The sequence below is a fragment of the Somniosus microcephalus genome, chromosome 4 (assembly GCF_052327205.1).
Source record: "Somniosus microcephalus isolate GS21.2 chromosome 4, FLI_Smic_1.0, whole genome shotgun sequence".
In the NCBI taxonomy this organism is placed as follows: domain Eukaryota; kingdom Metazoa; phylum Chordata; class Chondrichthyes; order Squaliformes; family Somniosidae; genus Somniosus; species Somniosus microcephalus.
In genome coordinates, this window is record NC_140990.1 from 220,276,539 (window position 1) to 220,348,627 (window position 72,089).

The following is a 72,089-nucleotide window of genomic DNA, read 5'->3' on the forward strand; positions in this document are numbered from 1 at the left end:
GTCCGAGATTCAAACACTGAGACACATCAGGGAGGGGGAGAGTTACCTGGATTCTGTGTATCACGAGGTATTCACACCAATTAGATTAATTAATTCAGATGTAGTCCGTGGCCAGAGTCAGGATGGTGTGACTAGAAGTGAGGCAGGTAAGGGGATCCAGGAGGTAGTGTTGGAGGAGCCGCAGCCCTTGCACTTGTCCAACAGGTTCGAGGCTCTTACTCCCTGTGAGGATGGGAACAGGGACTGCGGGGAGGATGAGCAACCTGGCCAAAGCACCGTGGAGCGGGGGGCCATTCAAGTGGGGGGAGTTAAAAGAAATGTTGTAGTGGTAGGGGATAGTATCGTTAGGGGGATAGATAGAGTTCTTTGCAGCCGAGAGCGAGAGTCCCGAAGGCTGTGTTGCCTGCCCGGTGCCAGGGTTAAGGACATCTCCTCTGGACTGGAGAGAAACTTGGAGTGGGAGGCTCCAGTTGTCGTGGTCCATGTTGGTACCAATGACATAGATAGGACAAGGAAGGAGGTTCTGCTGAGGGAGTTTGAGCAGCTAGGGGCCAAATTAAAAAGCAGAACCACAAGGGTAATAATCTCTGGATTATTACCTGAGCCACGAGCGAATTTGGCTAGGACAAATAAAATTAGAGAGTTAAATGCGTGGCTCAAAGACTGGTGTGGGAGAAATGGGTTTTGCTTCCTGGGACACTGGCACCAGTACTGGGGCAGGAGGGAGCTGTTCCGTTGGGACGGGCTTCACTTGGCCAGTGCTGGGACTAGAGTCCTGGCGGATCATATAATTAGGGCTGTAGAGAGGGTTTTAAACTAACTAGTGGGGGGCAGGTTCCTAGAGAGCAAATAATAAAAATGACAACAGAGAAGTAGGTAGCAGTGGGGAAATTAAAAACCAGAGCGTGTCAGGAAGGGGCAGAAGGTATGGAGTAAAAGGTAAAGTAATAAAAAGGGCAAAAGCAGGAACTAAGTGTCACAAAACATCTTTGAAAGTTCTCTATCTGAATGCATGTAGCATTCGTAACAAAATAGACGAGTTAATGGCACAAATAATTACATATGGGTATGATCTTGTGGCCATTACAGAAACATGGCTGCAGGGTGACAATGCCTGGGAATTAAACATACCAGGTTATTTAATGATCAGGAAGGACAGGCAGGAAGGAAGGGGCGGTGGGGTGGCTATGTTAATAAAGGAAGGAATCACTGTAATACAGAGAAATGATATTGGGTCAAAAGATTAGGATAATGAAACAGTTTGGGTGGAGGTAAGGAATAATAAGGGGAAAAAAACACCAGTGGGCGTAGTCTATAGGCCTCCGAACAGTGGCAACTCTGTTGGACGGAGTATCAATCAGGAAATAGTTGAGGCTTGTAATAAGGGAACATCTATAATTATGGGGGATTTTAACTATCATATTAATTGGACAAATCAAATTTGAGGATGAGTTCATTGAGTGTATTAGGGATGGGTTTCTTGAGCAGTATGTAACTGAACCGACCAGGGGGCAAGCAACCTTAGATCTGGTCCTGTGTAACGAGACAGGATTAATTAAAAATGTCCTAGTAAAGGATCCCCTTGGAATGAGTGACCATAACATGGTTGAATTCCATATTCAATTAGAGGGTGAGAAGGTTGGATCTCAAACAAGCGTGCTAAGCTTGAATAAAGGAGACTATGAAGGTATGAGAGCGGAATTGAGTAGAGTGGATTGGGAAAATAGATTAAAGGGTAAGACGATACATGATCAGTGGTGTACATTTAAGGAGTTATTTTACAACTTCCAAAAAATATATATTCCACTGAGAAGAAAAGGGTGTAAAAGAAAAGACAGCCATCCGTGGCTAAGTAAAGAAATTAAGGATAGTATTCGACTAAAAACAAGGGCATATAAGGTAGCCAAATCTAGTGGGAGGATAGAGGATTGGGAAAACTTTAAAAGACAGCAAAAAATAACAAAAAGATTGATTAAGAAAGGGAAGATAGATTATGAAAGTAAATGAGCAAAAAATATAAAAACAGATAGTAAGAGTTTTTATAGTTATATAAAGAGAAAAAGGGTGGCTAAAGTAAATGTTGGTCCCTTAGAGGATGAGACCGGGAAATTAACGGTGGGAAATATGGAGATGGCAAAAACACTGAATGAATATTTTATATCAGTCTTTACAGTAGAAGACACTAAGAATATCCCAACACTGGACAAACAGGGGGCTAAAGGGGGGGAGGAGCTAAACACGATCAAAATCACTAAAGAAGTGGTACTTGGTAAAATAATGGGACTCAAGGCGGATAAATCACCTGGACCTGATGGCTTACATCCTAGGGTCTTGAGGGAAGTGGCGGTCGGGATTGTGGATGCATTGGTAATAATTTTCCAAAACTCCCTGGACTCGGCAATGGTCCCGGCAGACTGGAAAACTGCTAATGTAACACCCTTATTTAAAAAGGGCAGTAGACAGAAGGCTGGAAACTATAGACCGGTTAGCCTAACATCTGTGGTAGGTAAAATTTTGGAGTCCATTATTAAGGAGACAGTAACAGGACATTTGGATAATCATAATTTAATAGGACAAAGTCAGCATGGTTTTATGAATGGGAAGTCATGTTTGACAAATTTGCTGGAGTTCTTTGAGGAAGTAACATATAGGGTGGATAAAGGGGAACCAGTGGACGTAGTGTATTTAGACTTCCAAGAGGCATTTGACAAGGTGCCACACAAGATTATTGCTTAAGATAAAAAATCACGGGATTGGGGGTAATATTCTGGCATGGATAGAGGTTTGGCTATCTAACAGAAGGCAGAGAGTTGGGATAAATGGTTCATTCTCAGCCTGGCAATCAGTAACTAGTGGTGTTCCGCAGGGGTCAGTGCTGGGTCCCCAACTCTTTACAATCTATATTAACGATTTGGAGGAGGGGACCGAGTGTAACATATCAAAGTTTGCAGATGATACTAAGATGGGAGGGAAAGTAGTGAGTGAGGAGGACATAAAAAACCTGCAAGGGGACATCGACAGGCTAAGTAAGTGGGCAGAGATTTGGCAGATGGAATACAATACTGGAAAGTGTGAGGTTATGCACTTTGGCAGGAAAAATCGTAGAGCAAGTTATTATCTTAATGGCAAGAAACTGGAAAGTACTGAAGTACAAAGGGATCTGGAGGTCCTGGTGCACGAAACTCAAAAGGTTAGTATGCAGGTGCAGCAAGTGATTAAGAAGGCCAATGGAATGTTGGCTTTCATTGCTAGGGGGATAGAATATAAAAATAGGGAGGTATTGCTTCAGTTGTACAAGGTATTGGTGAGACCGCACCTGGAATACTGCATACAGTTTTGGTGTCCATACTTAAGAAAGGACATACTTGCTCTCGAGTCAGTACAAAGAGGGTTCACTCGGTTAATCGAGGGGATGGACATATGAGGAGAGGTTGAGTAGATTGGGACTCTACTCATTGGAGTTCAGAAGAATGAGAGGCGATCTTATTGAAACATATAAGATTGTGAAGGGATTGGATCGGGTGGATGCGGGGAGGATGTTCCCGATGATGGGTGAAACTAGAACTAGGGGGCATAGTCTTAGAATAAGGGGCTGCTCTTTCAAAACTGAGATGAGGAGGAACTACTTCACTCAGAGGGTGGTAGGTCCATGGAATATGCTGCCCAAAAAGCTGTAGAAGCTACATCATTACATACATTTAAAACAGAAATAGACAGTTTCCTAGAAGTAAAGGGAATTAAGGGTTACAGGGAGCGGGCAGGAATTTGGACATGAGTCTAGGTCCGGATCGGTCATGGCCCTGTGGGTAACGGAGCGGACCCAGGGGCCGTGTAGCCTGATCCTGCTCCTATTTCGTGTGTCTAATTCTGTTAGATTCAGGAGATGATTCTGTGATAGTAGATTGGCGGTTAGGATCAGATCAGCCATGATCTTATTGAATGGCGGAGCAGGCTCGAGGGGCCGATTGGCCTACCCCTGCTCCTATTTCTTATGTTCTTATGTTCTTATGTTCTCTGCATCTGGTGTGAGGGATTTAAAGGCCCTCCAGTGGCCTGCCTCTGGTGGGCATTGTATGCCAATTTCTCCTGCAAGAAGATAGAGTAAATGTGGGAATGCATGCCCATTGGCATGGGAGATCTGAAGCAAAAGATGTGGGGTATTAACCTGTTAATGTGAAGGAAGGGGTTTTAGGTTTGTGCATGAAATCTTGTGTAAATACCTCTCCTGACCTCCGGAGAGTGCCAATCATTTTCCTTTGGCGTAATAGCGGCGCAGCTCCCTGCAAGGAAATTCACCCCCGAGGTGTTCAAAATACTCTTTCACGTTGACACTGCTCTTTCTAAATAAAATGAGTTAACTTTAAAGCAGGTTTTCATGGAAAAGAACAAAGTCATTCTAGGAGTAGGCACTGTAATTACTCAATATTGGAACAAAACCGATAAGAAACATATGGCAGAATCCATTTCCTATTGCAGCCAGCACTGTAAACTAATGTTAGCACAACAATATAATTGTATTTCTCAATCTCCAAGAGCAACACGATGGAGGAGGTGGGGCAGAGAAGTGGTGGTGCGGGTAGGGTCAGAAAACTAGAGAAGCATACATTCATGCGGCACATTAAATACAGTATTGTATCAATTAATCAGTAGCGGAAGGTCAGGAAAAAAACACAGCATCATTCCCTGCTATTTGTGTCTTCAGTTCTCTTAAAAAAGGAACTTGTAAAATCCAGCTTTCTTGACAATGTAGTTTTGTGATGGCATTGATGGTTGTTTTATGCAATTAAAGCAATTTTTCATTATAATTGTAGAGAACTGAACTTTTGATGGTTTGTGTGGCCTTTCTTAATGATATGTAGTTATATGAAATTCAACTATTCATCCTACTTCTTTTGCACCATGGTACATCCAATCAACAGCAGCAGCTTGTAGCTATACAGCATCTTTAACATAGTAAAAATGTCCCAAGGCGCTTCACAGGAGTATTATCAGACAAAATTTGGCACTGAGCCACATAAGGAGTTATTAGGACAGATGAAAGTGGTAGGTTTTAAGGACTGTCTTAAAGGCAGAGAGCAGGGCTAGCATCAACACTAAAATCAGCTGTGACACAAAGAATGGACTTCAAGCAAAATTATTTTTTTTTGCTATCTATTGCTATAGCAAATTTCCTTCCAATTTTCTTTCCTTACCCCTTGTTCCAAGCCTCATGCTTGATCTAACTAGCTGTTCCTTATTTCTGAAGAGTAGCTGTTAGTTGGCTATTCCATCCTAGGATCCCTGTGCTCACCTAGCATCTACACACACGCAGTTTCACAGTGGGTCATTAAGAATCCTTAGCAACGTTTTTCCCTTTTCAGGGCAGGGATCGAACTTGGCGTTTTCTTCATCTACATATTTAGTGAAACATCACACATTGCATTTTACCCCTCAGGCATTCGGGTTATCTTCCCATGTTGCGTTAGTTGACAGTTTTATCCTGTCACATTATAGCTGTATTTAAGAATTGATTACATTTTATTTTTTAAATTGTTAAATATGTAGGAACTTGTACCATTTATCTGTTTATATTTACAGTATGGACATTGTGTATTTAATTTGTCATGATTGTAATCTATCAGATTTAATTATCGAAAGTCTGCCTTAATCAACTATGGCTGAACTATTGAATTGACGCTGTGTAGTGTCTATAGTGTCTCATTGCTAAGATATGCTAGTTCAAGCTTGTTCTATCCCTTGACATTTAATATAATGCTTTCTATTTTAATTAAAGATCTCACACAGCCATACCATTACATTTCTCAGCCGTACTTTCTGATGGTTTAAACAGAAATGAGGATAGGTACATTAATAATCAATATTGCAGCTTCTTCACAATGGCCAAGTGAAAGGAAGATTTGCTGTATGTGGTAATAATCATCTCATTGTTGAAATACATTTATATTCATTCCATTTTAATTATCCTACTTAAATTAAAAACTAAGATTTAAATAATGAATCACATTGAAGACTGAAATATTGGGGATTATATTTTCCTCTGTTCAATAAATTTATAGAAAAAAATAGGTGTGAGTAAAATAGGATGTCATTTTAATAGAAAGCACTAATGGACTATTCATCTGTGTTTAATACAGCTCTAAGGATTCCTACCCTTCCAAAAATGGAATACCATTAGCAAAAAGAGAAAGAAAAAGCTGATTATGTTCAGGCCCATTATAATGAAGCCATGCGGCACACTGTAATTTCACAGTTAAATCAAAAATTGAGAATTTAACTCCAGGTCAGACCAGCAGTTAGTGGTCCCAATTTTCCTCCCCTTCCCTTGATGCCTGAGCATATGTCAAGCAGTGCACTTGACTGTAGTTTTAGCTTGAGCTATTTTAAGCATGTTATGCGAGTGCCAGGAAGGACTATCGCCTGGGAATTAGCACTTGCTCCAGAACAGGGCTGGGAATTTGTGGACTGTAGCAGCACACATTCCAAACTCGATTTTGACCTTCTGGCTGCTGTTAGAAACAGCATCACTGAACTGCAACCCCACTGCACTCAAGAATAAAAGAAAACACTTTTATTCAGAGGAAGCTACAGGCTGACCCTTTACAGATCCTCCCATTTGAAGGGGTAGCCCTGTAACCTCTAATGCTCAGTTTCTATGGGCAGTCTTCAAAGCAGGCATCTGCCTGGTGAACTCCTCAGTAATAACTTGCGAGGTTGTATGACTGTGACAAAAATAAATTATTTTTCCCTAAAGGGCATGGAAAATTCAATGTAGTGTGGGACTGGAGTCACATGTGTATCAGATCAATCGAGGTGCCAGATTCCTTTCCTTGAAGGACATTAGCAAACTAATTGAGCTTTTGCAATAGTTCAGCAGCTTTATAATCATTTTTTAGTGCAGTCCACAAATGACCAGCTTTAGTGAATTCAATGACGTACTATAATTAGATTTAAACTCACAACCTCTGGATTGCTAGTTCAGTACCATAACCATTGCATTATCATAACCTACTGACACTTTTCTCCTACACAATGAAAAAATCAGAAACTGCAAGAAACTGCAACTAAAGCTGATTCATTCTGTTCAATTGTGCAGTGGTGGTTGTGTACATATTTAATGTGTTTTGTTGGTGTGTTTGCTTCTTATATGCAGTGAGCATGCTGTCTGTGTATGTGCCCTTCTACCAAGTACTCTCAGTGTTGAAGCAATCACTGCAGTGGGTGAGCTGCAAATTTACAGCATGCCCATTATCTGTATCCATGACTGACACTAACCCATGATGCAATTGCATCAGTGCCAGGAGTCTCCTCTGCTGGAACCACTGAGGGTTCATTGGAGACGCTCACAGCCATTTGTGCAGGGTTTTGCAATGGCCAACTAGCTGTTTCTATGCTACTCCACGTGTGTGACTGCTGGAAGGCACATCCTCATGATGCCCAATGAACAGTGGGCATCCATCCATGAGTTCTTGGTATCTCCTGAAGGTTGCCTGTAAATACTGTCCATACAAGTTCTGAAAAATAATGAAAACAATGACCAGCTAAGGATGATGAGGATCATTTTCTTAATTAACCAGCAAAAAGTTATTAGCCATGCTATTGAAATGATGCCTGTGAACACAATTGCAAATGAGCAAGTAAACTCCACTTAATGGGCTGAACAAATTTGTATGAGAGATAAAACAATTCTGGATAGAAGCCCAGATACTGAAAGGTGAATTGTCAGTGAGTGAAAAAGTCAGCATGAGCGCAAAGTAGAACTCACTAAAATTACCCACAGGAGGAATTTCACCCCACCCCTCCATTTCTCCCTTTTCCTCCTCCAGGTATCGGAAGGAGAAGTTGAAGAAACATCACCTGTGTCTGGGGGTTGAGGGAGGGAGGGCGGTGAAGGAGGGATGCACTGGAATGCAACTTGGGAAAAAAATTAAAACAGCGTAAATCAACTGCAGAATGATCCAATTATATACAAACACTCCCTATCTGATATTTAAACCACAATCAAATTAAAATGAGCAGATTTAGTAAAGGTAATATTTCTGCAGAAAGTAAGAAGAAAATGAATTCAGTTCAATATGAACTTGGATAAAAATAGAAAAGGAGAATAAATTCCTAATAATTCTAGCAACTTGCTGATCCTTGCCAAGTTTACATTAATACTTTTTCAATTAGGAGAATTCCAGATTTCTATATAAATTGACTTATAGGGGTTTAAACTGCAATGATTTATTCCAAAGAAATATATCACAGCAAGAAAATTATATACAGTAGATGTATACTTTTTGAATAATGACAGATCTGGGAATATAAGTTTATTTTAGTCAAGGGCAAGCTGCTAAGAATTTAATGACCCATTCACGCTACCAATCTTATGTTGACAAGGGAGTGGTGCAGAGGCCATTGTGAAGTACATTTGGTTCTATAAACTCAGTGCACCTGATGATACTTCGTAGGAAATGAGGTACAAGCTTCACATTGATGTTACACCTCCTGATGTCAACTTTCATATGGTATTAAACAATTATTGCCAACTTACCAATAGTTAAGACTCCCACAAGTTCATTGATATGCATATCATATTGAAAAAGTTGTAACTTGAACACTTCTCTGTCCTTACTTGCAATCAGAAATGTCCCATAACTGACATCACGTGAAGAGCGTTAGTATCCATTTTGTTTACATTCATTTTTTAAATGTTTACATAGAGACAGATATTTTGTGAAGATGTTGCAGATTTTGATTGGTGTTTGAAGGATGGTATGCTGAATTTGGTGGCATGCCTGTGCATCAGCTATTGGCGATACGTATTAGACAGTCAAGATCATTCCCCTAGAAGTGGTTCCTGATTTTTATCTGGGCTGGGGATGGGGGTGAGGGGTCCTGCCCACATTAACTGGTGATTTTCCTTCTTCGGGTGCTGACTTTGGATGGTTTCAGATTTAGCATTGCTGATAGCCAATTTCCTCTCCTGCGCAAGTTTTCTTTTCTCCGTTCTGGGTGTTTGATAGGAAAGGGTTGGGGGAGAAATTATGTTCCATAAACCTCCAGGAAGGTAGCCTAAACTACTTGCTACTTCTCCACTTCCACTTGTTTTGAATGGTGTATGTTCTGCAGGGGGGTGCAATGGGGGGGTGCAGTGGGGTGTGGGGCGCGGTGGAGAGGGGGGTGCGGTAGAGATGGGGGTGGAGAGGCAGGGTGCAGTTGGGGTTGGGAGGTGCGGTGGAGAGGGGGGATGCGGTGGAGAGGGGGGTGCGTGGAGAGGGGGGATGCGGTGGTGGGGGGGATGCGGTGGAGAGGGGGGATGCGGTGGAGAGGAGGGGTGCGGTGGAGAGGGGGGATGCAGTGGAGATGGGGGTGGAGAGGCGGGGTGCGGGTGGGGTTGGGGGGTGCGGTGGAGAGAGGGGATGCGGTGGAGAGGGGGGATGCGGTGGGGTGGGGGGTGTGATGGAGAGGGGAGGTGCGGTGGAGAGTGAGATGCGTGGGGTTGGGGGGTGCGGTGGAGAGGGGGGTGCGGTGGGTGGGGGGGTGCTGTGGAGAGGGGGATGCTGTGGGTTTGGGGGTGCGGTGGGGTGGGGGGGTTGCGGTGGAGAGGGGGGTGTGGTGGGGGGTGCGGTGGTGTCGGGGGGTGCAATGGGGTCGGGGGGTGCGGTGGGGAGGTGGGTGGAGAGGGGGGGTGGTCGGGTGGGGCTGCGGTGGGGTTGGGGGGTGCGATGGGGTCAGGGGGTGCGGTGGAGTGGCGGGTGGAGAGGGGGGTGTGGTGGGGTTGGGGGGTGTGGTGGAGAGGGGGATTGCAGTGGGGTGGGGGGGTGCGGTAGGGTCGGGGGTGGGGTGGGGCGTGCGATGGGTGGGGGTGCGTTAGAGAGGGGGGTGGGGTGGGGCGTGCGATGGGGTGGGTGGTGCGGTGGAGAGGGGGTGGTGTGGGGGGGTGGTGTGGGGTGGGGGGTGCGGTGGGTTTGGGGAGTGCGGTGGGGTGGGGGGTATGGTGGGAGGGGGGTGGGGTGGGGCCGGTGGGGTGGGGTGGGGGTGTGGGGTGGGGTGGGGGGGTGGGTTGGGGGATGCAGTGGGGTGGGCGGTGTGGTGGGTTGGGTGGGAATGCGGTGGGTTGGGGGAGTGCAGTGTGGTGGGGGGCTGCGGTGGAGTGGGTGCGGTGGGGTGGGGGATTGTGGCAGGGTGAGGGGGTGTCATGCAGTGGCTACTAATTTTTATTTTAGACATCCTCTTTCCAAAGGGAGAGTTGTATGGTTCTGTTTGGTTTGATTGACTTGAATGGCATCACATGCAATGATGGCTAACAAAAAATCGATATAATTAAAAGTGTTGTGTCTGGTACAGGTCCTCAGAGTGCAGGAGGGTGCCTGTCGGGTAAAGTATCCAACAAGTTCATAAGGTGTGAATCATCCTCTTTGAGCTGCATTCCAACTCTCCAAATACAATTCAATCCCCACTCAACTCACTATAGCTCTAAAAATATCATAAATGTATTCACCCCATTTTCTAATAATGAAAATGGAACTTTCATTTGTATAACACCTTTCCTAACCCTCAGGACGTCTCAAAGTGCGAATGCAGCCAATGGAGTACCTTTGAAGTGCAGTACTGTTGTAATGTAGGGAAACACTGCAGCAAATTTGCGCTCAGCAAGGTCCCAAAAACAGCAATGAGATGAATGATCAGATAATCTTTTTAAGTGATGTTAGTTGAGGGATAAATGTTGGCCACTACACTGGGAGAACTCACCTGCTCTTCTTCGAAAAATGGCATAAGATCTATTATATCCACCTGAGAGGGCAGACGGGGCCTTGGTTTAACATCTCATCTGAAAGACGGCACCTCTCAGTGCTGCACTGAGAAAATAATTGAGAGCCATCTATCTTTGGGCACCAGTAGTGGAAAAACAAAGTCTGGATAAGAATAATTTCAGTTGGTGACAAGTGTATCTGGTGAGATTGAATTTGTGTTGGATAGACCATGTAGGCAGTTTACCATTTATGTGAGAATTTATCTAAGATATGTCATAATTTGAATTAGTTTCCCATATCTTGCCATGCAGCATTATTACACCCTTCAGCAAGAATTTTGAAATGTAGGCTGATATCAGATTTGTTTTTTATGCTTACCTGCTAACACATTCCTTGTCACTCTTTTAAGCCTCAAACAATGCTTTCATAATTTTACTTTCAGCAGATATAAGTTTGTGTGCTGTGACTTTCTTTTAATCGCATAGAAAATGTTGTTGGTAACTAACTAGCTTCGATTCATTTTCCAACACATTCAATAATGTTAAAGCTATTGGGGATGATTTTCACTGGTTCAATGCCCTAAAATCGTAGTGGAAAAACTTACCCTCATTCCCGTTTCCCCATCCGGCCACACCATTCTGAAAGGAGCCTGCGGTTGGATGGCCAGAGTGCCCGCCTGTTTCAGGTGGTTGGCCCATTTAATATACAAGTCAATATCCTATGGTGTACATAGGACCCTGATTGCCATTTTGGGAGACAACTGGACCGTGCAGCCTCCAACCTGTTTTACCAGGCGTTACAGCTGAAGAGGACCAAATAGAGTCAGTGTAAACTTATTTTTGTGGGGCAAGGGGGAGCAGGGCCAAGCGCCATCCGCAACTCCAACCCCCTCCTCCTGGACCTATGTTCCTGTCACCAGGTTGGCCTATGAGCTGCCTAATACTGCACCACCCAGAGCAGGCAAGCTGCAGCAGGGGAACCGTTTGGCACTCGCAGCGTGCCGGCGGCATAGTAATCATCCCCCCCATCACAAACCCCCCATCACCCCCCAACCACTACCCCCGATCACCGCCTCTTCCCACCAGATCATCGCCCCTCCCGCCGATCACCGCCCCTCCCCCTGATCACCGCCCCTCCCCCCGACTACCGCACCCCCACCCCCAATCACCACCTCTTCCCACCAGATCACCGCCACTACCCCCGATCACCGCCCCTCCCCGATCACGGCCCCTCCCCCCGACTACTGCCCCCCCACACCCGATCACCACCCCTCCCACCAGATCACCACCCCCTACCCCTGATCACCGCTCCTCCCTTGATCACCGCCCCTCTCCCGATCACCGCCTCTCCCCCCCGACTACAGCACCCCCACACCCTATCATCGCCTCTTCCCACCAGGTCACCGCCCCTCCCCCCGATCACTGCTCCTCCCCCTGATTGCCGCCCCTCCCCGATCACCGCCCCTCCCCCCGGACTACTGCCCCCCGCACACCCGATCACCGCCCCTCCCACCAGATCACCACCCCCTACCCCTGATCACCGCCCTCCCCCGATCATCGCCTCCTACCCCCGATCACCGCCCTTCCCCATCACCGTCCTTCCTCGATCACTGCCCCTCCCCCGATCACCGCCCCAGCCCCGATCACCGCCCGACCCCCGATTACCGCCCCTCCCCATCACCGGCCTTCCCCGATCACCGCCCTTCCCCGATCACCGCCCTTCCCCGATCATCGTCCTTCCCTGATCACTGCCCCGTCCTCCGATCACCGCCCCGCCCCCGATCATCGCCCCGCCCCGCCCCGATCAGCGCCCCTCCCCCGATCACCGACCCCTACACCCCAATCGCCGCCCCCTACCCTCCGATCATTGCTCCCTATCCGCCCATCACCGCCCCTTACACCCACTGGTCACCCCTACCTCCCGACACAGTCACCAACCCCCCTTTTTGTTTGCCCCACTTTCTCACTTACCTGAGGCCCAACCTTCACTAGAGAGCTGCTTGTTGCTCTTTAAGGGTCAGCTTATTACAACCTCATTACAGCCTTGGTCTAAAGGTGAGGTGAGAGTGACTACCCTTGACATCAAGGTAGCATTTGACCGAGTCTGGCATCAAGGAACCCTAGTAAAACTGAAGTTAATGGGAATCAGGGGGAAAACGCTCCACTGGCTGGAGTCTTACCTAGCACAAAGGAAGATGGTTCTGGTGGTTGAAGCTCAATCCTCACAGCCCCAGAACATCACTGCAGGAGTTCCTCAGGACAGTGTCCTAGGCCCAACCACCTTCAGCTGCTTCATCAATGACCTTCCCTCCAACGTAAGGTCAGAAATGGGGATATTCGCTGATGACTGCACAGTGTTCAGCGCCATTCGCAACTCCACAGGTAATGAAGCAGTCCATGCCCGCATGCAACAAGACCTGGACGACGTTCAGGCTTGGGCTGATAAGTGGCAGGTTACATTTGCGCCACACAAGTGCCAGGCAATGACAATCTCCAACAAGCGAGAGCCTAGCCACCTCCCCTTGACATTCAATGGCATTACCATTGCCGAATCCCCCACTATCAACATCCTGGGGGTCACCATTAACCAGAAACCTAACTAGACCAGCCACATAAATACTGCGGCAACAAGAGCAGGTCAGAGGCTAGGTATTCAGCGGCAAGTGTCTCACCTCTTGACTCCCCAAAGCCTTTCCACCGTCTACAAGGCACAAATAAGGAGTGCCATGGAATACTCTCCACTTGCCTGGAGGAGTGCAGCTCCAACAACACTCAAGAAGCTCGACACCATCCAGGACAAAGCAGCCCACTTGGTTGGCACCCCATCCACCACCTTAAACATTCACTCCCTCCACCACCGGCGTACCGTGGTTGCAGTGTGCACCATCTACAAGATGCACTGCAGCAACTCACCAAGGCTTCTTCAGCAGCACCTCCCAAACCCGCGGCCTCTTCCACCTAGAAGGACAAGGACAGCAGGCGCATGGGAACACCACCACCTCCAAGTTCCCCTCCAAGTCACACGCCATCCTGACTTAGAAGTATATCGCCGATCCTTCATCATCGCTGGGTCAAAATCCTGGAACTCCATCCCTAACAGCACTGTGGGAGTACCTTCACCACACAGACTGCAGCGGTTCAAGAAGGTGGCTCACCACCACCTTCTCAAGGGCAACTGGGGATGGGCAATAAATGCTGGCATTGCCAGTGACGCCCTGATCCCATAAACAAATAAAATAAAAAAAACCTGTGACTCAGTTGGTAGCACACTCGCCTCAGAGTCAGAAGGTTGTGGGTTCAAGTCCCACTCCAGAGACTTGAAATTAGAAAACAGCCCATGGCACTATTTCAAAGAAGTGCAGGGGAGTTATCTTCGGTGTCCTGGTCAATATTTATCCCTCAAACAACTTAACAAAAACAGATAATGCAGTCATTATCTCATTGCTATTTATGGGAGCTTGCTGTGTGCAATTTCCTACATTACAACAGTGATTACACTTCAAAAGTACTTCATTGGCTGTAAAGTATTTAGTGACGTCCTGAAGTCATGGAAGGCACTAAATAATAGGGTGACCATATGTCCGTGTTTTCCAGGAACCATCCCTGGATGAGGTACTGTGTATTTGGGCAAACAATGTCCGTGGAAGAGGGGAGGGGTTAGGTGTGACCCCAGTCACAGGCAGGGGTGGGGTGGGGGGTTGTGAGGTGTGACCCCAGTCACAGGCAGGGGTGGGGTGGGGGGTTGTGAGGTGTGACCCCAGTCACTGGGAGTGGGGGGGGAGGGTGTCTGAGGTGTGACCCCAGTCACTGGGAGGGAGGGTCTGAAGTGTGACCCCAGTCACTGGGGGGGGGGGGGGGTCAGGTGTCTGAATATGCTTTATCACACATTTGTATTGCTTTTGTAGTGTATATGTGCAACTGTTAAAATATAGGCTGGTAAAAAATTTTGCTTCGCTATGCTGCGCAACCTACATTTTCCATCCTGGCTACTTTGCTGTGCTCCCACCTTGTGTGTCCCTGGATTTGGTTTAAAAAATATGGGCCTAGAAATTCATTGTAGCCACTTTTGGGGCGGTAAAGTCAGGCGGCCGCTAAAGTTTGCGCCCGGCGCAAAATCGAGGCCACTTCTCCGATATTCATTAGCTTCGCCCTAAGAGTTTGCTCGAGCGCTAAAACTGGCGCTGCACGCCTCTCTTTAGGCGCTAAGCCGGAGGTGCTGAGCGAGAGCGCCGAGGCCGGGCGCAGCGCAGGTGCGGCCATCTCGTGATTGACAGCAGACATCCTGGCGCCGGCCAGCTCTTAAGGGGGAAGGGTCGACTTGGTCTGCTGCCACGCCCTGGATAGTGGAGCCCTCCAGCTAGGCCTGAACACTGCTGCTGGACCCAAATAGCGCCTGAAGCCATGCAGAAGGCCCGTGAACGAGCGCAGCGCTTCTCAGAGCTTGATCTGAGTGTGCTGGTTGGTGGTGTGGAGAAGAGGCGCCATATTTTGTACCCGGACAATGGCAGGAAGGCGCCGGTCCGCGTCTACCGGAGAGCCTGGAGGCATGTCGCCAGCAAGGTGTCAGCCAACAGCGAGGTCCCCAGGACCGGTGTCCAATGCCGCAAAAAGTTTAATGACCTCACTCGGATTGTCAGGGTGAGTACCCTTTCCAGTGTCCTCCTCATCCTTGCATGTGCACCTCACATTATGGGCAAAGGGACCTGAAAGCCCTAATGGCCAGACCTCATGCAGCAGCTATGGGACAGGCATGAACATCAATTGCACATTCTGCACTTAACACACTGGCCAAGCTATTCCACCATGGGAGGCAGTGCACACAAGATCAGGGCGACACACTGGCCAGGCTATTCCACCATGGGAGGCAGTGCACACAAGATCAGGGCGACGCACTGGCCAGGCTATTCCACCATGGGAGGCAGTGCACACAAGATCAGGGCGACACACTGGCCAGGCTATTCCACCATGGGAGGCAGTGCACACAAGATCAGGGCTACACACTGTACTTAGAGGCCGTCCTTTCTCTTGCAGGCCAAGCTGGCCAATAATAAGAAGAGCCGGACTGCGACCGGGGGAGGCCGACCCCAGATCCAGCCGCTCACCGAGCTGCAACATCGCGAGGAGCGCATCATGGGTGGCCGGGTGATTGGCCCCGTTGCATGTGGAGATGCCGACCCTGTTCTGGGCACCAATGGTAAGGACATCACCTTTTGGACCTCTCTCGTCCCACTTGCGCATCAGATCTACATCCTTTGCCACTGTCCGACCAATGCGCTGAATGCCACCACTCATGCATCCCTCGCTGATGCCCTCTCCTCACTCTAAAGCTACTCTTGTGCCTTCCTGCTTTCAGATGGTGAGGAGGAGGTCCCTGAACTTGCCAGTGACAGCCCCTCAGAAGAGGAGGAGGAGGAGGAGCAAGAGGAAGGCGGCCCATCAGGGGAACCCTCAGCCGCGGCAACCCATGCGAATGTAGGGGACACGTCTTCCCTGGAGGGGAGCGTGGCGGAAGTGTCGGAGGGGAGGGGAGCTCATGGGACCTGCGGCCTGCAGAAACGCGGGAGGGGGGTGGAAGCTCAGCGGCCTTCTCCCCAGAGGGGGGAAGGGTCGGAGGGGAGTCCAATTGCTGGGCCCAGCGGCGTCCAGCAACGCAGGAAGGGTCGGCCAGCTCGGTGGCCTTCTCCCCAGAGGGAGAGTCCAGCCTCCAGTCCGGAGATGGTCTTCGCCGAGGAGATGGAACGCCTCGAGGACTTGTCCGCGGACTCGGAGCGCCGGCACACGGAGCTCATGGGGGTAGTGGCACGGTTGCCTGAGGCCATCGAGTCCCTCTCTCGGAGTGTGACCGATGTCGGGGCCTCACAGGCCATCAGTTTGGCGGAATTCGGGGCAGAGCAGGCAGCGAGTCGGGCGGCATTCGGGGCAGCTCAGGCAGCGAGTGGGCAGCTGATCAGTGGTGCCGTGCAGTCACTGGGTGCTCTGATGAGGTCACTGAACAGGTCAACACGGGCACTCACTGCTGCCACACTCGCTGTGTCAGCCAGGCATCGCCAGGGCACCCGGCGCGCTGCAGCAGCACAGCGGTCTGTCCCTCGGCAGATTGGTGCGCATGCTGCAGTGCTGGCCCGGGCAAGTGCCAGTGTCTCAGGCGACCAGCGAGCGCCTGCCATCCGCCAGCTTGCCCCCATTCCTCCAGCCGCCACTGCCACTCCCCCAGTGGAGCTGCCAGGAGCTGCTGCAGCGACTGATGCTGGCCAGCCACAGCTGCAGCATTCAACAGCCGCGCACTCGACGGCCAGACCTCGACTAGGCCGACCCCCAAGGGCATCTGCCGTCATGACATGTGCCCCTCTGGAGCCTGCCCCCAGCCTTGCAGCAGCCAATGACCTTACTTTGAGGAGGAGCAGCAGGGCGGGCAAGGGCCACACAAAGATGGCCAAGGCATCACCCTGTCGAATGTGTGGCCAGTTGTGTTTGTTTTTTGAGGCCGAGAATTGGATGTTTGTTTTTTGAGGCCGAGAATTGGATCTTTGTTTTTTGAAGGCCGAGAATTGGATCTTTGTTTTTTGAAGGCCGAGGATGCGATGTTTGTTTTTTACGAAGGCCGAGGATGACGGCCATTTTAGTTGCACTGTTTTGTTAATCCTCTCCAGGTTGTGGGAGCGAGTAATGTGTCTGAGTGTTTTTTGGGGGTTTCGTCTGTTTTTGGTTTTCATGTGGGAAGGGCCCTGAGTTTGTACAATAAAGCATTTTATTTATTAACATTGTCCATGTTTGATCTTTGAAGTGTTTGTTGCCTTAACCGGCTGAGGGCTTGCGGAGCGGCTGCAATCATGTTCTTTCATTGGCACAAGCCATTCCCTGACAGGGGGCCTAGAAGTGACGTTCAATAAGTCGCCGATGGGCGGCCCTTGGACCTTGTGCCTCCCTCCTGGGCTGGTACTCCTTGTCCTCCTCCTCATGCTCCTCCTCCTGAGGTGGTGGTCCAACGTGAGGTTGCAGTGCCTGAGTCCTGCGGATAGCCAGGTTGTGCAGCATGCAGCAAACGACGATGAATTGGGAGACTCGCTCCTGCGAATACTGGAGGGCTCCCCCGGAGCGATCAAGACAGCGGAACCATTGCTTGAGGACGCCGATTGTTTGTTCTATGATGTTCCTAGTCGCTTGATGGCTCTCATTGTATGCCTCTTCAGCAGGGGTCATGGGCGCACGGAGCGGGGTCATGAGCCAGGTACACAAAGGATAGCCTTTGTCTCCGATAAGCCATCCTCTTGGGTGAGGCTGTGCCTGGAACATGTCAGCCACAGTTGTCTGTCGCAGGATAAAGGCATCGTGGCTGCTGCCTGGAAAGCGGGCATTGACAGCTAGGATGCGCTGCCTGTGGTCACACACCAGCTGTACATTGAGGGAATGGTAGCCCTTCCGGTTGCGGTAATCCTCGGCATGCTCCAGAGGTGCCCGCAAAGCCACATGCGTGCAGTCAATGGCGCCCTGCACCATGGGGAAGCCCGCTATTCTTGCAAATCCCACTGCACGCTGCTGCTGCTTGTCCAGGGTCATGGGGAAGGAGATGAATTGATGTCTCCTTCTGAAAAGGGCTTCGGTCACCTGGCGGATGCAGCAATGCACGGCGAACTGGGAGATGTTAGCGATGTCCCCAGCAGCGGATTGGAAGGAGCCGGTGGCATAGAAGTTCAGAGCCACCGTCACCTTCACTGCCACCGACAGAGACGTCCTGCGCATCAGCTGTGGCTGCAGATCTCTGTGAAGCAGCTGGCAGATGTCTGCAACCACCTCCCTTCTGAATCGCAGCCTCCTAACACACACCGCGGCAGACATGGTCAGATAGGAGGACTGCTGGCGGTATACCCTGGGTGGGTAAGGCCTCAGTTGGCGACGCCTGTTGCCCCCTCTGCGTCTAGCCAGGGCTGCCACTCTCTCACGGCGTCTGTAAGCCCTTCTGGCATAAGGCTGAAAGTCAGCGTTGGCACCCAATGCAGCCCCCATTATATGCTGGCAAACACTGAGCTCTCAATGAAGGCAAAGATAATTGCTAAGCTCTGGCCTGAGCCAAAAATACCTGTTCTAGTGTTGGTCCAAACCAGTAAGCTCTCCTCCTTGATCTCTCTCCAAAAAACCGTTGCACAAGAGTGAATGCTGCAAAATGGCTGGCCTTTATAGTGCAGGGTAAGTGCCCTTTAATTAGCGCTCCCCGCGGCCCGCCTCGGCTGTGTACCGTTCCACTTCACAGTCGTTAGGGCCGCCCAGCGCACAATGGGCCGGCGCGAGTGAAGTTCCGGTTCGGGGCGCACAAAGGGCGTTGCACGACGAAATGACGTCATGATCTGCGCGCGCAGCAGGGCGCGCGCTAAGACTTTGCGCCGGTGCTAAATGTGTACTGAAGTTGGGGCGAGGCGCAGATCGCGCTGCGCCCGGGCGCTAAGCGCCTAGCGCTCGAGATCTACTCCTCCTAAGGCGCTAACGGCTGGCGCGCCCAACTGAATTTCTAGGCCATGGTCTTTCTTTCTTTCTTTCTACTATGACAAGAAGTTTGCATGAATTCCAAAACAATACGGCACCTATCTATAATTCCTGTTGTTTTGTGGACATGTACAACTATCTGTGTGCATACCTAAGACAAGGGCAAATACATTTGTGCAGTACCAGAAGCAACCTTTATTTGTCTTCGGCATTATAAATAACTAGTAGTCAGACATTTAGGTAACTGATTGTTCTCTTTATTTTTCTCAATATGTCCATTCAGTATCCGACTTAGAGCCATCCAGGGGTCAATCTTTGTCTCTCCAAATCTCTCTAGAGAGGTGACTAAGATAATGTTCATTCAGAAAGCAAATGCAACCAGTCATGAAGTTTAGGACACGCAGGCAAAATCAACTTTTAGGATTCACAGATTCACTTGAAGACCTTGTGGGTAAATGCCATGCATGTTGTGATACTAGAAAGAAAGAATTTGCATTTAGATAGTACTTTTCATGTCCTCAGGACATCTCAAAGTGCTTCACAGCCAATTAATTACTTTTGAAGTGCAGTCACTGTTCTGTAGACAAATGCAACAGCCACTTTGCACAGAGCCAGACCCCACAAGCAGCAAATAAGATAAATAGGCAGTTAACCTGCTTTGGTGGTGTTGGTTGACATATAAATTTTGGCCAGGTCGTCTCTTGCTCATCTTTGAATAGCACCGTGGGATCCTTTATGCCCACTGAAACAGTATAATGTTTTATCTGAAAGATGGCACCTGTGACAATGCAGCACTCCTTCAGTACTGCACTGAAGTGTCAAACTAGATTTTCCGATTAAATCCTGGGCTGGAGCTTGAACACACAATCACTTGACTCGGAGGTAAGTGTGCTTCCAACTGAGCCAAGCTGGCACTCAGCTAAGCCAGACAGATCAGGAAGTCTGATTTAATCCTGGCCTGGGTTGGAAGTAATAGTGTTATAACTGGCCACAGAACCCTGGGCTAGAAATGTCGAAAGCCACCCTAGATCACCATCGAGCACCCAGCGTGAGAAAGTGTGCATGTGGACATCAAGCATGAAAAGGTTTAGGCTCAGCTATGATGCCACAGCCAAAGAGCCCTCATTCACTCACTGTTCAATAGTTGTGGCGGTTGAAGAGGAGGATCTGAGGCAGCAAGAAAGGGGGGTGTATTTACACCTTATATGGTGATGTCGCACCCACCTTTACTCAATCACCAATGTGCACAAATCAAGGCACATCTACCTAGGCATGTAAGAGGAGATTTGCCTTGGGAGGTGTAATATAATGTGATTTTTACTCATTTGTCTCAGACCCCTCCATCACCATCCATGGGTATATCCTGACCCACTAGCAGGACAGACCCACCAGCGGTGGCAGCACGGTGGTATACAGTCGGAGGAAGTGACCCTGGGAGTCCTTAGCATTGACTCCAGGCCCCATGAAGTCTCATGGCATCAGGTTAAACATTGGCAAGGAATGTCCTATGAGGAGAGATTGAGTAGACTTGGCCTATATTCTCTAGAGTTTAGAAGAATGAGAGGTGAACTCATTGAAACATAAAAAATTCTTACAGGGCTTGACAGGATAAATGCAGGGATGATGTTTCCACTGGCTGGGGAGTCTGGAACCAGGGATCACAGTCTCAGAATAAAGGGTCAGCCATTCATGACTGAGACGAGGAGAAATTTCTTCACTCAGAGGGTGGTGAATCTTTGGAATTCTCTACCCCAGAGGGCTGTGGAGGCTCAGTTGTTGAGTATATTCAAGTCACAGATCGCTAGATTTTTGGATATTCAGGGAATCAAGGGATATGGGGATAGTGCAGGAAAATGGAGTTGAGGTGGAAGATCAATCTTATTGAATGATGGAGCAGGCTTGAGGGGCCGAATGACCTTCTCCTGCTCCTATTTCTTATGTTCTTATTTAAGGTGGTTGGCAGAAGGTCCAAAGGCGACATGAGGAAAAACATTTTTTATGCAGCGAGTGCTTAGGATCTGGAATGTACTGCCTGAAAGGGTGGTGCAGGGAGAATCAATTTTGGCTTTCAAAAGGGAATTAGATAAGTACCTGAAAGAAAACATTTGCATGGCTATGGGGAAAGGGCAGGGGAGTGGGACTAGCTGAAATGCTCTTGCAGAGAGTCGGCACGGGCTCGATGGGCTGAATGGCCTCCTTCTGTGCTGTAACCATTCTATGATTCTATGATAATCCAGACGCGCATGAGTTCAAATTCCACCATGGCACTTTGAAAATTTCAACTCAGTTAAAATAAATGGGGGGGGGAAAAGCAGCTGGTAGCAGTTGTATAGTTGACCACCATTGCAGTACTTTAGGGAAGGAAACCTGCTGTCCTTACCCAGGCTGGCCTCAAGATGATTCCAGTCCAATACCAATGTAATTTACTCTGAAGTGGCTTAGCAAGCCACTCAGTTATATCAAAAATTGCTACTCAGAGCAACTAGGGATGGGCAATAAATGCCAGTCTTTCCCACATCCCAAGAGTGAATTTTTCAAAAACTATGATGTTTAGTATCTTATACATTTTGATGAGGTCCTTATTCAGTCACATTCATTCAGCATTCATTGCCTTGTTGATTGTTACTCTGCAGTGACTGAGCATGTAAAGTAATGAATCTACTAACACCCCTGGATCTCTTTCAACTTCTTTGCTTTAAGCTAGTTTGACACCATTCCTAAATAATATATGTTGCCCATTTTTCTTCTTCCAATGTTCAATACTTCTTACTTATCCAAATTGAATTTGATCTTTCACAGTTCTGACCACCTAATGTGTGCAAATTTAATCATATTTTCATTGACTTTCTGAATCCAAGTTATTAATGTATATTAGAAACAGTGAGGGGCCCTGATATTCAGCACTTGCATCTCTGTCTGGATCAAGACTGCGATGAGGTCCGGAGCTGACTGGTTCTGGCAGAACTGGAACTGAGCTTCAGCGAGCAGGTGGTACAGCTTCAGTAGATTGGTGTCTAATTCGAAGGTATGCTGAGTGCTGCTCCTGGCATGCACTTCTACACTTCACCTTGAACTGCTTCATTCTTATTTCACCTTTAATTGTCTTGTTGATCCATTTAGGATCCTGTTTGTTTAATCTGTACTTGCTAATCCTATTTATGCTTTTATAGCACATGATTGATCAACCGTCTGGCTCAGATAGAACTGTCACATGGGGCTGGGATTCTTCCCGCTCAGCTTCAGATAACCCTGCAAGCCAATGGCATCATGTAAAAGGGTGGTCTAGTTACACAAGCATCAAGATGTACTGGTATTCATGAACACATTTGAGGATACCTAAACTTTGATTCTGCCAACCTGTGAACCAGCTCTCTGGATTTAGGTAAATCAATGGCCCAGAAATTCGGGTCGAGGGCTTCCCGCGGGTGTAAGCCCCAGACCTAACATAGAAACATAGAAGATAGGAGCAGCAGTAGGCCATTCGGCCCCTCGAGACTGCTCCGCCATTCAATGCGATCATGGCTGATCATCCAAATTCAGTACCCTGTCCCTGCTTTCTCCCCATATCCCTTGATCCCTTTAGCCTTAAGAAATATATCCAACTCCTTCTTGAATATATTTAATGTATTGGCCTCAACTCCCTTCTGTGGTAGAGAATTCCACAGGTTCACCACTCTCTGGGTGAAGAAATTCCTCCTCATTTCTGCCCTAAATGGCTTACCCCTTATCCTTAGACTGTGACCCCTGGTTCTGGACTCCCCGACCATCGGGAACATCCATCCTGCATCTAGTCTGTCCAGGCTTGACAGAATTTTATAAGTTTCAATGAGATCCCCTCTCATTCTTCTAAACTCCAGCGAGTACAAGCCCAATCGACCCAATCTCTCCTCATACATCATTCCTGCCATCCCAGGTATCAGCCTGGTGAATCTTCGCTGAACTCCTTCCATGGCAAGAACATCCTTCCTCAGATAAGGTGACCAAAACTGCACACAATACTCAAGATGTGGTCTCACCAAGGCCCTGTACAACTGCAGCAAGACATCCTTGTTCATGTACTCAAACCCTCTCGCTACGAAGGCCAACATACCATTTGCCTTCTTAACTGCCTGCTGCACCTGCATGCTTACCTTCAGCGACTGGTGCACAAGGACACCCAGGTCTCGTTGCACTTCCCCTTCTCCCAATCTATTGCCATTCAGATAATAATCTGCCTTCCTGTTTTTGCCACCAAAGTGGATAACCTCACATTTATCCATGTTATATTGCATCTGCCATGCTTCTGCCCAATCACCCAACCTGTCCAAATCATCCTGAAGTTTCTCGGCATCATCCTCACAGCACACACGCCCACCCAGCTTTGTGTCGTCTGCAAACTTGGAGATATTCCATCTTGTTCCCTTGTCTAGATCATTAATATATATTGTGAATAGCTGGGGACCAAGGACCGATCCCTGCGGTACCCCACTAGTCACTGCCTGCCACTCGGAAAAAGACCCGTTTATTCCAACTCTTTGCTTTCTATCTGCCAACCAGTTCTCTATCCAAGTCAATACCTTGCCCCCAATCCCATGTGCCTTAACTTTACACACTAATCTCTTATGCGGGACCTTATCGAAAGCCTTCTGAAAGTCCAAATACACCACATCCACTGATTCTCCCTTATCTATTTTACCAGTTACATCCTCAAAAAATTCCAGTAGATTAGTCAAGCACGATTTACCTTTTGTAAATCCATTTGACTTATCCGATCCTGTCACTGTTTTCCAAGTGCTCTGCTATTACATCTTTTATAATGGACTCTAGCATTTTCCCCACTACCGATGTCAGGCTTACCGGTCTGTAATTCCTCATTTTCTCTCTACCACCTTTTTTGAATAGAGGGGTAACATTAGCTACCCTCCAATCCATGGGTACTGTTCCAGATTCCATCGAATATTGGAAGATGATCAGCAATGCATCTACTATTTCTAGGGCCACTTTCTTAAGTACCCTAGGATATAGATTATCGGTCCCTGGGGATTTATCGGCCTTCAATCCCGTCAATTTCCCTAACACCATTTCCCTACAAATACTGATTTCTTTCAGTTCCTCCCTTTCATCAGACCCTATGTTCCCCGACATCTCTGGGAGGTTATTTGTGTCCTCCTTTGTGAAGACAGAACCAAAATATGTATTGAATTGGTCTGCCATTTTTTTGTTCCCCATTATAAATTCCCCCGATTCTGACTGCAAGGGACCTATGCTTGACTTCACCAATCTTTTTCTCTTCACATATCTATAAAAGCTTTTACAGTCAGTTTTTATGTTCCCTGAAAGCTTACTCTCATATTCTATTTTCCCTTTCTTAATTAATTCCTTTGCCCTCCTTTGTTGAATCCTAAACTGCTCCCAATCCTCAGGTTTACTGCTTTTTCTGGCCAATTTATATGTCCTCTCCTTGGATCTTATGCTATCCCTAACTTCCCTTGTTAGCCACGGTTGAGTCACCTTTTTGGTTTTATTTTTATGCCAAACTGGGATGAACAAATTCTGTAGTTCATCAATACAGTCTTTGAATGTTTGCCATTGCCTATCCACCATCAACCCTTTGAGTGACATTCCCCAATCAATCCTCCCCCTCCCCCTCTCTCTCCCCCCTGCCTCACCCTCTCTCTCTCCCCCCTCCCTCCCCCTCTCTCTCTCCCCCCTCCCTCCCCCTCTCTCTCTCCCCCCTCCCTCCCCCTCTCTCTCTCCCCCTCCCTCCCCCTCTCTCTCCCCCTCTCTCTCTCCCCCTTCCTCCCCCTCTCTCTCCCCCTCTCTCTCTCCCCCTCCCTCCCCCTCTCTCTCTCCCCCCTCCCTCCCCCTCTCTCTCTCCCCCCTCCCTCCCCCTCTCTCTCTCCCCCCTCCCTCCCCCTCTCTCTCTTCCCCCTCCCTCCCCCCTCTCTCTCCCCCTCCCTCCCCCTCTCTCTCCCCCACTCTCTCTGCCCCCTCCCTCTCCCTCCCTCCCCCTCTCTCCCTGCCCCCTCCCTCCCCCTCTCCCTGCCCCCTCCCTCCCCCTCTCTCCCCGCCCCCTCCTTCCCCCTCTCTCCCCGCCCCCTCCCTCACCCTCTCTCCCCCTCTCTCTCTCCCCCTCTCTCTGCCCCCTCCCTCCCTCCCCCTCTCCCTCCCTCCCTCCCTCCCCGTCCCTCCTTCCCTCCCTCCCTCCCTCCCCTCGCTCCCGCCCCTCCCTCCCCCCCTCTCCCTCCCTCCCCCTCTCTCTCTGCCCCCTCCCTCCCCCTCTCTCTCTGCCCCCTCCCTGCCCCTCTCTCTCTGCCCCCTCCCTCCCCTTTTCTCTCTGCCCCCTCCCTCCCCTTCTCCCTCCCCCTCTCTCTCTGCTCCCTCCCTCCCCCTCTCTCTCTCTCCCCCTCTCTCTCTCTCCCCCTCTCTCTCTCTCCCCCCTCTCTCTCTCTCCCCCCTCTCTCTCTCCCCCAGTCTCTCTCTCCCCCGTCTCTCTTCCCCCAGACTCTCTCTCTCTCTCTCTCCCCCGTCTCTCTCTCTCCCCAGTCTCTCTCTCTCTCCCCCCCAGTCTCTCTCTCTCTCCCCCAGTCTCTCTCTCTCTCTCCCCCAGTCTCTCTCTCTCTCTCCCCCAGTCTCTCTCTCTCTCTCTCCCCCAGTCTCTCTCTCTTCTCCCCCCAGTCTCTCTCTCTCTCTTCTCCCCCCAGTCGCTCTCTCTCTTCCCCCCAGTCGCTCTCTCTCTTCCCTCCAGTCGCTCTCTCTCTTCCCCCAGACTCTCTCTCTCTCCCCAGTCTCTCTCTCTCTCTCTCCCCCAGTCTCTCTCTCTCTCTCTCCCTCGGTCTCTCTCTCTTCTCCCCCCAGTCTCTCTCTCTCTCTTCTCCCCCCAGTCGCTCTCTCTTCCCCCCCAGTCGCGCTCTCTCTTCCCCCCAATCGCTCTCTCTCTTCCCCCCAGTCGCTCTCTCTCTTCCCCCCAGTCGCTCTCTCTCTCTCTTCCAACAACAACATGCCCTCAAATAAGCCTCGGCACCACTGGGCACTCCAGCTAGTAAAGTGTAAATTACATGAAATAACTATTTTAAACAATAATTTAAATTTTTGAAAAAAATAATTTTATTTTCTAACGGGTCTAAAAATAAACGTACCTTTCTTTAAAGTATTTAAAAATAATAAACCTGTGGAAAAAATGTTTTAATTTTAATTAATTCACCACTTACCTTGTAAAAAGCAGGCCTCGCGACTGCTTTTTATATGTGTAACTTCTGGAGACTTATCTTCCCGGGAAAACCTGCAAAAAAAAACGTAAGTTCAATGCGCACACGCAGCCTCTCCTGCGCACGCGTTCGAACTCTTAACCCCTTCTTTCAGGGGAACGGAAGTGCCGGTTTCCCGCGCATGCGCAGTGCATGCAGGAAACCGGCACTTCCGTTGGGCTTACGGGTGAGTACCCCGTGCGTACTCACCCGTGGAGACCCGAATTTCTGGGCCAATATATTGCTGTTGGGAGAGAGGGTACACTTCATTGTGAGCAAACAAGAACTTTACAGTTGTAGATTTCTCAGCAGCTTGGCCTGGAGACTCTTGAACATGGTGATGGGCTTCCATATGTACCAGACACCCAGCCGCTCAAAAGAAATCCTGCACACTCAGCCGTATGTCTTTATTGGTATTTCATTTGTCCACAACCAATTTGCCCACAGTTGTTGTTATTGTTGTTACCAAAAATTAAGGTGTTATTAAACAATTCTCTTCCCTATCAATTTGTTTAAGCTTTTTCCTCATTTCCTTGAAGTTGACCTTTTTTTGAAGTGAATACCTGGTATTCATAATTGCTAATGTAAACTCCCAGATCTTACTGTTTTGTGTCATCCAGTGTGCCATAGCTTCCATTCCATTGTGCAAAATGGTCACTAACCTTGACCAGATTGAGATGTGAGGTGCCTTTTGTAACTTCCTTGACATTCTGGACCATTAGCTTTGGTCTTTAACCTACTTGGGTACTCAAAATTTATATTTGGTTAATCTCTCATTAATATAACAGGCACATGCTTTCGCATTCCCTTCTTATCTCTTCATACTGACTTCCTTCTTATTCTGACCTGGCAGTCTGTAGCATGCAGCCAGTTTTATCTGGCTGTTTTCGCGCTAAAAAGATACACACCGTTCCCATGGCAACAGTGGCTAGTGTCGGTTTTGCTAGATTAACTTCATCAACCCAGAATTACAGGCACCTCCACCACCTGCAGTAATCCATCAGGGCTTTCTTTATACCAGCTTTGCAGGGCAGCGCTTGCATGGTCCAAGAGATAACACTTCAAGCAATTTCATATTGCAAAATAAGTGTTACCACTTGTGCTGAGAAGTGAGTAATTGAGTCAGATCAGCCTGACTTACTTCCACTGTATTTAGTCTATTATTTGTACTGTAGGAGCCAACAACGCAACAGTAATTGCTGCAGATAAAGCTTGCACTCTGCTCGGAATGTTAACCTAAATGCCAACTCAGCCAAAAAGCTCATTCGTTATAATCTCAGAATTATGATTGTTCCAAAAAGCAGTTGTCATGCTTGGAAATAAATAGTGTCCTTAATAAAGACCTACTTGTGTGGAATCAATGCAAAGCTGCGGGGTAAGGGTTGTTCTTTGATAAGCACCCTGCAGTAATGCTCTGAAAGGCAACATGAACACCTGTCCCCTTTACAACGGAACAAAAATACGTTCTAGGATTACAAAAAACATGAACACATTGGGGTTGGTTCCGCAATGTCTAACGCCACTGGCAGCAGTGCCAATTGGGCAAGCAAGCTCCATGATATTGGTACACAGTCCTTCGGCCTATTGGTCACTTGGAGTGATGAGAGTGCCATCATGTAGTCAGGCAGAAACAAGAAAGCAGAAGGTGCATGCCCATAACAGCTACTGTTCTCAATTAAGAGTTAATGTGTTACTTGCCCCATAATGTGTAATCAACACCAGGAATACACTGATGTCTTTCATTGCCCATATAAAATGGGCACTGCCAGGAAGGCCCCTTCAGCCATTTTGAGACTTGCACTCTTAAAGGAAAGTGTGCTTGTTTGGTATTTAAATTTGTTTTCTGTATACAATTGTTCCTTTTTGTTTGTTCTTGCATTTTTTTCCCTTTTTTGTATCTGTTTTTGGCATTGTGAAGTGTGGTCTTATTTTCCATCTGTGGTTGGTTGCCAGCAAAGTAATTCAGCAGTACCACAATCGTGACCATAACCATTCCATTGGGTATCCCACTTTATTTGCGGGTTCTGGAGGTGGAAGAGGAGGATCTGAGGCAGCATGAGAGAGAGGTGTATTTACACCTTATGCGGTGATGTCGCACCCACCTTTACTCAGCCACCCATGTGTACAGATCAAGACATATCTAGCTTGACATGCAAGAGGAGGTCTGACTTAGGGGGTGTAATATAATGCGATTTCTACTCATTTGTCCCGGAAGGGAGTTTTGTTTAAATTATGTTACAATATCGCTATGAAAAAGAAAAGAAGACTTGCATTTATTTTTAAGTTTTTTTTATTCATTCACAGGACGTGGGCATCACTGGCAAGACCAGCATTTATTGCCCATTCCGAATTGCCCTTGAGAAGGTGGTGGTGAGCCACCTTCTTGAACTGCTGCAGTCTGTGAGGTGAAGGTACTCCCACAGTGCTGTTAGGGAGGGAGTTCCAGGATTTTGAGCCATGATGATGAAGGAACGGCGATATATTTCCAAGTCAGGATGGTATGGGGCTTGGAGGGCAATGTGGAGGTGGTGGTGTTCCCATGCACCTGCTGCTCTTGTCCTTCTAGCTGGTAGAGGTTGCAGGTTTGGGAGGTGCTGTCGAAGAAGCCTTGGCGAGTTGCTGCAGTGCATCTTGTAGATGGTACAGACGCCAGTGGTGGAGGGAGTGAATGTTTAAGGTGGTGGATGGGGTCAAGCGGACTGCTTTGTCCTGGATGGTGTCGAGCTTTTTGAGTGTGGTTGGAGCTGCACTCATTCAGGCAAATGGAAAGTTTTCCATCACAATCCTGACTTGTGCCTTGTAGGTGGTGGAAAGGCTTTGGGGAGTCAGGAGGTGAGACACTCGCCGCAGAATACCCAGCCTCTGACCTGCTCTTGTAGCCACAGCATTTATGTGGCTGCTCCAGTTATGTTTCTGCTCAATGGTGACCCCCAGGATATTGATGGTGGGGCATTTGACAATGGTAATGCCATCGAAAGTCATGGGGCGGTGGAACAGCACATCGTCGCCATCGCCTGCGAGATGGTGATGCTCATGCTGGAGATGGACTCCTTCATTCTCTGTACATTTGCACACATCATGGCTGCAAAAGCTGCCAGAGCCCCATGCTATTGTTGCCCTCCAAGATCACCCTCTTTCTAGATGGTCTCTGAGGTTCAGCATCTGTATGCAGCTCAGCAGAACTTGGAGCATCCTGAGCCATCCGGCAAGGAGTCTCCACTGCTGTCCCTGTCAACATGATCTGCTCTTGCTCACTTGTGATGTGGGAGACACCAGGTGACAGCACTACTCTATGTCTCGCTGGAACCACCGAGGTTCGCATATCTGAGCTGGTGCTGGATGCCCATGGGTCTGCTGATGGTGCACCCTCAGAGAATGGAGCTTCCTCTGAGGAGCCATCTTCCTCCTCCAGCTGGACAGTGGGGCGGGAGGGGGGCACTTAATGGGCCTGTGGGAGAGTAAAGGAATGAATTAGAAGTGTTATGATAAGAATGGGTAACGTTACCATTACACACATTGTTGTGTCCGTGTATAATAAGACACAGACTGCAGAAGAACGGTACAACAGGTGTTTACTCAATGTGGCTCACAGTGGAACTGATCTGTACAGATTACTACTCAGTGCTATATACAGGTGTGGTACTGCAGTATACATGAGCTGTAAAAGATAGTTCCCCCCTTAAAGGTACATACATTACAATTCCTCTCCTTTTAGATTAACAGTACCATAACACTCATTTAACAATTAAATATCAAACTAATTACAATTAACACTTTTAACATGCAACATTAGCTGAAAATAGTCTATTTATATATTCAGTCTTTGGGGAGGCTTCCTGATCCTTTCTGGATAGCGCCTTTCCCGAGTGTCTTGCTCTTGGTGCGGAGGCGATTCTGGCCCCCTGTCGTCGGTTGGTTCATCAGCTTCTGATGCTACTGTTTCTGGGGTAGATGTGACCTGTACGTCGGGTTCATCACCAGGTACGTATGGGCGAGGCATGGGGTTGACTTGTTCCTTTGACTCTAGGATCTGGTCAGCATGGCGTCTCACGAAGCTCTCCCCAACGTCCACTGTGTACATTAGTGGGCCCTGCCGTGTGCATATCGTTCCTGGCTGCCATTTTTCTGTTCGGTAGTCGCGGGCCAAGACTGGTTGCCCTACATTGAAGCTCCTTGTTGGCTTCTCATGGATGTGCTGGAATTGCTTACTCTCAACATCTCTTCGTACGTTTGGTCTGAGCAAATCCAGGCGAGATCTTAACCTTCGGTTAAAGAACATCATGGCTGGGGCCTGGTTGGTGACTGCATGTGTCGCATTCCGGTAGGCGAACAGGAAATTGTCCACCTTGTGCTGCAGCGGAATGTTATCATTGTACATAGCCTTTATTGCCTTTTTAAAGGTTTGTACGAACCTCTCAGCCAATCCATTTGTGGCTGGATGATACGGGACGGATGTGTAATGCCTTACCCCATTCTTTTTCAAGAACCTCCGGAACTCTTCGGACACAAACTGTGGTCCGTTGTCGGAGCAAATGTGTTCTGGCAAGCCATTCCTGGCAAAAATGGTCCGTAGGACTGCAATAGTTTTCTCCGTGGTGGTGGAGGACATTTTGATGACCTCAGGCCATTTCGAGTGCGCATCCACGGCTATTAAAAACATTGGAGTTCAGAAGAATGAGAGGCGATCTTATTGAAACATATAAGATTGTGAAGGGGTTGGATCGGGTGGATGCAGGGAGGATGTTCCCGATGATGGGTGAAACTAGAACTAGGGGGCCTAGTCTTAGAATAAGGGGCTGCTCTTTCAAAACTGAGATGAGGAGGAACTACTTCACTCAGAGGGTGGTAGGTCCATGGAATATGCTGCCTCAAAAAGCTGTAGAAGCTACATCATTACATAAATTTAAAACAGAAATAGACAGTTTCTTAGAAGTAAAGGGAATTAAAGGTTATGGGGAGCGGGCAGGAATTTGGACATGAGTCTAGGTTCGGATCAGACATGGCCCTGTGGGTAGCGGAGCGGGCCCAGGGGCCGTGTAGCCTGATCCTGCTCCTATTTTGTGTGTCTAATTCTGTTAGATTCAGGAGATGGTTCTGTGATAGTAGATTGGCGGTTAGGATCACATCAGCCATGATCTTATTGAATGGCGGAGCAGGCTCGAGGGGCCGATTGGCCTACTCCTGCTCCTATTTCTTATGTACTTATGTTCTTATTGAGTCCATGAATGGACCAGCAAAATCAATATGCACCCGTTGCCATGGAGATGAGGACCAATCCCATGGGTGTAGAGGGGCCTGTGGTGGTGCATTTTGGACTTTCTGGCATCCTGAGCAACTCTTGGTCATGTCCTCGATTTGTTTATCGATTCCCAGCCACCACACATAAGCCCTGGCTAGGCTTTTCATTTTACCCCTCCCAGATGACCCTCATGAAGCTCATTGAGCACTCTATCCCTTAACTTGGGTGGAATTACCACTCGGGATCCACACATCAAGGTCCCCCGGCACACTGACAGCTGTTCTCTCCTTGTCAAGAATGCTGGCAACAGTGAGTCGCCATCTGCTGGCCATCCCTTCACCGTCAAATCATATACCCGAGACAATGTCGGGTCATTTCGGGTTTCCCTTTCGATACAAGCGTTAGTTACCGGTAGGTATTCAACTTTAGTCGAATGGAATATTTCGACAGGATCCACTGCTGGTGCTTCCTCCGCAGTAGGCAGTGGCAGGCGTGATAGCTCATCAGCATTTCCATGCTGTTTCGTGCCCTTATATTCAATCTCATAGTGGTGCGCCTCTAGAAAAAGCGACCATCTTTGTAGTCGTTGCGCAGTCATCACCGGAACGCCCTTCTTCGGATTAGAAATGGAGACAAAAGGCTTGTGATCAGTCAGCAAGGTGAATTTCTGCCCGTGCAGATAGTGATTGAACTTTTTCACTCCCCACACTAGGCTGAGGGCCTCCCTGTCAATCTGGGCATAGTTACGCTCGGCTGAGGTTAGTGATCGTGACGCAAAGGCTATTGGCCTCTCTGAGCCGTCCGAGAATTTGTGCGACAGCACCACTCCAATGCCGTAGGGTGACGCATCACATGCCAACCGAATTGGTAATGCTGGGTTGTAATGGGCCAATACCTCTTTCGATGTGATTAGTGTTTTGCTCTTCTGGAAAGCTCGTCTACATTCATCACTCCACTTCCATGGCACCCCAGTTTGCAGTAGGGTGTTCAGTGGGTGTAGTATTGTAGACAAATTTGGCAAGAACTTATGGTAGTAGTTTACCAGCCCGAGGAACGACCTCAGTTGTGACACATTTTCCGGTGCTGGAGCCTTGACTACTGCCTCAATCTTGTCTGGGGACTTACGTAACCCCTCTTTATCGATAACGTGGCCACAATACGAGATCTGTTTTCTAAAAAACTCGCATTTGGGGCGGTTAGCTCGGAGCCCATATTCCTGCAACCTAGTGAGCACCTGCTCCAGGTTGGCAAGGTGATCACTGTCATTTTCGCTCGTGACCAGGATGTCGTCCAAATAACACTGGGTCCCTGGGATCCCTTGCAGGACTTGTTCCATTGCCCTCTGCCAAATAGCCGGAGCTGATGCTACCCCGAATACTAGCCGATTGTATTGGTAGAGACCTTTATGGGTGTTGATTGTGAGGTATTTTTTGATGCTTCTTCTACCTCCATTTGCAGATACGCCTGGGCCAGATCAATCTTAGTGAAGCGTTTCCCTCCAGATAGCGAGGCCAAAATATCTTCAATCCGCGGAAGTGGATATTGTACAGTGTGAAGGACCGGGTTCACTGTTACCTTAAAGTCCCCACAGATGCGAACCTTCCTTGGTTCCCCAGGCGTGCTGCTCAATGACTTTTTCATCACAGGGACGATGGGTGTCGCCCACTTGCTCCAGTCTACCTTGGACAGTACACCTGAACGTTCCAGACTCTCCAGCTCTGCTTCGACGGCTGGGCGGATCGCATAAGGTACCGGTCTGGCCTTAAAACATTTTGTGCTTGCGTTTTCTTCAATTTTAATCGTCGCTGTCATGCCTTTTAGTGTTCCGAGTCCTTGCTGAAACATTTCTTTCACGTCAGTTAGGATCTTTGACAGTCGCCTAGGTGTGACGTCGTCATTCTTTTTGTCAGCCACAGTCAGTGCCTTTATGGAATGCCAATCCAGTTGTATTTTCCGGATCCATTCACGTCCCAATAATGGTGGTCCTCCATCTTGTAATAAATACAGGTCTAGTTTTGGTGTTTCCTTACCGTTATATATAACGGTCACCCTTATTTTTCCTTTGGGGTAGACTTTTTGCCCCGTGTACATCTTCAAAATAATTTTTGTGTCTCTCAAGTGTATGTGTGAGAATAGCCGCTCGTAGTCCCGTCAGTTTATGACTGTTAGTGCTGATCCTGTGTCCAATTCTATCTTTACCTGGACCCCTGCTATCTTGAGAGTGACCCAAATGGTTCGGTGATCCTCTGTTGTGATCATAGAAACATAGAAACATAGAAGATAGGAGCAGGAGTAGGCCATTTGGCCCTTCGAGCCTGCTCCGCCATTCAATGAAATCATGGCTGATCACCCAAATTCAGTACCCTGTCCCTGCCTTCTCCCCATATCCCTTGATCCCTTTAGCCTTAAGAAATATATCCAACTCCTTCTTGAATATATTTAATGAATTGGCCTCCACTGCCTGGATAGCCCTTTTTTGGCTGGCACAGACACGATGGGTCGAATGGCCTCCTTCTGTGCCGTAAATTTCTATGGCCATGATTTTCCCTACCTCGGTGGGTCCGGTGAGGTTGACGTCAGTGTTGGGTCCTGACACCACTGCTGGCTCCAGCCCACTGTCCAATATGATTTTCCTCTGATTGGGCTTGCTAAGCCCGCCCAGCGTGGTTGCCGGCCAATTGAAGGAAGCGGGTCTGATGACATCATCTGATGACATATCATCAGCCGGTTTCTTTAAAGAGACCATGCGCAAATTGTTTTTGACAGTTGTGCTGTCAGTGTTCTATAGCATTGAGGTGCTGCAAACACTGACAATAACATAGAAACATAGAAACATAGAAGATAGGAGCAGGAGTAGGCCATTCGGCCCCTCGAGCCTGCTCCGCCATTCAATGAGATCATGGCTGATCATCCAAATTCAGTACCCTGTCCCTGCTTTCTCCCCATATCCCTTGATCCCTTTAGCCTTAAGAAATATATCCAACTCCTTCTTGAATATATTTAATGAATTGGCCTCCACTGCCTTCTGTGGTAGAGAATTCCACAGGTTCACCACTCTCTGGGTGAAGAAATTCCTCCTCATTTCAGTCCTAAATGGCTTACCCCTTATCCTTAGACTATGACCCCTGGTTCTGGACTCCCCGGCCATCATAAACATCCTTCCTGCACCTAGCCTGTCCAGGCCTGACAGAATTTTATAAGTTTCGATGAGATCCCCTCTCAATCTTCAAAACTCCAGTGAGTATAAGCCCAATCGACACAATCTCTCCTCATACGTCATTCCTGCCATCCCAGGTATCAGCCTGGTGAATCTTCGCTGCACTCCTTCCATGGCAAGAACGTCCTTCCTCAGGTAAGGCGACCAAAACTGCACACAGTACTCAAGGTGTGGTCTCACCAAGGCCCTGTACAACTGTAGCAAGACATCCTTGTTCCTGTACTCGAACCCTCTTGCTCGAACCCATTATGTAGTTTCAGACAACTCAGTTCCCTGCTTTCAGAGTGGTTATCACTCTTTTGTTCGTCTGAACTATTCTCCATCATCTTATGTACCTTCTTGTACTTTTCTTTGGTAGGTTTCTTATTGCTGGTTTTCTTTCCCGACCTGCAGACACGTGCTATGTGCTATGTGTCCTATTTTTCCACACTGTCTGCACACTTTGTCTTTGAACCCGCAATCATTCTGCTCGTGTGTTGTTCTGCCGCAGCGATAGCACTTCTCTGTTCCATATGACATTTCATTTGTGCCATATTCTTGCGGTCTCTGTTGTATCTCTGCAGCGCCCCGTGCTGCTGCTTCATATGATACCGCAATGCTGAAAGCCTTTTCCAGCGTAAGGTCCTTTTCAGATAAAAGCCGTTTCTGGGTTCCTTCACTTTGAAGCCCACACACAAACTTGTCCCTTAAGGTATCTGCCAATCCCGCTCCAAACTGGCAGTGTTTCGATAGTTTGCACAGTTCTGTTAAATAATCAGCATTGCTTTCATCCTTATGCTGGTTCCGTTTGTGAAACTTGAATCTTTCTGCTATCAGCAGCGGTGTGGGGTTTAAATGTTCCTGTAGTATCGTTACTATGTCTTCAAAACTCTTTTCCATTGACTTCGTTGGGGTTACTAGATTTCTAGGGCAGCACGGTGGCATAGTGGTTAGCAGTGTTGCCTCACAGCGCCAGGGACCCGGGTTCAAATCCGGCCTCAGGTGACTGTCTGTGTGGAGTTTGCACATTCTCCCCGTGTTTGCGTGGGTTTCCTCCGGGTGCTCCGGTTTCCACAGTCCAAAGATGTGCGGGTTAGGTTGATTGGCCATGATAAAAAAAAATTAAAAAAAATTGGCCCTTAGTGTTAGGAGGGGATTAAATACGTGGGGATAGGGTTTGGGTGGGATGGCTGTCGGTGTAGGGACTGGGTGCTAGGGTTTGGATGATCAGCCATGATCTCGTTGAATGGCGGAGCAGGCTCGAAGGGCCGAATGGCCTACTCCTGCTCCTAGTTTCTATGAACACCGGCTGCGCTCTGCCCTCTCTCTCTCTCCCCCGTCTTTGCACCCATTAAGTTTAACAATACCGACGTTTTCTTGTCATCTGACACCTCATTTGCCTTGCAGTATATGTCTATTCGTTCGACATATGTAGTCCAATCTTCGACTTCATTGTCAAATGCGGTGATACTGCCACTCTTCAGCATTTTGGGTGTGGTTTAAAATGGCGTCTCCCAGTGGCTTAAAATGGCATCTCCCGCGCTTTCCTTCCTCCCCCACTGCTGCCAACGCCGCTCCCGGTGGTTCTCGTGGCAATGGGGCGTCCTATAGGTTTCACGCGCTTCTCCTGCGCTGCTGCCAACACCGCTCTCGGCGGTCCTCGTGGCAATGGTGGCGCCTCGCGGGTATCTGCGCGTCTCTCTCTCCCGCTCTTCGACGCTGCTCGGCCCCTGAACACCGGCTGCGCCCTGTGCGCTCTGCCCTCTCCCTGTCGACGCTGCTCGGCCCTTTGCTGTGCCGCTCGGTTGGGCTCTAGCCCGCCGCTGTCCGGGAAGGGTCTGCGCACTACCTGTTGCCAGCCCGTTTCGCTGGACCACCTTGACTGGAAAGCCAAGCCTGGCTCTCGACAGCCTACCCCGCAATTCTCGAGTCTCTGCTGGATGACAGGGCGGTTGCCCGTGGTCGACGCCCGAGTCTCTGGCCTTGACCTCCAATCCACTGATCTCCAGGAACGAATCCCCGGGAGGTGATGCAGAGTTGCAGGTAGGTTCGAACTTGCCTTGTCGCCAATGTTGTGTCCGTGTATAATAAGACACAGGCTGCAGGAGAACGGTACAACAGGTGTTTACTCAACGTGGCTCACAGTGGAACTGATCTGTACAGATTACTACTCAGTGCTATATACAGGTGTGGTCACTGCCGGTACTGCAGTATACATGAGCTGTAAAAGATAGTTCCCCCCTTAAAGGTACAGGTAGACTATCCTTTATCCGAAAACCTCGGGACCAGCCGAGTTTCGGATAAAGGAGAATTTCGGATTTCGGAAGGTGGGTCGGCGGGGGTCCGCGGGGGGGTCGGCGGGGGGTCGTGCGCACGACTTACGCTGACGCTCAGTGTAAGTCAGTCGGAGTCGGCGGGGGTCGGGGCCGGCGGGGTACGCGGGGGGGCTGGCGGGGTCGGCGGTTGTCGGGGCCGGCGGGGTCCGCGGGGGGGTCGGCGGTTGTCGGGGCTGGCGGGGTCGGCGGTTGTCGGGGCCGGCGGGGTCCGCGGGGGGGTCGGCGGTTGTCGGGGCTGGCGGGGTCGGCGGTTGTCGGGGCCAGCGGGGTCCGCGGGGGGGTCGGCGGTTGTCGGGGCTGGCGGGGTCGGCGGTTGTCGGGGCCGGCGGGGTCGGCGGGGGGTCGTGCGCACGACTTACCCTTTATCCGAACTTCCGCAACCGGAACCCTCTAAAAACCGAAGGTTTTTTCGTTCAGCGTAAGTCGTACGCACGACTTACGCTGAACGAAAAAACCTTCGGTTTTTAGAGGGTTTCGGTTTTCGGAAGTCCGGATAAAGGGTAGTCTACCTGCATATACATTACACACATGATGACATTTCACTGGCTGGTGACATCAGTCACCATATGGTTGACCGTTGTATGCCATATGGCTGTATGAGATTTAATTCTGTCACCAGGTTGCTGGGAGGTCCCTCTCTCTATCTCCCACCGCCAGCAGCTATGCAACTCCAGCGATCTCCAGGACCTCCTCCTCTGCTGGAGTCAATTAACTGAAGACTGGAGGGCCACCTCCAGTTCTCGGTCTCTCCCTATTGTTGTGGGCTCTCTTCTCCTGCAAGGAGGCAAAGAAGAGAACTTTGATTGTGAGTGATGGAATGAATGTAAGGAATGGATTGGGCTACACCTGTAGAGGGTGACTGAGGGAGTGGCGTGACATTGCCAAGTGTCAGTGGTGGTGAGTCAGATGGGGATGTGAGTAGGTACATAGACAGAGAGGGATGTATGGACCTGCAAGGTAGGTTGGTAAATGATGTGCAGGAGTCGGCTTGGGAGGCAGAGTGATGGGGTTGTGGTACCAGGCACATCAGGATATAGGGGAGTGTGGCATTGCACTCACCTTTCCTAACCTCATTAGATCATTGAATCTTTTCCGGCACTGGATCCACATCCTCCTGACCACAATCCTGCTACTGACCTCCTCTGTGACCTCCAGCCATGCCCTTTTTGTGTCTTTGGGTGGTTGTTTTTTTTGATCGCCAGGGAAGAGGACATCCCTGTGTGTTCTTATTGCCTGCACCAGAACTTCCAGGGAGGCATCGGTGAATTGTGGCGCTACCCTCTGCCTTGTCTCCATGACCCACAGTTTTATCAGTTTTATTGCATTATTGAGACCTCTGGAAACCATCTTATGCACTCTGACATTAACCTTCAAATGAGATGTGTGCAAGGTTGCTTTAAATATCCGTGCTGAAAACGAGTCATCAGTGACGTCGTCAGACACGCTCCATTTAATTGGGCCGGGAAATGGGCATGACTATTTTAATTGGGGCCATTAAGTTAAATGCACATTGCAGAACGCGCTGTTCACATCTTTGGGTTCCCGACCCACTATGTGGCCTGCACACATGCAACCCGACTCCAAGGTAAAGATTCCGCCCAACGTTTCAGGTCGATGACCTTTCATCAGAACTGGAAAAAATTAGAGATGTAACAGATTTTAAGCAAGTGCACCTTTCACCCCACCAGCCTCCACATTGAATGGATCATCCTCCACCATTTCTGCCACCTCCAGCATTATCCCCTCCCCTCCCCTTCAGCATTCCGAATGGACCGTTCCCTCCGCGACATGCTGGTCCACTCCTGAATCACCCCCAACACTCCTTCCCCTTCCCACGGCACCTTCCTGTGCAAGCACAGGAAATGCAACACCAGCCCTTTTACCTCCTCCCTTCCCACTGTCCAGGGCCCCAAACACTCCTTCCAGGTGAAACAGCGATTTACTTGTACTTCTTTAAATTTAGTATACTGTATTCGCTGCTCACGACGTAGTCTCCTCTACACTGGGGAGACCAACGCAGATTGGGTGACTGCTTTGCGGAACACCTCCGTTCAGTCCGCAAGCGTGACCCCGAGCTTCTGGTTGCCTGCTACCTTAATTCTCCGCTCCACTCCCACCTCATCTTTTTATTAGGCACTTCACAACCTTCTGAACTCAACATCGAGTTCAACAATTTCAGACCATAACCTCTGCCCCTATTTTACAGATGGCAGCTGTTGATTCTGCGATACCCATTTACACCTCCACTAGACCCATCTTTTGTTTCTTTACTTGTCCTATTACTATCTCCTTTTCCTTTGTACAATCTTTTGTCATTTAATCTCTCCTGCCTTCCACCCTATCACAGACCTTCCCTTTTGCTCTTTCCTCCCCTCCCCACTTTCCCTGCCCCTGCACTTGCTTAAAACCTGGTACAACTTTTTCCAGTTCTGACGAAAGGTCATCGACCTGAAACGTTAACTCTGTTTCTCTCTCCACAGATCCTGCCTGACCTGCTGAGTATTCCCAGCATTTTCTGTTTTTATTTCAGATTTCTAGCATCCGCTGTATTTTGCTTTTGTAATAAGGTAGGCAGTTTTAGAATCTGCAAAAAGTCCAAAAATATAAAATGTAAAAATTATATTCATAATAAGCCCCCATCACTAGTAAACCATAAAAGGAGCCACTTCGTGAGTCAGAAGGTTGTGAGTTCAAGTCCCACTCCAGGCTTGAGTACATAGTCTAAACTGACACTTCTGTGGTACTAAGTGAATGCTGCACTGTCGGAGGTGCTGTCTTTCAGATGAGACATTAAATCGAGGCCCCATCTGCCCTCTCAGGTGGAAGTAATAGGTCCCATGGCACGATTCAAAGATGGCAGGGGAGTTCTGCCCAATGACCTGGCCAATATTTATCCCTCAACCAACTAAATCATATTATCTGGTTATTATCACATTGCTGTTTGTGGAACCTTGCTGTGTGCAAAATGGTTACTGCATTTCTTACATTACAACATTGATTACACTTTTAAAGCACTTCATTTGCTGTAAAGCACTTTGGGACATCCTAAGGTCATGAAAGGTGCAATATAAATGCAAGTCTTTCTTTCGCTCGTGTATAAGGATGGTGCAGTGCAAAGAGAATTTGCATTTTTACATGTGACAATCCCAACATTTCTAGCGATGATCTGGTGATAAACTCATTTGCAGCGAGCTCATAAATGTTTTGAAAGCAGTGCATCGCCATCTCAATCTCAAAATTGCTTAAGAACTTCCACATCACACTTTTAGTTTGTCAAAAAAAAACTTGTAAGATCACTTGGGGAAGTAACTATGAGTTCCAAATATCCTTGTACAAAGCAAATGTTGAGAAAATCAGCCCTGCCCCATTATCCTGACATAAACTGCATGTTATGATCACAGAATTAAGAAAGTTGATCAAAGCACTTTCTAACTTCTTCAAAGCATCTATCTGCCACGCTCTGCATGTTTGAATTATTCAAGCAAGATGTCGTCTGATACAATGCTGGCACAAACATCTGTGAGTGACGTTCTTGTTTGAAAATTCTCTCAGGTAGATTGTTTTTCATGGTCCATTCATCAAAGTAGGTTGGGCCAAGCAGCGTTAGAAGCAGTTGCTTTCAGGGGCAGGAGGTTGGCAGCTGTACAATTAGCAGATGCAATGCAGATGATCCATTTTGGACCAAAAGAAGCATTGTGGGAAGTTTAAAGGAATTCTAACACCTCTGGATTTTTTCTGGCCAATCTATCACACTTCCAAACTAAGTGTAAACACATTCCATAATCACAATGATTGGTTGCAAAGCCCGCTGCAAGCTTAACTGATTTAACCAGTAGTCAGCTGCCATTGTGCCTTCAGCCTTGGTAACTGCCTATTCTGTGCATTTTTGGAAATCATTGCTAATTATGTAGTGTGCACGAAATGCAAGAGCCCTTTTGATTAAAGGGTCCCGCTGCTCACTGTGACATGTATAAAGATTGTGTCCTCCAGAGCTACTCCTGCCTTTCAAGTTGTCTGCTGGGATCTAGAGGGAATTCTTCAGATGAAAAGGAGACCATTTTCAGATGGCGTGTTATCTCTCCAGAGCACAAAGATGACAGGCACCTTTTACTTGCAGGGAGGTTTTGTATTAATAAAAAATTGTCAAAATAACATGCGGATTTGTACTGCGTTCTACGCTTGTAATTTTCCAAATGTAAATGAACCTGGGTGAGCGTTCCTCTCCTGTGTTAATTTTGTGGCCACCAACCATTCGTATTGTATCAGAGTTTTATATTCTTTTTGTGCAATCAGACGAAGGAGGACATTACAGCAGGGTGAGTTACTGCATGACACAGTTCCAATTTCCAAGCGCCCGGCAGTAAATTGATTGTGATCCGGCTGCTGCTTTTCCACCTTGTCACATTCACTAGGACTTCATATGTCACACAGTCAATGATAGGCTGCTTCAGCAACTCAGCCGTATAAAGGATTCAATAGCTTTAAGTAGCACAGATTTCATAAGATATACAGGACAGAAGCAAGCCATTCAGCCCAACCAGTTCATGCCGGCGTTTATGCTCCACTCGAGCCTCCTCCCGTCTTTCCTCATCTAACCCTATCAGCATAACTCTCTAATCCCTTCTCCCTCATATGCTTGTCTAACCGCCCCTTAAATGCATCTATACTTTTCGCTTCAACCACTCCCTGTGGTAGTGAGCTCCACATTCTCACCACTCTCTGGGTAAAGAAGTTTCTTCTGAATTCTTTATTTGATTTCTTGGTGACTATCTTATATTGATGGCCTCCAGTTTTGCTCTTCCCCACAAGTGGAAACATTCTCTCTGTATCTACTCTATCAAAACCTTTCATAATTTTAATGACCACTATTAGGTCACCCCTCAGCCTTCTTTTTTCAAGAGAAAAGAGACTCAGCCTGTTCATCCTTTCCTGATAGGTATACCCTTGCATTTCTGGTATCATCCTTGTAAATCTTCTCTGCACCCTCTTCAGTGCCTCTATATCCTTTTTATAATATGGTGACCAAAATTGCACACAGTACTCCAAGTGTGGTCTAACCAAGGTTCGAAATAAGTTTGGCATAACTTCACTACTTTTCAATTCTATCCCTCAAGAAATAAACCCTAGTGCTTGGTTTGCTTTTTTTTTATGGCCTTGTTAACCTGTGTCACTTCTTTTAATGATTTGTGTATTTGTACTCCGAGATCCCCACCCAGACTCACACCCTCCAAATAATATGTGACCTCTCTATTCTTCCTACCATAATGTATCTGTGTTGAAATTAATTTGCCAATTATATGCCCATTCTGCAAGTTTCCAGACATAATACTTGTACAGGACAGTATGCCGGTTTGTTAGTTTAATACTGAGAATTGGTAACTTTGCTTTTTCCTTTTTCACTCATGTTCTTACAAGGTTCTCTTTCCCCCCTCTGTTGGATGCAGCTTTAATCCCAAGTTTCACAAAGGACAATAAGCCAACTTTTATCATTTGCAAAAGGAAGTGCAGTGTGCAAATGGCACCATTACAGCTACATTGTGTAAGTTCCAGGGTTCTCAAAATTCCTGCACTCCCGAAATTATGGATCAAGGGACCCTGTTTGGACAAGTTATTAAAAACAGGGTACCCAAAATGGCTTCTGTAAACCTCGTGACCAAAACTGACAGGATTTTTAAAAGCAAGGCTATGCAGACAAGCAGGCCCGGAGACGAAACTTAAAACGCAGGAATCTATGAAAAAGACTCTCTGGAGCCAGCCAGACAAAGTAAACACAGAATATGCATTCATTCGACATGAATCCAATCAAGCTAGAATGGGCCTATAATCGTGGCCATTAGGTTTCTGCATGTTTAATTGGTAACAGTTCACAGTAGCCATCAAGTCAGGATAGGGACAATTAAGTCTTATCCATGCCAAACAACCAGGGCATCGGGGCCATTAGACCTGGAGACAACCGCTCCAAAAGTCGTTAAAATAAATGGTTGTAATCATTTAAACAAGCCCGCCAAAAGTTAAACAATGGCCTGACCTGATTTGGCGCGCAGATAAGGAGTTGTAGAATGGGTATAATTGTAGGCCCATCAGTAGCAATCGCGCTCTTAGCTCTCTTGACTCTCTTGCTCCTGCTCTCGTCATTTGGCCTTTGGCCTGCTGCCGCTCGTACTCGCGCCCTGGCCTCGTGGTGGGTTCTCTTCTCGCTCCCCGCACCGCTCAACAACCAAGGACGCCCATTACACTGGGGCCAAACGCGGGAGGAGAACGAGACCCAAGTTCAAAGCCACACAGGACACACAGGCCACAAACGGGCAGACGAGACGAGATGAGATGAAGAAGAAGGTAAACCGATAAAGGCAGAGAAGGGCAGCGGAAAGACGCATTTGGGAACCAACGCCCAGTTATAAGCTGGTGTTTGGTGAATAAGATTAACGTATAGTGTAAACCCAATTTAAGAATATGCTGGTATTCAAAGGATGGGTAGAAGAATCGAGACATACAGCCTAGTTATAAGCTGGCGTTTGTCACATGGACAATAGTAGCCCGGTTAAAGAATAAACTGGCGTTCGAAGCATGGATAGTAAAATAATCTAGACGATAAAGACCGCCAATCGACCCCCGACCGCAACATTACCGCCGAGGGAGAGGAAGAAGAAAACCCATCGCGACGAGACGACAATGGTAGCTGAGGATAAAGGAGGGTGCTTCGCATCAACAACTTCAGCACCGCACCCTGAGACCACGTGGCGATGGGATACCCCAAAGGACAGGGAGAACCGATCTCAAAACTCACAACCGTTAAAGCAACAGGCTTTGGATTGGTGAGCATGAATTCCTGGCCCCTCATAGCTTAATCTAGTTAGGTATAGGGGGTGGGATAAGGATAAGGGGATTGTTAATGTAGTTGTTTTCCCTCGATGTGCCGTGTGTTCCCCATTCCCATATAAGTGTAATTGTTTTATGCCTGTATTTTCATACCAGTAATTTTCATAAGATTGTTGTATTCTGCTCTTAATAAAATCTTGGTTTTCTTACACCAAACCACTTGTCTACTCGATTTTCTGTATCGCCACATGTACCTAAGTCCGGTGTCTAGAACCCAGGGGTGTGGGAGCGATTTGAACCGCTCAAAGGGACAGCCAGATGTGAAGCTGACTGGGCACCCACACACCACCCCCTACAAGTGTCAAAGCTCGCACATGCTTCAGAAGGAAGCCAACTAAAACGAGGGTATGGCCTGAAATGTTCTGTTTTTAGATTGAAAAATTCCCATCAGGCAGCATGAGTTTCCTCTGCAATTTGATTTGCTGCCTTAAATAAAACAGAGATGCCAATCAGGAAGAATGCAATTTTTGCAGAGCTAATTAAATGGAAAGAGATAATGCATGTATTATTTGCCAAATAAAGCAGGTGAAGTACAGATATGGGCATCAGTATGAAAACCAAGCTTATTTAATGCCTTCTGGGATCAGAAAGCTGAACGTGATATAGCTGGAGCTTCCCCCTTTCCCTCTTTGCTGATTGACTGCCTCTTCATTCTTGTTTGCATGCATTGCATACAAATTCCTAAAATATTATTATAAAGGCATGTAATTCTATTAATTACATAAAAGATTTGTGAAGAGTACTAAAACACAATCATCGCTTGATTACGTTAATAGCAGTGCCTATTATGTTTGTTGACATATTTGAGCCTGCAAATTGCTTGTATAATGTTTATTATGCACCCTTGCAACAATTCAAGCAACTGTCAGTGGAAAATGAAGACTGAGTTTGTAACTGGGAAGATCAAATTAGCACTGAATTAAGCCTATTCTCTAGAACATAGCTGTCACCTGCAAACCTCTACTCAGATAATGATAAACAGATTTGTGAATTAGAGGGCACCACTTGCGGATTTACGGGGCAACATCCAACCTTAACTGGCTTCCAGTATAACTGTTCCTCTTCAGCACAGTCAGTTTAAGTTATTGGCTGCATTTCTGAACCTGCCACCGATAAAGCTTTATTTACATGAGGCTGAAATAATTTAAACATGCAAGTCCTTTCTATCCAGGCTTTCTTTGCCCATATAAAAGATACTCTCTAATATTTCTCAATGTCAGCGTAGACTCGCAGTCGCTGTCAGTTTGCTTTTTTAAAACAAACCCGCAAGCTGGTTGATGAGGAGAGCTGGATATGTGATTGGCCTGTAATCACAATAGAAAAATATAATGGATTATTGGATAGAAAAGCCAAGGAGGCGAATGACAAAATGCCACTTTGGAATGAGCTGCAGACCCAGTATTTTTAAATCACTGTCACCTAGACTATCCCTACACTGCCTTTGTTCGAAGCATCAATAATCAAGGATTCCTCAGGGGACAGAGGGAGCCAGAGTTGATTTGGTAAGAAAAGGAACCTTGTGAGAAACTGTCACTGTTTTACATCTGGGTAACCGGTGGAAGGCTTCTTTTCTTATTTACCACATTGGAACAGAAGGCTGCGGCGAGAGTAAATCCCATGGGTTTCAAGGCCCACATCAAGAAATGAGCAGTGCAATTGTGTAAGGAAAATATCTTTTGAAACAAACCATGCCAGGACCACGAGTCATCCCCAGTATGCAACACGAGGAGATGTATTTCCTTTGGCTGTTCTATTAGTGCAAATCATACATTGGAATCCAAAGGCCTGTCTGCCTGCTGGGAATGGCAGTGGTTTAAAATGGTGGTCAGGTGATTCCCACTGCGATCCGGCTGTCATTTTGAATGCCGGACGCTGGGCAGCATCAGTGCCACCTGTCGCAGGCAGGCAGGGGCTCATTAATATTTAAAAATTGGAGCCAGATGCAATTTTAACCCTGGGTCACACAACAACAACAACTTGCATTTATATAGCGCTTTTAACATAGTAAAATGTCCCAAGGTGCTTCACGGGAGCGTTATCAAACAAATTTTGACATTGAGTCACATAAGGAGATATTAGGGCAGATGATGAAGGTAGGTTTTGAGGAGCATCTTAAAGGATGAAAGAGAGCTAGAGAGGTGGAAAGGTTTAGGGAGGGAATTCCAGAGCTTAGGGCCTCAGCAGTTGAAGTCACAGCCATGAATGGTGGAGCGATTAAAATCGGGGATGTGCAAGAGGCGATGGAGGAGTGCAGATATCACTTAGATGAAGGGACTGAGTGTAATCCAAGTTTGCTGATGATACAAGCTAGGTGAGAAAGTAAGCTGTGAGGAGGACACAGACAGCCTGCAAAGGGATATAGACAGGTTACATGGGTGGGCAATAAGATGGCAAATGAAGTATAATGCGGGGAAATGTAAGGTTATTCACTTTGGTAGGAAGAGTATAAAAACAGAATATTTTTAAATGGTGAGAAACTATTAAATGTTGGTGTTCAGAGAGTTTTAGGTATCCTTGTACAGGAAACACAGAGGGCTTAATTTAAACTCAGCCGTCAGGCGGGCTTTGAGGCGTGTGGGGGGTTAAAATCACAAAACCTGGGGGTCGGGACCCCCCCCCCGCCTGGTTCCCGACACCTAGCCATTTTAACCCAGGCGTGTCTGATAGTCCCGAATCAGTCCCGCCTGGTTTTTAGGGCCCTTAAACAGCACTAATTGGCCTTTATAGTCCCATTTTAACAGGCCCTTGCCTGTTTAACCCTTTTCCCACGTAAAACACGCCTGGTGGGGATCACGCCTGTGAAACCTGGCATGAGCACTATTGGCTTGCTTACTATCAGCTGCAGGTCAACCATTAAAGAGGAGATTTGATTAGACATCATTTGCAGGTGGCAGGACTTTGTTGTCTCAGGCCTGGGGCAACTTTTACCAGGCTTAACCACACCTGTAGAAGGTTGGAGCCTCGCAACACTTCTCCAGTGTGACCTCCTGCGAAACCCCACTCGCCACCCTCACTCAGCGCTTCCTCAATGGCGGCATCTACCAGAAGCATAGCAGGCCATTTTTTTCCTTCCCTTCTTGGCATTAGAGAACCTCCAGCACCAGGCGCGGCAGCAGAAGAACCAGGAACAACAGCAGCACCAGCAACAGCAGCAGCAGCAGGAGCGACAGGCTGCTGCTCACCCACCTGAGGCAGCACAGGCCAGAAGGGGCCAGCGCATGGAAGCGCGTTGGAGCAGGAGATACCCCCCAAACAGGGTCTACAGACACAGGGTCAGCTACCTCAATATGACTGAGCAGCAGTGCCAAAGGCAGCTCTGACTTTTGCGACAGGTAGTGACTGACATCTGCGCAATGATACAGCAAGACCTGCTGCCCAGAGGACCAGGTGGACAAGCTTTACCAGTGGCCATCAAAGTCACCACCGCACTCAACTTTTTTGTCTCAGGCTCATTCCAGGGATCAGCAGCAGACATCAGCGGCATCTCCCAGTCGGCCGCACACACTTGCATCACGCAGTTAACCGATGCCTTCTTTGTCCTCGCGCACATTCACATCCATTTCACCAGGGATCGTGCAAATGTGATGGCGCGCGTTGGATTAGCTCATCTGACAGACTTTCCAAGGGTGCAGGCATCATTGACTGCACACATGTGGCCCTAAGGGCACCCCATCGCAATCCAGGTATTTTATTCAACCGCAAGGGCTTCCACTCCCTTAACGTTCAGCTGGTGTGTGACCACAAGAAGGAGATTTTGCATGTTTGTGCCAAGCACCCTGGCAGTTGCCATGACTCCTTCATACTGTGCCAGCCTAGTGTGCCTCCGCTATTCAGGCCATCAGACCAACTTCACGGATGGCTACTTGGAGACAAGGGTTATCCCCTGAGGACTTGGCTAATGACGCCATTGAGGAGGCCAGCCAACGAAGCTGAGCAGCGCTACAACTCCAGCCATATATCCACCAGATCCATAATAAAGCAAACCATCAGCTTGCTGAAGATGCGCTTCAGATGCCTGGATAGATCAGGTGGAGCCCTACAGTACTCAGCAGCCAAGGTCTCCAGAATCGTCGTGGTTTGCTGTGCCCTCCACAACATGGCACAGCGTCGTGGCTTGCAGATTCCTGAGGACTAAATGGCTCCTCACATACCCTCCTCAAATGATGATGACGAGGAGGAGGAGGAGTAGGAGGAGGAGGAGGGCAAAAATGAGCATCCTGCAGAGGCCCATCAACCAGCAGCAGCATTATGCAAGAACATTGCTGCCCAGGATGCAAGGAACGCATTCATCCTGGCCAGATTTGCTTAGCCGAGTAAATCAAACTCTTTTGCCTCGCAGCTTCTTACCTGAGCATCGACAATGGCCAAACCCTGCGTATTCCGAGCTATTTGACCAGCATCCTGACAACTGCAAGTAATCCTTAGCCCTCAATGTGAAAGCCCCATTCGCGAAATGACACACGCCAGAACTGCAGCAGTTGCCATCAGAATTTTTATGCAAAACAAACAACTGATGGCATTTTTACAAAATACTCAACATTTCACCCAAGTGACTACCCTTGTGACTATTTGTGCTTTATTTTGCTCTTATGCATGCTCCTACGTAGTCGTTCACCTGTGGCTTCAGCAGATGTGGAGGCCCCATTCTCACTGTCCTGCTGCTCCTGTCTCGACACCTTTGGCGGGCGTCCTCTGGAGTGGCGAGCCTGTGAGGGCTCGTCAGCAGTCTGCTGCTCCTGTGGCTGTGCAGGAGTTGAGATGTCTATCTCAGTTGGGTGTGGACTCCGGTGGGGCTCTGACCAAGGGCTCTGCAGTGGCATGGAAGTGTGAGCGCTTGGAGAGGAGCCCCCACTTCCTTGAGGTATGCCACCAACCTCCCGCTCATGGGTCAGGTGCCCCTCAGTGCCTGCAAGTGGCTTGAGATCACCTTGCTGCACATCAGGGGGGCCATGGGGACCTGTATCTGCAATGGCAGTCCTACTCAGAAAGACTTCCATGAAGGTCTGGTTTCTCAATAGATGCCCATTGCTCCTCAAGAGATGTCATTCTATTCTGAACACTCACCATGTTTTCCATACCCTGGCGACTAACCTCCTCCATGGCCGTAGCCCTCCTCTCCTCTGTAGTGTATGTACCTTTAAGAGAGGACTACTTTTACAGCTCCTGTATACTGTAGTACCGGCAGTGACCACACCTGTATATAAGCCCTGAGCAGGGATCTGTACTGTTAGTTTTTAGACTACCCTCATCCAGTAAACACCTGTTGATTGTTAATCTGCAGTCTCTGTCTATTTATTGAAGAACACCATACCTTAAGATTCATGGATTTAACATCCTCTACCGTAGCCCTTCTCTCCTCTACCGTAGCCATCTTCTCCTCTATGGTAGCCAGCCTTACCCCGGAGGCAGCAATCATTTCCACGTAGGTAGCCATCCTTTCCGTGTTGATGCGTTCATGCGCCACTGACTCCACAAAGGCTCTGCTCATTTTCACTATGGACTCCTCCATTCATTCCACACTCGCAGCGACCCTGGAGACAAAGCCTGCCAGAGACTCCTGCATCTGTGCATGCAGTTCCATCACCTCTGAACTTATGGATGGACCCAGAAGCAGAGGGTCGACATGCAGCTGAGCCCAGCTGGCAGAGTCTTGCGCCCTCCGGCGAGGACTCTCCACTGCTGTCCCTCTCTCCTCAATCTGCTGATGCTCACTTGTGAGCTGTGATACACCAGGTGACAACTCTACTGTATGTCCCGAAGGTCCCACCGAGGTGTGAGTGTCTGCGCTGGTGCTGGGTGCGCTTATTTCTGCTCACGCTGTGCCCTCAGAGGTTGCAGATTCCTCTGAGGAGTCTGGCATCTCAGGCTCTTCCTCCTGCACACTGGGGACGGGGGCTCTCGATGGTCCTGTGGGGGAGTCAAGGAAAAAGTTAGAGATGTGATGCCAAGGTTACATGCACATTGCATGTTGCAGAGAATCATAAGTCCATATGATGTAGCTTCAGAATCATTATCAGCGACTCATGCAATGCCAATGAGAGAGATGGAAAACTATCGTGTCACCAGCTTGTGGGGATGCACTTGTCTGTCCTTCCCCAACTTCCGCATCTCTGTCAGTCCCGACAATCTCCAGGACGGCTTCCTCCCAGGTGGTGAGCTGGGCTAATGAGGGCGGCCCTCCTCCTGTCCTGGCTCGCTCTCTCCTGTTGTGAGCTCTCTTTTCCTGCAATGAGGGAGACAAGTGGAGGTTGAGTGGGAATGAAGGAGTGAGTGCAGAGATTGCATAGCATAGATACTTAGAAGGAGACAAAGATGGAGTGAGGTTGCAAGACCAAGGGCCCTCCCTGTGTGTAGTCAGTTGTGTTCAAAGCATCAGAGTGAGGGAGTGTGAGGGCTGCATGGTCGAATCATTAGGTGACTGTGAGCATGGAGAGAGAGGGAATGGCTAAGGGTGCATGGATGTGAGTGTCAAATGGGATGTGGAGGAAGAGATTGCTAAAGCTGAGTGCTGGTGAGGAAAGGCAATGGGGATCAAATTGAAGGCGATGGAAACTTCATACTTACTTTTCCAGTGCGATGAAGGTCATGGAATCTTTTCCTGCACTGCATCCAGGTGCGCCGTGTGAGCCCCAAGGAGTTGACTTCTCCAGCCACCTGTAGCAACACAGCCTTGGTCTGACTGGGAGGCCTCTTCCTCCCTGAAGAAGGGAACAGGACCTCCTTGTGGGCCCTAGCACCATGCAGCAATGCCTGGAGTGAAGCCTCATCAAATTTTGGGGTAGCTCTTGCCCTCCTGCTGGCCATTGCTCCTGCAGGCTCCCGTGCCATCTTAATGGTAAAGTTTGGAAGCCTGCAGAAGATGCAAGGCTTGCTGTGGACCTTAAAAGCAGCAGCAATGATGACGTCATATTTTGCGACTTCCTGACTGGAAATACTCAATTGCCAAGGGTTCCCACACGTTGGAAATCAATTGGCCAATTGAGTTAAAATTGCATCAATCTCACAGACCCATTTAGATTCGTGTGGGAAACACTAAATTCGGAGAACCCGACAATTCCCCGCACCTGAGTTAAAATTGACCCCAGAGAGTTAGCATGCAGGTAGAGCAAGCAATTAGAAAGGCAAATGGCATGTTGGCCTTTATTGCTAGAGGATTGGAGTATAAGAGTAAGGAAGTCTTGCTACAATTGTATAGGGCCTTGATGAGACTACACCTGGAGTACTGTGCACAATTTTGGGGGTCGATTTTGGGGCTCACACGGCGCACCTGGATGCAGTGCAGGAAAAGATTCCATGACCTTCATCGCACTGGAAATGTAAGTATGAAGTTTCCATCACCCTCAATCTGATCCCCATTGCCTTTCCACACCAGCACTCAGCTTTAGCAATCTCTTCCTCCATATCCCACTTGACACTCACATCCATGCACCCTTAGCCATTCCCTCTCTCTCTATGCTCACATTCACCTAACTATTCAACCATGCAGCCCTCACACTCCCTCTCACTCTAATGCTTTGAACACAACTGACTACACACAGGGTCTTGCAACCTCACTCCATTTTGTCTCCTTCAAATATCTATGCTATGCAATCTCTACACTCACTCCTTCATTCTCACTCAACCTCCACTTGTCTCCCTCATTGCAGGAGAAGAGACCTCACAACAGGAGCGAGCGAGCCAGGACAGGAGGAGGGCCACCCTCATTAGCCCAGCTCACCCCCTGGGAGGAAGCCGTCCTGGAGATTGTCGGGGCTGATACAGATGCGGAAGTTGGGGAAGGACAGACAGGTGCACCCCCGCAAGCTGGTGATAGAATAGTTTTCCATCTCTCTCATTGACATTGCATGAGTCGCTGATAATGATTCTGAAGCTACATCATATGGACTTATGATCATCTGCAAAATGCAATGTGCATGTAACCTTGGCATCAAATCTCTAGCTTTTTCCTTGACTCCCCCACAGGACCATCGAGAGCTCCCGTCCCTACCGTGCAGGAGGAAGAGCCTGAGATTCCAGACTCCTCAGAGGAATCTGCAACCTCTGAGGGCGCAGCGTCAGCAGAAATAAGCGCACCAGGCACCAGCGCAGACACTCACACATCGGGGGGACCTTCGGGACATAGAGTAGTGTTGTCACCTGGTGTATCACAGCTCACAAGTGAGCATCAGCAGATTGTGGAGACAGGGACAGCAGTGGAGAGTCCTCGTCAGAGGGCGCAGGACTCTGCCAGCTCGACTCAGCTGCATGTCGACCCTCTGCCTCTGGGTCTATCCATAAGATCAGAGGTGTTGGAACTCCATACACAGATGCAGGAGTCTCTGGCAGGTTTTGTTTCCAGGGTGGCAGGTTTTGTTTCCAGGGTCGCTGCGAGTGTGGAGTGAATGTAGGGGTCCATAGCAAACATGAGCTGAGCCTTTGTGGAGTCAGTGGCGCATGAACGCATCAACACGGAATGGATGGCTACCTACGTGGAAATGATTGCTGCCTCTGTGGTAAGGCTGGCTATGGTAAAGGAGAGGAGGGCTATGGCCATGGAACAGGTTATTCGCCAGGGTATGGAAAACATGGTGAGTGTTCAGAATAGAATGACATCTCTTGAGGAGCGATGGGCATCTATTGAACAGAGAAACCAGACCTTCATAGAAGCCCTTCTTAGTAGGACTGCCATTGCAGATACAGGTCCCAATGGCCCCCCTGATGTGCAGCAAGGTGCTCTCAAGCCACTTGCAGGCGTGGAAGGGGAGCTGACCCATGAGAGGGAGGTTGGTGGCAGGCCTCAAGGAAGTGTGGGTTCCTCTCCAAGCGCTCACACTCCCATGCCACTGCAGAGCCCTCGGGCAGAGCCCCGCCGGAGTCCACACCCAACTGAGATAGACGTCTCAACTCCTGCACAGCCGCAGGAGCAGCAGACTGCTGACGAGCCCTCACAGGCTCGCCACCTCAGAGGACGCCCGCCAAAGGTGTCGAGACAGGAGCAGCAGGAAAGTGAGCAAGGGGCCTCCACATCTGCTGAAGCCACAGGGGTACAACTACGTAGGAGCACGCGTAAGTGGAAAATAAAGCACAAGTAGTCACAAGGGTAGTCACTTGGGTGAAATGTTGTGTATATTGTAAAAATGACATCAGTTGTTTTTTTTGCATAAAAATTCTGATGGCAACTGTTGCATTTCTGGCGTGTGTCATTTCGCAAATGGGGCTTTCACATTGAGGGCTTAGGATTACTTGCAGTTGTCAGGATGCTGGTCAAATAGCTAGGAATCCGCAGGATTTGGCCATTGTCGATGCTCAGGTAAAAAGCTGCGAGGCAAAAGAGTTTGATTTACAAGGCAAAGCAAATCTGGCCAGGATGAGTGCATTCCTTACATCCCGGGCAGCAATGTTCTCGCGTAATGCTGCCGCTGGTCGATGGGCCTCTGCAGGATGCTCATTTTTGCCCTCCTCCTCCTCCTCCTCCTCCTCCTCATCATCATCATCATCATCATCATCATCATCATCATCATCATCATCTGAGGAGGGTATGTGAGGAGCCACTTAGTCCTCAGGATTCTGCAAGCCATGACGCTGTGCCATGTTGTGGAGTGCACAGCAAACTGCGACGATTCTGGAGACCCTGGCTGCTGAGTACCGTAGGGCTCCACCTGATCTATCCAGGCACCTGAAGCGCATCTTCAGCAAGCCGATGGTTTGCTCGATTATGGATCTGGTGGAAATGTGGCTGGAGTTGTAGCGCTCCTCAGCTTTGTTGGCTGGCCTCCTCAACGGCGTCATTAGTCAAGTCCTCAGAGGATAGCCCTTGTCTCCAAGTAGCCATCCGTGAAGTTGGTCTGGTGGCCTGAATAGTGGAGGCACACTAGACTGGCGCAGTATGAAGGAGTCATGGCAACTGCCAGGGTATTTGGCACAAACATGTAAAATCCCCTTCTTGTGGTCACACACCAGCTGAAAGTTAAGGGAGTGGAAGCCCTTGCGGTTGACTAAAATACCTGGATTTTGATGGGGTGCCGTAAGGGCCACATGTGTGCAGTCAATGACGCCCTGCACCCTTGGAAAGTCTGCCAGATGAGCTAATGCAACCGCTCGCGCCGTCACATTTGCGCAATCCTTGGTGAAATGGATGTGATTGTGTGCGAGGGCAAAGAGGGCATCGGTTACCTGCGTGATGCAAGTGTGTGCGGCCGCTGATGTCTGCTGCTGATCCCTGGAATCAGCCTGAGGCAAAAAAGTTGAGTGCGGTGGTGACTTTGATGGCCACTGGTAAGGAGTGTCCACCTGGTCCTCTGGGCAGCAGGTCTTGCTGTAGCATTGCGCAGATGTCAGTCACTACCTCTCGCGAAAGTCGGAGCCGCCTTTGGCACTGCTGCTCAGTCATATTGAGATAGCTGTCCCTGTGTCTGTAGACCCTGTTTGGGGGCTATCTCTTGCGTCGACGGGCTTCCATGCGCTGGCCCCTTCTGGCCTGTGCTGCCTCAGGTGGGTGATCATCAGCCTGTCACTCCTGCTGCTGCTGCTGTTGCTGGTGCTGCTGTTGTTCTTGGTTCTGCTGCTGCTGCGCCTGGTGCTCGAGCTCCTCTAATGCCAAGAAGGGAAGGAGAAAAATGGCTCCCATTCATCTGGCATATGCCTCCGCTGAGGAAGCGCTAAGTGAGGGTGGCAAGAGGGGTTTCCCAGGATTTCACACTGGAGATGTGTGTGAGGCACCAACCTTTCACAAGTGTGGTTAAGCCTGGTAAAATTTGCCCCAGGCCTGAAACAACAAAGTCCTGCCACCTGCAAATGATGACTGATCAAATCTCCTCTTTAATGGTTGACCTGCAGCTGATAGTCAGCAAGCCAATAGTGCTCACGCCAGGTTTCACAGGCGTGATCCCCACCAGGCATGTTTTACATGGGAAAAGGGTTAAAAATATAAGGGCCTGTTAAAATGGCATTATAAAGGCCAATTATTGCTGATTAAGGGCATTAAAGACCAGTCCCACCTGTTGGAGGCGGGCCTGATTCGGGACCATCAGACACGCCTGGGTTAAAATGGCTCGGGGTCGGGAACCAGGCGGGGTGGGTCCTGCCCGCCAGTTTTAGCGATTTTAACCTCCTGCACGCCTCAAAGCCCGCCTCACGGCTCAGTTAAAATCGACCCCTTGGCCTCCATATCTGAGGAATAATATACTTGCCTTAGAGGCGGTGCAATGAAGGTTCACTAGATTGACTCCTGGGATGAGGGGGTTGTCCTATGAGGAGAGATTGAGTAAATTGAGCCTATACTCTGTAGAGTTTAGAAGAATGAGTGGTGATCTCATTGAAACATACAAGATTCTGAGGAGAATTGACAGGGTAGATGCTGAGAGGTTGTTTCCCCTGGTTGGCGAGTCTAGAACTAGGGGACATAGTCTCAGGATAAGAGGTCGGCCATTTAAGACTGAGATGAGGAAGAATTTCTTCACTCAGAGGGTTGTGAATTTTTGGAATTCTCTACCCCAAAGGGCTGTGGATGCTGAGTTGTTGAGTATCTTCAATTCTGAGATCGATAGATTTTTGGACTCATGGGGAATCAAGGGATGTGGAGATCGGGCGGGAAAGTGGAGTTGAGGTCAAAGATCAGCCATGATCTCATTGAATGGCGGAGCAGGCTCGAAGGGCCGTATGGCCTGCTCCTGCTTCTAATTCTTATGTTCTTATGTTGTAGGGCTGGAGGAGGTTACAGAGATAGGGAGGGCGAAGGCCATAGAGGGATTTGAAAACAAGGATGGGAATTTCAAAATCGAGGCATTGTTTAACTGGGAGCTAATGTAGGTCAGCGATCACAGGGGTGATGGGTGAACAAGACTTGGTGTGAGGTAGGATACGGGCAGCAGTTTTGGATGTGCTCACGTTTATGGAGGGTGGAAAATGGGAGGCTGACCAGGAGAGCATTGGAATAGTCAAATCTAGAGGCAACAAAGGCATGGATGAGGGTTTCAGTGGCAGATGAGCTGAGGCAGGATGATGTTATGGAAGTGGAAGTAGACGGTCTTAGTGATGGTGTGGTTATGTGGTCAGAAGTTCATCTAGGGGTCAAACACAATGAAAGGTGGCAACAGGCAGGATCACGGCCCAGGTAAATTAAAATGTTCCAATTTTTACGGTATCGTTGCGGTCCAGCTGGAGCATGAGTGCTCCTCCCGGCCCCACAAGGAATCCTTGGACCTCCCCTGTTCTAAGCTTCCCTCTCTCTCTCCTGACCACGATCACTTCCAGAACCCCGTCCCCATCTCTTATTTTGTGCCAAGAAACTGTTCACTCGGGGCCCTGGTAGCACGTCCCACCTGCTGACCACCTTGTCCTTCCTGCCGAGTCCTTCCTCCTACTTGGTACTGAGGCTCGGAGGTTAAAATGGCCCAAGCCTCACACCGGCAGTATCTTCGGTGTTTACCACCGCCCCACCCCGGCCTCCACAGGTCGCACTTATGCCCTGATTTAGAAAGTGTTCATCAAATAATGATGAAAATCTAAAAGTAGCAGCGGAAATCATTGAGACGGATTTTAACCCCTGATTAGGGTCAGGTGAGATGTGAAAATTTAGAACTCCCAACCCACCCACTTCCGGTTTAAACGGAGGCGGGACAGCAGGCGGGCGGGCGACCACTCCGCTCCTAGGAGGCGTGTTGGTCATTTAAGTATTATAATGAGGCTGGTTTAACCCTGGCCGGCTGGGTTTCCCGGGCCTCGGGAAGTCTGGCAGCTAAAGGGAGGTGAGGACTGCTTTGTGGAAGAGGTAAGTGTCTTTATAGCACTGTTTGTGGGCTAGGAGGAGCAGCAGTGATTCTCCCCGGCCCCCCAAGCTTACCTGCTTCCCTGCCCGCCATTGGACTGACCCCCGCCATCGTACACCACCCCCCACTATCAGACTCCCCCTACCCCTCCATCAGGGATCAGCTTCCCCCCCTCAGGATCGGACCCCCCCTCCAGGATCAGGGATCATTCCCCCCACAGGATCGGCAACCACGCCCTCCCAAGACCCAGACCGCCCCCCACGCTATCACTAACACAGCCGCCGGCTCCCTACCTGCTCCTGGGCTGCAGCCTCCTCAGAGATGTTGCAGGGGGTTGGCGTGTGCCCAGTCAGCTCCGCCCCTGACTGTCCCTGGACGGTTGGAATCGCTCCCACACCCCTGGGTTCTAGACACCAGACTTAGGTACAGGCGGCGATACAGAAAATAGAGTAGACAACTGGATTGGTGCAAGAAAACCGTAATTTTTATTAAGGTAAAATAAAGTCACAATACTGAGAATTACTAAGAATAATTACAGGCATATAAAAACAATACAATTATTTGGGAATGGGGAACACACGGCACATTGAGGGAACAAACACATGAAAATCCCCCTACCCTTGTCCCACCCCCAATACGTAACTAGATTAAGCTATGAGGGGCCAGGGATTCATGCTCACCAATTCGAAACCTGTTGATTAAACCGGTTGTAGATTTTGAGGTTCACTTTTGTTGTCCTTTGGAGTCCGTTGCCGTCATGTGGTCACAGGGTGCGGCGATGGAGTTGTTTGTGCGAAGTACCCTCCTTTTCCTCCGTTAACGTCTTCGTTGGGTACTTTGCAGCGATGGGTCTTCTTGTTCTGGTGACGGTTTGGTCGCCGACGGTTTTATTGCGGTTGGGCCTCGGTTGGCGGTTTATATTTTCAATTGGTCTTCCTACCCATGCTTCGAACGCCAGCTTATAACTAGGCTGGGGTGTGTACCCGTTCGTCCCCAACGCGTCTTTCCGCTGCCCTTCTCTGCCTTTACTGGTTTTACTGTTTTTCTCGTCTCGTCTCGTTTCCTCTCGTCTTGTTCGTTCGTGGCCCCATATGTCCTGTGCGTTTTCGATTCGGGTCTCGTTCTCCTCCCGCGTTTGGCCCCCGGTGTAGTAATGGGCTTCCTTTGTGTCGAGCGGCGTGGGGAAGGAGAAGAGAGAGAGCCTGCAACGAGGCACGAAGTAAGTGCGAGAGGCAGGAGGCAAGAGCCAAGAGAACGAGAGCTACCGGTGGGCCTACGATTATACCCGGTTCTTCATCCCTTATCTGCGCGCCAAATCAGGTCAGTTTTTGTCTAACTTTTGGCAGGCTCATCCAAAATGATTACAGTCATTTATTTTAACGACTTCTGGGGCGGTTGTCTCCGTGTTTAATGGCGCGATGTCCTGGCTGTTTGTTATTTATGAAACTTAATCGGGTTTTCCTGGCTCGGTGGCCACGTTGATTTGTTACCGATTATGTATGCAAAAAGTTGATGGCCTCAAGATTAGGCCCATCCTGACTTGATCTGTTCCAAGGTGAAGAATGCATATTCTGTGTTTACCTATCTGTCTGGCTTTACAAAGTCTTTCACAGATCCATGCATGTTAGGTTTTGTTTCAGGGCCTGCCTTTTGCAGGGCCTTGCTTTTAAAAATCCTGTAGGTTTTGGTCATGAGGTTACAGAAGCCATTTTGTGTACCCTTTTTAATAGCTTGTCCATACAGGGTCCCTTTATCCATAAGTTTTGGGGAATGAGGGAATTTTGAGAACACTACACTCCCCCCTGTTTATACTGAACTCGCTTTAAGTATCATCCTGACAAGGTGAGCAAAATTCCCGATCCTCCATAGTCAATCTTCCCCTGCAATGACCTATCCATGATCCCACGACACATGCATTTCCCATTCTGTAAAAATGTAGTGCACATAAGCATACATAGAATAATTGCAGGCGTTTACACACATCCAAGCATGGAGGGGGTCCAACACTCCTGCACCACTTGGTACACATACATCTTTATTAAAACAACACGTCGAAAAAACTTTATTAAAAATAACAAAAATAACACAAAAAAACAATCTTTATTCAGAAATACAAACAAAATTCAAACAGGTGTATCTCCCTCCACCTTAACATAGTGTTCCTTCCAGGTCCTTTGGTTTCAGAATTCGAGTATTTGACCTTTTCCCATGCACTGGGTGCACGCTAGGTACAATACTATTCCCAGCTGGCAAACCACGAGGATGTGGGAAGCCATTCTAATCCATGAAGGGACCTCTATGTTCTCAAAAATGTCCCACCAGGGTGGAACCACAATATCCAATATTTTGGCCCCTATTTCTACTGTCTTTTGCTCCAGAGTGTAGAAATGTTTCTGTGAGACTATTACTGCTTTGAGTATTTTGGTAAGATGTTCTGGTAGCGGGGGGATTTCGTAGCCGAAATGCGCTACATACTTTTGCAGGTTGGTGAAATTCTCTTTTACAGTGAGGTGAACAGTGGAGGGTTCAGGAATGGGGACAATTCGTTCCTGGGCCACTTGAACTTCTGCCTCGGGTTTAAAGCAGAAACTGCTGTCACTTACCAGACACCAGCTATGCTGTCCATGCTGGTAGTGGGGCGCACCTGTGGTGACACAATATGTCCCACCTCCTATATATGCTACCTGTGGGGGAACATGGTCTTGTGCCATTACCTCCATGGTACAGTTTATAGGTTTTGCGCCAGCAGCTCTAAACCCGCACTGTGGTTTTGAATAGGCATTCAAGTGCTGGGGACAAAGTATTATGTGTGCTCCCCGGCTCCGGCACCCCAAGAGGTCAGTACCTGTCATAGCGTGCTCCCACTTTATGACATCAGGTGGGGCTGCTGTGAAACAGATGTGTGCACCCCCTTGAATGACTCCAATGTTCTCTACCCTGTATACCGGTGCGCGTCAGGCTGTCCCACCCATGACCGGCATCCTTACTACTATACCCATGACATTATGGTTTGAACGTCCACAATCTACTGGGACTGGGTAGGCCTCAGAAGATAGCCAGAGTTGGCACGGGCTTAATGCATTCTCAAACAGATGGAGGACTGCGAGGTGCTTGTTGCTGATCCAGGAGGGGACTAAACGCTGTTTTAAATCCTCCAGATTACTGCGGCCCTCGCCCAGCAACCACACCCCGTACAGCACACACACCTCGTTCTGTGCAGCCTGATCCGAAGCATTTCTGCCCTCTCTTATAAGGGCATTTAGGGTCTTTGCGTGTTTCTCCAGCTCAGCTATTATCTCCTTTAAATGGACCGTCATGGCCTGGTCCTCATGTAACTCTGAGCCTACTACCTTATTTTCATCCATCAAGATTTTCTTTAACTGTGTTTTTAAACCATTTATCTGTGTCTGCAATTCTATGTCATCCAAACTGTTGATGTCAGAGGACCCTGTGTTAAACGCAGTAAAAACATCATTCCATGCTCCCCTTCTTTGCCTCCCCGTATTACCCAAAAACTCATGGTGTGTGGTGTACAGTTCTGTTTTGTCTACATTGGCAAAATCGAACTCGTAGAATTTGCTAAACATCTCTTTTAACAGGGCCTGGTATAGCTGTTCTGTCTCTTTGGGGCACGACTCCGGTAAGTGTACCTCAGTGAGATTTAAAATCATGGAGGCTACCGCGTATTGTACCCCCTGGTACAGCACCTGATCCGTAGGCACCAGTACCAGCCCATTCCCTGGTCCCTTGGTGGTGACGGGGCACCCCTCCCTGTGTGTCCTTGCTGCCTGGGTCGTGGGCAGGGGCTTTCGGGGGCGGGTTACAAGTTCAGTGGCATTCACTGGGATCGGGGAGTATGGGACCGCGCACACCTTCAAGCTGGAATCCCACTTCACCCCCTCCCTGGCATCTTGCCACTGCCGGTGAAAAATGATAGATATGCCTGTGGGGCAGACCTTTTCTGACCCCCACGTACAGACATAAAACCCCTGATCTGGTTCCCACCACTTGTCCCAGCACACACTCAATCCCCCATGAGTCCCTGTAATCGTCCGATGGGTATTGTTCCCCAATCGTTCCCACTCGACTGCGGGGTTTCCCATATCCTTGCTCAGTTTTCTGAGCCACCACCACCTATCCAAAGGAATCTGTCCCTTGCATGTTAACCATGCACGTTTCCCTACAGTGACGCTGACCCTTGTGGCGACAAACTGTACCCTGGGGCACAGGAGGGAGGCCTCCCCATACGTGAACCCGGTCTGGCTGGAGGACTGAGTTGAATTGGACCCCAACCACCCTGGCCACCTTCCCTCATGGAAGTAGATGGCGAGCTCCTCCACATCCCGTTCGCCGCTTCCGTCGGTCACTATCAGTGCTCTATCTCCTGAGCACCCATTGACGCGGGATTCCTCCACGTCACCTCGCTTTCCAATGCTCATTCCTATCAGGGCGAGTAGGAGTACGCCCCCCTTCATCCTGAAATCCTTTCTGCAAAGAGACACAAGAGCATGTAGCCAGGTCCCGAGGAGATTCTCTGGCTTGGGTGAAGCATAGTTGAGTCTTGCGACCTCGACTTAATACAAACACTCTTAACAATACTACTACTTATTTAAACTACCCATCACCTCGTTTAAACTTAAACTAAACATCCAAACTTTACAATATCAAAACTTAAATTGCCTAACTATGTACATCCGCCGCCCGTCTCCGGGCGGCCAACCTCATTCCTGTTTGGGCTGTGGCACACCGCTCCCTTCGGTGTGACCGCACTGTCCTGTACTTTCAGTCCCTCACAGCCTGTGGCTGTTGGCTGGGGACCTCTGCCCTCAGACCGATCCCTGACTCGAGAGGCTGCCCTTTTTAAATGGGGAGCCGGTGACCACGGTTTCCTTGGCTGGGGCGTCCGTGGGGACCTTCTAGGGACCTTGGCGGGTGGGGGTTTTCTGGCTGGTGGGGCTTTAACCCGAGCCACTGCCCCCTCTGGTGCAGTCTGTGGACTTACCACTACCGCTGGCTGGGGATCTTCATCCTCAGGCTTTACCTCTCCTGAACCTGAGCTAGGGGCAGGTAACTCTTCGCAGCCTGGTGCTACAGGCTGAGGGTCTCCACCCCCAGGCCCCACCTCCCCTAAGCCTGGGTCAGGGGCGGGGTCTTCGCCCTCGGGTCCCTCCTCATCTGGATCCCAGAAGAGTGGGGGAGTGTCCCAATCGGTGGGCGGGATGGCCCCTCCCCTAAAACAAGCCACTGCACCTGCCTGTGCAGTCTGTGAACTTGTTCCTGCTGCAGGCTGAGGATCTCTATCCTCAGACCTTACCCCAACTGACTGTTCTCTCTTCTCGGGCATAAACAGTTTACACTGATTAATGTGGAACCATTTGGTGCGCCGATGCATCTTAATGGTGTATACCATGGGGCTGGCCTTGTCTAAAATGCAGTAGAGCCCCATGTATAGCGGTTCTAGACTTCCTACCCGAGCAAAATTCCTCACCATGACCTGATCCCCTATTTCCCACTCGTGGTGTTTTCGGGGTTCTAACAGCAATCGGTTGCTCCGATGCTGCTTTCCCATGTTCCCAGCCGCCTGCCCATGGACCTGCTTAAGGTGCTCAAAGAGGTTTCGGGCGAACCTGTCCCAGTTTACCTCCCTGAGCTGACCTTCTGTGAGCACAGGGGCTAGTACATGGGTGGGGGTCCGCATAACCCTGCCAGTCATTAGCTCATGCGGGGAGTAACCCGTGCTTTTTGACTGGCTGGCTCGGATCCCCATCAGGACCAATGGTAGGATCTCGGCCCATTTTCGAGGCGAGTCCACCGTCTTTCCTCAACCTTTCCTTTACGGTCCTGTTCATCCTCTCCACAATCCCTGATGACTGTGGGTTGTGGGCAACGTGCCACTTCCCCTCGATGCCGAGCAGCATAAGGGTATTCTGCATGACCTGCCCAGTGAAATGACTCCCTTGGTCGGACTCCACATACTGTGGTAGCCCCCATCGCGAGAACAATTCCCGGACCAGGATCCTGGCCATACCCAGAGCTGTGGCTGTTCTGCAGGGGAAGGCTTCTACCCATTTCGTGAACACATCCACCAGGACTAGGGAGTATTAAAGCCTCCCTGGGCGGTGGGTAGGGGCCCAATGTAGTCAACCTGTATCGACTGCCATGGTCCCTCTACCCTCCTGATGTGTCCCATAGGTACCTTCCTTTTATGGGGGTCAGGGTTATTAACACCGCACATCAGACAGCCGGCGCAGAACTCGCGGACATCTTCCCTGAGTCCTGGCCACCATCCCGCCTGTTCCACCCGCTGCCAGGTGGTCTCAGGCCCGGAATGCCCTGCTCCTGGACCCTCATGGGCCAGTTGAAGGAATTCCCTCCGGTGCTGCTTTGGTACAACCCATTGGTCTCCCCTAAACAGCATGCCTTCTTTCACAGAGAGGGCTGCTGTGCCGTAATGGCCCTCTGGCCTTTTTCCCTCAGTCACTGCGCTGAGGACTGCCTTAAGGATGGGGTCTTGGGTTTGGACCGTCTTGAGGTCCGGGGCTAAAGCTACCCCTGCACTCCCTTGTGTCCCATCCCGACCCCTGACTGCTGCTGTGGGTCTGGATCCATATGGGTCCCAGAAAGTGCCGGTGCGGGCAACCTCCTTAGCCAGCATGTCAGCCTGCTGGTTGCCCTGACTACGGGGTTCTGTGGAGGAATGGGCCTTCACCTTATGGATGAAGACCTCCCCTTCCTCCCCCACTGCTGCTAAGATTTTCTCCAGCAGGGGTTTTACTGTGAGGGGTCTCCCGTCGGCGGAGGTGTATCCGCGGCGGGACCAGATGGCCAGGTACTCTGTACACGAATTGCATGTGAACATGCTGTCCGAGCAAATCGTGTACGGGGTGGGGAAGATTTCGGGGTGTGTAACGACGTATACTACCACGGACAGTTCAGCCTGCTGGGCGCTCATGGTGCTGGGGAGCTTAATTGCCAGGGCAATGTTTGCCGCAGGGTCATAAACTCCACACCCTGTGAGTCGCTCACCAGCAGATACCGTGCTGGAGCCGTCCACATAGATTTTGCGGCCTGTGGGGTGTATCCCGGCTCGCAAACTTATGTCCACTTCCCAAACCCCTTCTATGGAACACCGGCGGGCTGTTCCAGGATATACCAGTTTGGCTGCGAGCTTTGGCTCGCAGAGACCCTTCACCTTTAGATCCATCTGTGAGAGGAGCAGGGTCCAGCGAGCAATGCGGGCACTGCTCACCGTTCCATCCTTGATCCTCCCATCCAGGAGCATCTGGGTGGGTGTGTGATGGGTGAGGAGGGTGATGGGAGAGGTGCCTGTGAAGATCAGCGATCTTTTCACAGCCCAATGTGTGGCCAAGAGGTGCCTCTCAAAATTGGAGTAGCTCTTCTCCACATCCGTGAGTATCCTGGAGGAGTAGACCACCGGCTTCAGCTGGCCATGCCGCTCCTGGAGCAGCACAGCACTCAGGTTGTCCCCGCTGGCTGCTACCTCCAGGAAGAACTCTTTTCCCCCCATCTATGGCCCCTAGTGCTGGTGCGGTCTGCAGATCGCCCTTGTGCCTGACAAATGCTGCCTGGCAACCCTCATCCCAAACCCACTCCACTCCCTTGTGTAGGAGTCGGAGCAGAGGGGCTGCTGTGGCTGCATAGTCCTCAATCAAGTCTCTGCAGTACCCGGTTAGCCCTAGAAATGACCTCACACCAGTGACTGTGTTGGGGACTGGTAACTCCTGTACCATCTCCCTCCTAGCCTTATCTATGGCCCTTTCCCCAGCGCGTACGGTCAGGCCCAGGAATTTCAATTCCCGCTGGCCGATCTGCGCTTTCTTCGGGTTTACTTTAAAACCCTCCTGCCTGAGCAGCTCCAGCAGTTCGGCCAATAGTGGGCCATGCTCCTCTCTCGAATCGGTGAAGAGGAGCAGGTCATCCACATACTGCACCAACTGTCTGGGCTGGCTGAAGCCCTTTAAACTGTTTGCCAAGCACTGATGGAAAATGCTGGGGCTGTTGTGGAAGCCCTGAGGCAAACAGTTCCAGGTGAACTGTTGCCCTTGAAACGTAAAGGCAAACTTGTACTGATCCTCCCTCCTTAAAGGGATGGATCAAAACCCGTTGGAAATATCCAGTACCGTGAAAGTGGTCGCGGATGCTGGGATACTTCCTATCAGGTCGGCAACTGCTGCTACCGTGGGTGCACAGGCTGGGATGTTGCTGTTGAGCACCCGATAGTCCACCATGGCCCTCCAGGAATTGTCCGGCTTTCTAACCGGCCACAGTGGAGAGTTTACGTGGGTGGCTATCCCGTTGACCCTCCCGCAGTCATGTTTGTGCGTGGCAAATGTGGCTAGGTGGGCTTGCACAAATGCCTGGAACTCTTTTGGGGTATTGCTCACCATGAGCTCGAGGTTATAACCCTCTTTAGGCTTCATGGTGCACAGGGTCCCCTTCCCTTCTTTCCCTGGGATGACTACTACTTCGCCTTTCTTTCCTGTACTTGCCCCCCATAGGCAATGATTTCTTAAATCCACCAGGATTCCGTGGCCTACAATAAAGTCGGCTCCCAGGATCCCTTTTCCACCCTCCTGTTCCCACTTCATTAGGATACAGGTCCACTTAGAGCGGAGTGTACCCAAACGAATGGAGAGCGGGATGGAAAACGAGCCAGCCTGTTCTCTGCCTGTGAATCTTGCCAGATTGTATGGGACCCCGCTAGATAGAGGTGAGGTGGAGGGGTTAGCTGAATGGACCATGGTGCATGATGCCCCCGTATCCAACAGATAGGTCCCCTTCACCTTTACTACCTCCATCTCCATGAGGGGTCTCTTCCATACAGCGTACCGCAGGGAACACAGGTAAACAGGCTGCGCTGGCTCTAGCCATGGCTGTGGGTTGGCTGGGGCTGACGGGGTCAGAGCACCAGTAGCGACGGCTACTCTCCCCTGGCCAGTCAATAAGGACCTCATGGTGTCCAAAAATAACTCGACCGCGGCGGGAGTGATTCCTGCCTTTGCCTTTTGGGCTGGGGCTGTGGAATTCTTTCCCTTGTTATCTTTCCAAGGGTTGTTGCACTCCTTACTCCAGTGACCATCCTTCCCACACCCATAATAATTAAGCTTAGTGCTAGGAGGGTTATTCCCTTCCTGATGCCACTTCTTCCTACCCTGTCCGGGTTTTACCTCATTCACCTTCCCCTTAGGTGGGTGTGCATCGGTTCCCCTACCGTTCTTATAGGCGAGGGTCAACTGTCTGATCACCGTAAGTTCGGTGGTCAGGGGATTCCTGGGGTCGAACGAGACCTCCGCCTTGGCCCGAACCTGTGGCAAGCTGTTTGCCACCAGGCAACGGAGCCAGTGGGTCAGTTGATCCCGGTTCAGGAATGACCAGTTAGGTGCCCCAGGACAGGCACTCCTGTACACCGGCCATAACCTGTCCGCGAAAGCTTGCGGTGTTTCCCCTGCGGGCTGCACCGTCTTCTCCACACGGGAGAAAGGACTTCCCTCATTCATCCCCATGGCCTCCAGAACTTCATCCCTGAGCGCCTCATACCCGCCCTGCCCCCTTTTACACTCGTCAGAGAGGGATTGGAGGAGCTTACTTTCCAAAGAGAACAGCAGCGTTTTTGCCCGTTCAGCACCAACGCATTCGTTGATGCTGGCTGCCTGTTCCACTTCCCTGAAGTGGACCAGGGGTCCCCTTTCTCGGTGAGCTTTAGGATATGGCTCACCATAGCCCTAAGTTGTTGGGTGCTATAGGGTAATATGAACTGGTTTTGGAGGGGTCCCTCTTCCTCGCCATCTAGGGTGGGCTGAACCTCCAATGCCGGGCTGGGCACATCGGGCCTGGTTCTAGCCTCTCTTGCGGGGGTTGTTCCACCTCCACTTCTACCCCTACCTTCACTCCCCCTTGCTGCCAGACCTCGCTAAAACTTGGTGCTATGGGTGGTGGTCGCGGGACCTCCTGTTCCTCAACCAGGTCGCCCCTTTGCACTACCTGTAGTGTCTGAACCGTTCTCCCCTCGTTCCCTGTAAAATCTGCCTGGCTTGCCTTTGGGCTTATGAGGCACACCATGCCCTTTGCCTTCCTTAAGGCAAGGCTCAGATTCTCTATCTGTTCCTTGCAGGGGCCATGATCTGCATCTTCAAACCCCTGTTCGCTTGCCAACTTATAGGCTACCTTTACTTCCTTTACCTTTTCCTCCTGCTCTCTTACTTGTCTTGCTAGGCAGGCGTTCTTTTCCCGCAACCTCAACTCATTACGCTTGGCTTCGGTGACCTGGCACTGTAGGTATTCCAACCTGGCTGATGTTCTCCCATTAACTGAACCCTTTCCTGATTCAGGGCCTGTAATGCTACCAGTAACTTCTCCCCTGCTAGAACCTTGTCCCGGATCTCCAGGGCTGACTCCTTTATCTCGGCTGCCTGTGCTGCAACGAGCCTGTCCAAAAGCTGGACCTGCTTCTTGAAGCACATCAGCCAGACTGCCTTCTCCAGGGATTTCTTATGCTACTTCCCTTCTGTCCACTTAGCTGCGGCATCTACCGGACGCCCAGCCTTTAACAGATTGGTGATATTCACCTTGCTGAACACATAATCAGAAATCCTTTCCTCCATCATGGTTTGCTCTTCCAAACCATTGTCTACTGTATCGCACCCCTTTTGCCAGAGTCCTGCCGTGGTCGCCATTTCTGTAGCAGGTTGGCGTGTGCCCAGTCAGCTCTGCCCCGGCTGTCCCTGAGTGATTCGAATCACTCCCACACCCCTGGGTTCTAGACACTGGACCTAGTACAGGCAGCGATACAGAAAATAGAGTAGACAATTGGTTTGGTGCAAGAAAACCGTAATTTTTATTAAAGGCAAAATGAAGTCACAATACTGAGAATTACTAGGAATAATTACAGGCATATAAAAACAATACACTTATTTGGGAATGGGGAACACACGGTACATCGAGGGAACAAACACATTAAAATCCCCCTACCCTTGTCCCACCCCCAATACCTAACTAGATTAAGCTATGAGGGGCCAGGGATTCATGCTCACCAATTCGAAACCTGTTGATTAAACCGGTTGTGGATTTTAGGGTTCACTCTTGTTGTCCTTTGAGGTCCGTTGTCGTCACGTGGTCACAGGGCGCGGCGATGGAGTTGTTTGTGCGAAGTACCCTCCTTTTCCTCCGTTAACATCTTCATTGGGTACTTTGCAGCAATGGGTCTTCTTCTTCTGGTGGCAGTTTGGTCGCCAACGGTTTTATTGTGGTTGGGGCTCGGTTGGCAGTTTATATTGTCAATTGGTTTTCCTACCCATGCTTCGAACGCCAGCTTATGACTAGGCCGGGGTGTGTACCCGTTCGTCTCCAATGCGTCTTTCTGCTGCCCTTCTCTGCCTTTACCGGTTTTACCATTTTCTCATCTCGTCTCGTCTCCTCTCGTCTTGTTCGTTCATGGCCCCATATGTCCTGTGCGTTTTTGATTCGGGTCTCGTTCTCCTCCTGCGTTTGGACCCGGTGTAGTAATGGGCTTCCTTGGTGTCGAGCGGCGCAGTGAGGGAGAAGAGAGAGAGCCCTCAACGAGGCATGAAGCAAGAGCGAGAGGCAGGCAGCAAGATCCAAGAGAACGAGAGCTACCGGTGGGCCTACAATTAAACCCAGTTCTTCATCCCTTATCTGCGCGCCAAATCAGGTCAGTTTTTTGTCTAACACTTGGCGGGCTCGTCCAAAATGATTACAGTCATTTATTTTAACGACTTCTGTGGCGGTTGTCTCTGTGTTTAATGGCTTCGATGTCCTGGCTGTTTGTTATTTATGAAACTTAATCGGGTTTTCTTGGCTCAGTGGCTACGTTGATCTGTTACCGATTATGTATGCAAAATGTTGATGGCCTCAAGATTAGGCCTATCCTGACTTGATCTGTTCCAAGGTGAAGAATGCATATTCTGTGTTTACCTATCTGTCTGGCTTTACAAAGTCTTTCACAAATCCATGCATGTTAGGTTTTGTTTGTAGGAGTCGCAAAATCCCTTCAGCCCCTGAAGATCGGGAAACATTAATCCACATCGTGGATGAAGACCTGTGTGATTTAAATTGTCTCTGGGTTGGACAATGTTTTAAAATATACCCAGAACCGCAAAAGGCTGCGTTAATAAGCTTGTAAGCTGGCCAGCACTTGGACACTGGAATCAAAGAACTTTGTGAAAATCGCACACTTTAAGATTGTACATTTTATTAAAAGACGTACGCTTGAGTTTTGGACTGTTTAAATTGCCCAGGGCATAAAAATGGCTGAACAGACCTCATGGAAACAGAATTTTAAGGCAGCAGAAAAGGACAGACAGGCTATTAGCATATGAAACAGACAGGCTGTTAGCATATGAAAAAGCTCAGCGCTGCCCAGTAGTGGGTTTGAATGGAGCCCGAGCTGTCAGCCACCATGTAGTATTGGGCGGGTCCGGTAACCTACAAGCTGTTTGTTTACACTGGGGAGTAGCCCGTTTGAATCAGCCAATCATTGGACAGCAAGCACACTGGGTTGTTTACACACATCCTTTCACTGAAATTGACTCTAAGATCAAGTGCTTGAAACTGCCAGCATGAACAAAGGGACTTTGTTTGCTAAGCACTCAAGACTGTCAATCAATTGCAGTTCCAGATGACCACAGGACAATGCTTTGTTTACAAAGCAATTGAATGCTATTAGCATTTGTTTGTATATCAAGTGGACAGTTTGGATCTCTTTTGTTTTAGCCCAGAAACACCAGATCTGGGCGGGCCCCAAAAAAGTGGTATAAAAGATAGCTTCCCAGAAACATCTCGCTCTTCTCTTTTACTCTTTGGACTGCAGGTGAGCAAGGCTTCTGACTCACTAGCAAGACAATCTAGTGAGAAGTAAAGGGGTGGTAATTTAAGGGAAATGTTGCTAAGATTGTAAGATTAACATTGTAGCCATGTATCCCTCGTTTTTGCCGTCTGCCTTCCCCTGGTAAGCAATTTTACCGTGATTACTTTGATCGTGTGGTGTAGTTTCTTTAGTTTTAATAAAATTTGACTTTCTTGCATCCAGACCATTTGTCCGTTTTTAATATAGCATTAATTATAAGCTCCTCCAGTCAGAACTGGAAGGAGGTTTAGTGATTCAAAACCGCTGATTGGAATTGGTCACAGTGCAGTGGGAAAAGGCTGCCTGACCAGGTAAATTACCGTAAACCAGGTAAAGGATGCCCCCCTACAAATTGGCGACCGCGACAGGACTGGAGGCAGTTTTTGATATGATAAGCGGTCTGGATCTGGAGAAAGCATCAGCTCTTGCTTTTCTTGCTTTCAGTCTGTGGGTAGCCCTGCAGAAGTTAGTGGCAGCGTGTAAGCTGACCTATTATGGTATAGGTGGCTGGGTTAAGAAGGGTGAGATGAGGGTGCGGGAGGAGGTTACAGAGGCCAAGAATCGGGAGTCAGAGTTTGAAAAATGCCAGGCGGAGGTAGAACACCTCATAAGAGAGGTGAATGAGGCCAGAGATAGTGGGATGAGGGTGCAGGAAGAAAATGCACGCCTCACACTAGAGGTCACGAAATGCCAGGCAGAGATAGAGTGCCTTGTGCAGGAAGTCACAGAGGCTAGGGACAGTGAGATGAGGCTACACGAGGAAAATGCACACCTCACCCGAGAAGCTAGCAAGGGCAAAAGCCATGCAAGGCACAAGATAGAGTTCCTAAAGTGCCAAATTACAGAAGCAAAGAGTAACGAGATGAGACTGTGGGAAGAGAATGCCCGCCTCACCTTAGAAGTAACAGAGCAGGAGGAAATGGTTAGGGAGGTAAAGGCAGCTTATAAGCTGGCCTGCGACCAAAGGTTTAGTGGAGCAGATCATACCCCATGTAACAGAAAGATAGAGAGTTTGGGTGTGGAGTTATTAAGGACTAAAGGGATGGTATGTCTCATAAGTCCGAAGGGAAGTCCGTTGGACAGTACCAGCAGCCCAAATCAAACCACCCCACAGGCAGCACCCAGATCAGAGCTGGCTAGGGAATTAGAGATCCCAAGACCGCAGCCCACAGCTCCGAGTTTTAAGGAGCTCTGGCAGCAAGAAGGGGTGGACAATGGAGTGGTAGGAGAATGCCAGCAGGTCCCGCTAGGCAGGCGGGGACCAGGACCAGTGTACCCCCTCCGACAATGGAGGTACGGTCCGCCCATGAACGATAATGACCCAAGGGCTGTTCAGCGTACCTATCTGGTACCCTATGATACCCAACAGCTCAGAGGCCTGGTGAAACATATTCCCCTGCTCTCCGAAAAGGGAGACCCTTCAATACACTTCCAAGGGACGGAACAGGCAGCCTGTGTTAACGGCTGTGATGACGAAGAGAAAGCCAAAATGTTGCTTTTCTCTGTAGATAGTAAGCTCCATCAGACCCTTTCAGATGAGGCTAAGAGAGGGCAGAAGGGTTTAGAGGACCTAAAGGAGGAAATACTGGAAGCCATGGGTGCGAACGACGGCAGTCCGTTCGATCGCATAGGGAAAACACTGCAGAAGGAAGGGGAGACCCCACAGGCATTTGCAGACAGGCTGTGGCCAGCCTACAACAGCGCGTGTACAGGGGGACAAGTTAGGGCACACCTGAATCAGCGGCAGTGGACCCAATGGCTTCGTTGCCTGGTGTCCAATTGCCTGCCCCATATAAAAGCAAAGGCTGATACTTGGTTTGACCACCGAGACCCCCTAGCAACCGAAGAGACTGTAATCCGGCAGCTCACAGTAGCATATAGGAACGGTAGGAATAGCGGGACCCCCCAGTAAAAGGGTAAGGTCCACGAGGTTAAACCTGGGGCTCAATACAAGAAAGAGTGGCGCCAGGAGGGGAGCCGTCCCTCCCAGAACAAGGTCACTTGTTACAGGTGCGGGGAGGATGGCCACTGGTGCAGGGATTGTGAAAGCCTGGGAGAGACGATAAAGCCAGGACCCCCGCAGCCCCAACTCAGAAGGCAGAGACAGAAATTCCTCCCGATACAGTCGAGTCCGTCATGGAGTCGATAAAATCTTTCCTCAGGGCCAATCAGGGAAAGGTAGCAGCCATCAGTGGTGCTGCAGCCCCCTCGCCCACCTCTGCCTCCCCACAATTACTGGATAGAGCGCAGCCTGTCTACCTGTGTAATCTCCGGTACGATGAATGGAAGAGACCGCTCGTACAGATGGAGGTAGAGAAGGTTACAAGGACTTATCTATTGGATATGGGGGCATCATGCACCGTGATCCATA